General features: G+C 38.7%; 3 protein-coding genes across 4 annotated transcripts in view; 1 reads left to right on the top strand and 2 right to left on the bottom strand.

Moving 5' to 3' along the window:
- The window catches only part of LOC110445660 (RAB6A-GEF complex partner protein 2-like), a 13918-nt gene extending 8102 nt beyond the window's left edge, over nucleotides 1–5816 (top strand). The window contains exon 9 of the mRNA XM_021490388.1: nucleotides 2881–5816. Within this exon, the coding sequence (XP_021346063.1) occupies nucleotides 2881–3104 (224 nt within the window). The 3' untranslated portion in view covers nucleotides 3105–5816. The remainder of the gene's footprint in view (nucleotides 1–2880) is intronic.
- Nucleotides 5815–12541, bottom strand: LOC110445661 (glucose-6-phosphatase 3-like). Of its 2 annotated transcripts, none has more exons than XM_021490389.1 (8): nucleotides 12482–12541; nucleotides 12049–12228; nucleotides 11455–11612; nucleotides 8669–8787; nucleotides 7506–7593; nucleotides 7124–7242; nucleotides 6598–6840; nucleotides 5815–6426 (listed from the first exon to the last, which is right to left on the bottom strand). In XM_021490389.1, exons 2-8 carry the CDS (start codon nucleotides 12124–12126, stop codon nucleotides 6152–6154), a joined length of 1080 nt encoding a protein of 359 aa, XP_021346064.1. In that variant the 5' UTR covers nucleotides 12127–12228; nucleotides 12482–12541; the 3' UTR covers nucleotides 5815–6151. The 2 variants fall into 2 exon arrangements, with proteins under 2 accessions (XP_021346064.1, XP_021346065.1); XM_021490390.1 differs by having other exon boundaries at nucleotides 7124–7239.
- Nucleotides 12542–32565: 20024 nt separating this feature from the next.
- On the bottom strand, nucleotides 32566–68885 carry LOC110445659 (pyrokinin-1 receptor-like). The gene is made up of 2 exons (XM_021490387.1): nucleotides 68673–68885; nucleotides 32566–36550 (listed from the first exon to the last, which is right to left on the bottom strand). The coding sequence occupies exon 2, from the start codon at nucleotides 36548–36550 to the stop codon at nucleotides 35525–35527; it is 1026 nt and encodes a 341-aa protein (XP_021346062.1). The 5' UTR covers nucleotides 68673–68885; the 3' UTR covers nucleotides 32566–35524.
- Nucleotides 68886–69309: the final 424 nt, after the last annotated feature.

Below are 69309 nucleotides of genomic sequence, written 5' to 3'. Positions count from 1 at the left end.
CACCACATCAACATCCCAGTACCCCACACAGCTACCCCAGCCTTCATTACTGACATAGGTTAGGGTGGGGGCTCCCTAGTGGGCTCACCACATCAACATCCCAGTACCCCTCACAGCTACCCCAGCCTTCATTACTGACATAGGTAAGGTTGGGGCTCCCTAGTGGGCTCGCCATATCAACATCCCAGTACCCCTTACAGCTACCCCAGCCTTCATTACTGACATAGGTATGGTTGGGGGCTCCCTAGTGGGCTCACCATATCAACATCCCAGTACCCCTCACAGCAAACCCAGCCTTCATTACTGACATAGGTAAGGGTGGGGGCTCCCTAGTGGGCTCACCATATCAACATCCCAGTACCCCTCACAGCCAACCCAGCCTTCATTACTGACATAGGTAAGGGTGGGGGCTCCCTAGTGGGCTCACCATATCAACATCCCAGTACCCCTCACAGCCAACCCAGCCTTCATTACTGACATAGGTAAGGGTGGGGGCTCCCTAGTGGGCTCACCATATCAACATCCCAGTACCCCTCACAGCCAACCCAGCCTTCATTACTGACATAGGTAAGGGTGGGGGCTCCCTAGTGGGCTCACCATATCAACATCCCAGTACCCCTCACAGCCAACCCAGCCTTCATTACTGACATAGGTAAGGGTGGGGGCTCCCTAGTGGGCTCACCATATCAACATCCCAGTACCCCTCACAGCCAACCCAGCCTTCATTACTGACATAGGTAAGGGTGGGGGCTCCCTAGTGGGCTCACCATATCAACATCCCAGTACCCCTCACAGCCAACCCAGCCTTCATTACTGACATAGGTAAGGGTGGGGGCTCCCTAGTGGGCTCACCATATCAACATCCCAGTACCCCTCACAGCCAACCCAGCCTTCATTACTGACATAGGTAAGGGTGGGGGCTCCCTAGTGGGCTCACCATATCAACATCCCAGTACCCCTCACAGCCAACCCAGCCTTCATTACTGACATAGGTAAGGGTGGGGGCTCCCTAGTGGGCTCACCATATCAACATCCCAGTACCCCTCACAGCCAACCCAGCCTTCATTACTGACATAGGTAAGGGTGGGGGCTCCCTAGTGGGCTCACCATATCAACATCCCAGTACCCCTCACAGCCAACCCAGCCTTCATTACTGACATAGGTAAGGGTGGGGGCTCCCTAGTGGGCTCACCATATCAACATCCCAGTACCCCTCACAGCCAACCCAGCCTTCATTACTGACATAGGTAAGGGTGGGGGCTCCCTAGTGGGCTCACCATATCAACATCCCAGTACCCCTCACAGCCAACCCAGCCTTCATTACTGACATAGGTAAGGGTGGGGGCTCCCTAGTGGGCTCACCATATCAACATCCCAGTACCCCTCACAGCCAACCCAGCCTTCATTACTGACATAGGTAAGGGTGGGGGCTCCCTAGTGGGCTCACCATATCAACATCCCAGTACCCCTCACAGCCAACCCAGCCTTCATTACTGACATAGGTAAGGGTGGGGGCTCCCTAGTGGGCTCACCATATCAACATCCCAGTACCCCTCACAGCCAACCCAGCCTTCATTACTGACATAGGTAAGGGTGGGGGCTCCCTAGTGGGCTCACCATATCAACATCCCAGTACCCCTCACAGCCAACCCAGCCTTCATTACTGACATAGGTAAGGGTGGGGGCTCCCTAGTGGGCTCACCATATCAACATCCCAGTACCCCTCACAGCCAACCCAGCCTTCATTACTGACATAGGTAAGGGTGGGGGCTCCCTAGTGGGCTCACCATATCAACATCCCAGTACCCCTCACAGCCAACCCAGCCTTCATTACTGACATAGGTAAGGGTGGGGGCTCCCTAGTGGGCTCACCATATCAACATCCCAGTACCCCTCACAGCCAACCCAGCCTTCATTACTGACATAGGTAAGGGTGGGGGCTCCCTAGTGGGCTCACCATATCAACATCCCAGTACCCCTCACAGCCAACCCAGCCTTCATTACTGACATAGGTAAGGGTGGGGGCTCCCTAGTGGGCTCACCATATCAACATCCCAGTACCCCTCACGGCTACCCCAGCCTTCATTACTGACATAGGTATGGTTGGGGGCTCCCTAGTGGGCTCACCATATCAACATCCCAGTACCCCTCACAGCTACCCCAGCCTTCATTACTGACATAGGTTAGGGTGGGGGCTTTCTCAGGGCTCACCACATCAACATCCCAGTGACCCTACCAGCTACCCCAGCCTTCATTACTGACACAGGTAAGGGCTGAGGGTTCCTTTTGGGCTCACCACATCAACATCCCAGTATCCTTAACAGCTTCCCCAGCCTTCATAACTGACATAGGTAAGGGTGGGGGGCTCCCATTGGTGCTCACCACATCAATATCCCAGTATCCCTAACATCTACCCCAGCCTTCATAACTGACATAGGTAAGGGTTGGGGGCTCCCATTGGTGCTCACCACATCAATATCCCAGTATCCCTAACATCTACCCCAGCCTTCATAACTGACATAGGTTAAGGTTGGGTCTCCCTCAGGGCTCACCATATCAACATCCCAGTACCCCTCACAGCTACCCAAGTCTTCATTACTGAGCCTTCATTTCTGACATAGTTAAGGGTGAGAGCTCCCTGAGGGCTCACCAAATCCACATCTTAGTATTTCCCACAGCTTTCTCTACAGACGTTGGTAGGGGTTGGGGGCCCCTTCGGGGTTTGCCATATCAACATCTAACTACACCTCACAGCCTTCATTATAAACATTGGTAGGGATTGGTGATACAAGTTTATTAGACCTGTTATTTATTTTTCCTGGTTTTCTCTAAATTTCCCATAAGCGTAACGTGAAGATGTTGATCCTTTATACATTTCAGTGTGTTTGAGATGGCGTTTACACTTCGAGTTTGTCACATCCTGTGTTCCCATTCCGGAGTCGGAGCGGCCCAGCAATCCTGATGAAAGTGCTTCCTGGAGAGGTCCTCCGACACTGAACGTCGAAACAATGGTCTGGGACTTACCGATCAAAATATTTCCTGCCAATCCACTTCATGCATCTAGTGTTACATGTACAAAATCACTATCAAATGTACAGATATAGTTGGGACTACTATTGTAATTTGTATGCAAAATTTTGAACTTAGTATTTGTTTTTAAAGTAAAAAATGAAATACCTTCACATTTTTCAATGACAGGAATCTGGATATAGGAAAGTTTTTATTGTAGTATTTTTAAAGCCAAATGGAAGAGGCCCCCCCCCCACTTAATAGGGAAATATAGCCAGTATGGGAATTACAAAAACTGGCCCTCAACTAAAGTCTTAATATTGTTGCTTTTGAATGCTAATTAAATTGCATTTACAAAAAAATCAAGGCCAGTATATGTATACATGTGGATCATGGAAGAAGTTAGTTGAAGACATTGTGGATGTGTGCAATATTGTACTTCCTTTTGACTTGCATTCCGAGGTTGGATTACATCTTGGTAAAATACTGGTAACTGAGTTTTAAAGTTTGAACAAATGGACAGTTGGAATGAACTCCTAACTGATTGTGTATTGCACTATCAATATTTTTTAGCTTAATATACATGACATGAAATGTTATTTAATTTTTGTTGCTACTTGTACTCAAAAGAAAAATTGCATTATTTTGCTTTAAATTCAAAGTGATTGATTATATTTTGATGTATGATACCTATGATTCCTGTGTAACATGTCTAAGTAAAACCATGAATAATTTGGAAAACTATATCCTATTAGTTTCTATGCAAAATGAACAGGTGTAGGACCTTTTGGCTGTTTTCTAATGAATAACATTTATGGCCGTTAGTGGACTTTGTTAAGGTAAGAAATTGATATGGAGTTTCCTTCAAAGTTATTCTGCATTATCAAACAAATGCCACATATTTTATGAATTGAAAGTATCGGTGAATATGTATGGTAAATCTGTTTTTAAAATGATGAATCTGATATAAAATTGCACTTAAACTGTGTTGTAAAACATGAACAAAAGTTTAGAGATTATTACTCTTTCAACCCTATGTAACTTTAGTAGACTCTACCATGCATTGATCTGGATGAGTCCATTATGGTCTACAGTGGTGAAAGGGTTAAGGATGTAAGTACAATTTTGAGCTATAATATGGAACCATTAGTAAGAAATTACAGTATTTGTTCCTACACAGATTTAATGTAAATAAGAGGTTTGCTGTGTGACAAGTTCCTACAATGGGAAGTGTTTTTGGTTTGACAGTTATGATACAATTGTATATGTGTTCACTGTTTAATTCAGAGTGGATTGATTGAACATAATAGAATAATAGATAAAATAATAGACTCATAGATCTGCGATGGACAAGAATGATCATTTTCGCTGAAAATCTGTGTTCATAGATAAAAGGAATGAGAAAAGTTGCTTTTTAAAGGATTTTTTCCCCGTCAAGTTTATAGATATCCAATGGAATGGCAACTTTTTGGGAATTCTTTTATGATATACATCTAAGTTCATTCTCTTCCTATCGATATATAGAATATATTCCTATATTCCAATTATAGAAGTTTCAATTTCTTCCTTCGTTCTCCATCATGGTGCTAGACAGTGTGATAGTTATTTGAGTAATGTACATTGTAATCATGAATAGAGGACCACCTCAGATACTTTAATGCTTCATTTTGGTATATTCTTCGTTAGGGAAGTGGAATGCCATTGAAGCAGCCATTTTTATATATGTACATGTATACATATTTTGTACATAGAGTTACACAGTACATTTGTTACATGTTCATGGTTTATCCTTTATAAGTAGTTGGCCTTAGGGTACAGTTAAAACCTATGTATGTACATCAGAGGCCATAATGTAGGATGTATGTATATTTGTTTTGAGTAAATGGCCATCAATATTTTAAATGTATATGCTATATGATAATTTGTACAGTGTATATACATGGAAGGAGAAATGGTATGACATATTCTTTGCTGCTTTGTAGTCTCCCATCGATAGTCATGAAGGTTTACACTCTGTCTTTAGACAATCTTCTCTATTTCTTGTCATGTACTATTCCATTTACCAAATTTGGTATTCATGTTCTTACTAAAATAGTGAAGTTTCACATACAGTAAAAAGGTTGCTGTAACACATATTTAGACCTCCGACCTCAGTCATTAACTCATTCACCCCTAAAGACATATTTGAATGCTTACAATGCAAAAGTTGGAATAGTTCATTATGAAAGTTCAGGGGTGAATGAGTTAAACCTGTTGGTTTGGGGTGTGTGTATACTATTTCACATAGAGCTACCAAATGTGACATGCAGGTACCTCTCGAGGGGGCAGAATGTTTCATACTTAAAGTAGGTCAATATGACCTATTTTTTGACATCTAGCATTATCATTGAAACAGGAATGTCAGTCACTGCAACCTACCTACATGTATGACTCGAATCATAAAAACAAATTTGTCCATATTACAATCATCACTTTGTTTGCAGCAAAACAATTGAGTATTTATAAATTTAAAATGTCTTTAATGTACTTCAATATGTGTATCAGCATTGTTGGCAAATTAGGAGTCATGGATTGACAAAGGGACCAGTCGGTCTTGAAACGTTGCGACATATTGAATAGATACATTGTTTGTGTAGAAAGCAAAACTTTGATTTTATAAGCACTGTATCTTTCTTTCCAACTCAGATGACCCTGAGAAATAAAGGATTGTGTACAGTTTGGCAAATAACAAAATTGATATTGGTGGGGGACTATGGGTTTCCTCACAATACATTGCCTTGTAAATAATAAATGATCACTCACTTGTTGCTTTTCGTCCTGCGATTTATTGGTCCCGTAAAGCAAAATCCACATTTACCATGTATACAAACCAACAACAATAAATAAATACAATGAAAAAAGTAGTAAATGCCATTAATTCACTGGCATTGTGTAAAACTTGTCACAATATTTAAGCTCTGTATATCACTGCCACAGTAAATAAAAAGAACCCAAAAATTGTGAAAAAAATGAACACCAACATTAACAGTATCCAATACATGTCAAAGTGATTTGAAAGTCAATATTTGCTACGACTAAAACATACATAAAATATTTAAACAAATGGAAATTTGCCATTTCTGACAATTTTAAGATGTTTTCCTCAAGAGTTCTTCTTCTTGGTGCAGTTGGATTTTGAAGCACATCTGTCAAAAACGGCAGGTATTTGGACCACAAGGACCAACACCATCAAGAAGAATTTGATAAAAGCTGCTCCATAAAATATTGCATCAGAGTCCCTAGGCAGCTTGATATTTTCCGACATCAGAGTCACACACAAGCTTGAAACAATCTGCAAAATTTTTGACATGATGTGAACTGAACCTGGTTTTTCTTCAGATGATTTTTTTTCAAAGATGTATACACTGAATCCAAATCCTGCAATAAAAAAAAAATGACATTTAAGGAATGGACAAATTTGTTACAAGTCAGAACATGCATCCTTGCCGTCTGTGAGAATCACACACATTATAATCCATTTACATTAAGAAAATGATTACTGTTGCCACAAATATAAATTAACACCTTGGATTTACACTCTGTACCAACCTGCCAGACAGGAGATGTCCCTGATGACGGCAAAGAACAGCGAGGTGTCGGGGTGGACCCAGGTGGATGTAGCACACCACTTGTGGGCCATTGGAATAGACCACAAGGGGTCGTAACCTAGCGACAACAGGGCATAGTACGTCAGCATGCATCCTCCCACAGCCACCATTGTTCCCAGCAGGTAATGTTTGCTACGGAGGCTAGCAACAACATCCATATTAATGATTGCTCCTATCCCTATTCCTGTAAAATGTTGAAAACAGATTTAAACCACGTTATTAAAACTCTCTACTTAAAACCAATAATCGCATTACAGTCTAATCAGGCATATCCCACATGACACATGCCAATTAACGGTTCAATAGGAATCATAATTAGTAGTTATCTTTGAAAAAGTTTAAAGCTTGTTATTCTATTACTGCCAAGCTCCAACACTTTTGATTCATGTGTGACAAGATTATTAAATATTGGCTTTGTTATTCAAAAATTCAGCACTCGGTCCATGAATGAAACTAACGGAACCTACCTATCAAAGTACCCATAATGACTTGATGGGGGAAATGAGTCGCTATGAAAACACGTGAAATATCCACTGCCAGAATAATTGCAGCAAAACTTGTCCATAAAGCAGCCTGCATGATTCTGCTGAAACAAAGCAAAATTCACACTGCAACAAATCATTTCACGAAAGAGTACTGCTGTCAAAATTTAAATCTTCACAGTATAAGGTGACCAATTGTAAAAATTTAAAGAATAGATACTACAAATTGGTAGTAAATGTCGTCCTTCTTTTATCCAAAAACTATAGTTACCACTCGTTAACCAACTAGAATTTATCAATTTCGAATATGACTGATGACCAATCTAACACCAGCACAGCAAGACAAGCTTAGGTAGCAACCATTTACCTTTGGTGTTTCTGTCTGGAATCCAATATGCCCTTTACAAGGACAAAGAACACTGCTGATGTCACCATGGCATGGCCTGAAGGACTTCCTAAAAGACACAAGTATTAAACCACGGGACTTGAATAGGTGTAGTTGACTATTAGCATATTGCAATTTCCAGTTTAGTATATATTTCCAGATAAGTTTCTGGAATAAGGAAACCCTCCAAGGTATTTTAAAACTTTTTAGAAACATTTCTGGCATCTCGTGAAAAATAACAAGTAATCTGATAATTTATCGGAGATTGCATCATGACACTGTCAATATTGTTATATATTTATTTAAACTTGTACATATACTGAATATTTCATAAGAAATAATTCCATTCCTTGTATAAATGATTTGTATCACAGTATCGATGTGCTTACACAACAGTAAATATGACGATAACTTTTCAAATTTTGCATGTAGTTATATTGCACATTTTGTAACAATCAAAAGTTGATCGAAGTGTGAATCCTTAAAAATATGTACTGTTTTGATAGTCATTTTTGTAAGTGTTATTTTCCAGCCACAATAAATCGATGAATACAATACAACAAAGGAACAGTTTTAAGTAACACAAGATTCCCAACAATCAGGAACTGAAAATCAAGCACTATCCATATTCCCGTTTCCTCCAGCAGAAAGAATACAGTATTGACTACATACCTTGTCCTGTTTCACAGACATTGGAAGTTTATTATGGACATTGGACATACGAAGTCCTGTTGCAATGGTAAAGTAATTCTATTCATTAAACACCAGGTCCTGTTTTTTCAAAGATCAGATGATATAATGCATTCAGCACTTACCTGGTCCTGTTTCACAGGTAAGAAAATATTCAGTTCATACCTGGTCCCATTCCAAAGATGATATTGGAGTTCAAACCTGGTCCTGTTTCACAGGTAATATTGGGTACAAACCTGGTCCTTTTCACAGGTAATATTGGGATACAAACCTGGTCCTTTTCACAGGTAATATTGAGTACAAACCTGGTCCTATTCCACAGGTAATATTAGGTACAAACCTGGTCATGTTTCATGGGTAATATTGAGTAAAAACCTGGTACCGTTTCAGGGTTGAGGAAATGGTAGATACATACCTGGTCCTGTTTCACAGTTGAGGAAATAGCGAGTACATACCTGGTCCTGTTTCACAGGTAAGGTTATATTGTGTAGGTAGCATAGTCTCCAATTCTGCCTTTTCTTTGTACTTGTAAGTCTCCCCAACCCACCAGTATGGCCGATCACCATGAAGGATACTTGAAAAAATGACACGTACATTAATATCAGCTGTGCAGATGACCACACTTGTCAATATTGTGGCAGGTGAAATACCCTTATTAAAGCCAAAGTGAGTCCATATCAAATTTTAAGACTGCGACAGGTGGATTATTTCTAAACATAAGTATGCATACAGTATAGTGAGGTAAGCCTCATACAAAACAGGTAAATGATGATGCAGTTTATGTGAACTTTGCTCAATACTCTCTTACATTCAGCACAATATGCCAGGTTTAAACTGAAATATTGTTTCCCTGTTTCGTACATGTACCAAAGGAAATATCCTATGCTTATCTTATTTTGCATAAATGAAGTTTGTATGACCTCTGGGGCCAAAGGGGCATGGCATAAGGTGGGCCTGATATATTTAAAATTAGACATGCAATTTCATCTTCAAAAACCTACCCCTACTGAATGACACACAGATTGCTACCATATTTGGTATTAAACATTGCCGGGGCAAGATGATCACTTTTTGATAAAATCAAGGTTGTGTATTTCCAGTAAGGATGTCACAATATATCGGAAAACAGGTGTATCGCAAAACACGGATATATCATATCGTACCATAATACAGAGATGAAAAAAACCCTTATTTTTATGTATCTCATTCTACTTGGTGTTTTAACTTTGCAAATTACTACAAATTCTAACAGATATGCCAATAAGCATAAAACAGACTTTTATAGTGGTGGGAATTAGTTCAGACTTTGTAATCGATGGTTGGTTTGACAAAAATCTTAAATCCATGTGATCCATATTATATATGATATAAGTGTGATAACATTCTGACAACAACTTATTATAAAATCGAGCTCATCTTTCCTATGACAATATATCGGGATACGTATCGCAATATATTCATTCTGTATTGCAATATATCGTGATACACTCTTGGCATATCATAACATCGCTTATCTCCAGTGAGCAGAGGGGCAGAACCTTGCATGTGTATTTTTGCTTCAGAATCATCCTGTTCCTGAAAAACTTCACAGAATGAAACCATATTTGGTTTGAAACAGCACTAGGTCAAGTTGACCATATTTTGTATGAACGAAAATGGTGCAGCCCCATGGGTCTGAATGATGGAGACCTAAAAGAAAAATATTGGGTGTCAAGCTGTACTATTAACGATCATTAAGATCCCAACCATATAATAACTACATACACTTACAGTGGGCATGAAAAGATGAATGCATCCATGCTAACAGGATTGCCATAGGGTCGTGCCCTGCCTCCAGAGACTTTGTCCCTAGGCAAATTAGTTACCATACACACAATATTGCTGGATTTGAGGAGACAAATAAATTTGTACTTATGGTGTTCGCCAAGGGATCCGGTTCCATCCTTCTGTTTTAATCACTGGGTCATATCATGTAAACGGTTTAGATCCACCCATATAACCATATATACCATTACAGTGCAGGTAGAGAAGAATACACTACTGCTTATAGGATTGGCCTGGGGTCTTGCCTCACCCCTTGGTACTTGTACTTCCTTAAAGGGGCTGGTCGGGGAAAAAATGTCATATTTGCTAAAATGACATACACATTTAAAATACCTTCTTATGAAATATACCGATTCAAATTTTGCTGAAATTCACTCCATAAGTGTAAAAAATGTAATTATATTAAAGAAATCCTAAATCGTCACCGACAGTCTAAAACTCTCAATTGACCCAGATCAGTGATGTAATTTTACCGAACGCGCGTCATCAACAAGGCCAAATGATGCATGCAAAAGTCATGACAGGCACGAGGTATCAATACCGTTATATATAACAACAACACATAGGTAGGAATACTACACTTGCATCATACATGACCTTCGAAAACGATTATTTACGTATAGTATTGCTGTCTTGTCTGCTAGTTGAGTCCCACATGGCACATGACGGCTTGCTATTGTTGTTATCTTCACTTCCTAACTTTCGAAACAACCACGTGACATATATAAATAGATATGCGTTAAATTTACGCGGGGCTTCCCCGAGATTTCAGTGGTCAAAACTGGACATTGCAAGCAGAACTTGACCATCATATTGCCGTGCTATAACTTTTGGAAGGCCAGAGAACGCATTTAGACCCATTTATTTTGTATTCCTTCCCCCGACCAGCCCCTTTAATCACAACATGGAAACTATTGAGATTCCAAACCTATAACCATATATACAATTGCTAAGCTTGAAGAGATCATTCTTATTTCTTAATTTGGATCCTGCCCATCTGTCCAGGGATGCTCTGTGTCAAATACGATATAACCCCAATCAGATGTACTTAAGTATTTAAATTGTCTTTTGAGATTATCAATCATCTTTTCAAGCTTGGGCCTCATTCCTTTACCCAAAGGGGACCATATCCTTCTCTTATACAAGGTTAAAGTTTGTAGTAATTCCAAAGCTACAATAATGGTAGCACAAAATGTCACAATTAGGAATTTAGGAGCGCAGACATCTTGGTTCATTGTTTTGAAGGAAGTAAGATATAGTAATGATTATTCATATAGCATTGAATCAACCAAATATCTAAACATATTGTAATAGTTTAGTTTTGAATGATATGTAGCTCTAACTCAATGATATCTAGCATATTTCTGTTAGTGACGTGTTACTGTATTGGATATTACATAACAAATAAAAGTCTTACAGTTTTAATACAGCATTCAGCCACTCAGCACTACAGGCTACCCACAACACCTGTGTTCCACGTGATCGGCTAAGGCAGAAGGCCACAGGAAAGTATATGAGGAATGCATAACGAGGGTCTCCAAGTTTACTCAGAAATAACATCCATTCTGAATAATTCTAAAATATAATCAATGCCATAAAATGATGAACAAAGGTATTCAAATCAGCACCATTAGTAAGGGATAATCATTCAGCAATCACTCATCTTTTTATCCCACAATCACAAACAGTGCTTAAGGGTACAGATTTATCATGCTCTGTCCCAAAATATATCCAGTAATTAATCTGGTTTAACAGCTATAGGGAACGAAAGTTGCTGGATTGATATTACAGTTTGGCTAGTGTATTTATATATATGCAATATATGTTGCTATATTTCATCCGAGATATTATAGATCTATATACATGTATTTACAAAATATAATAATATATAGTTTAAAACTTGGTAAAGATATTATAACAATAATTGATTTAAAAAGGAGAGGGATCTGTTCCTGAAAATACATTCATTTTGTACATGGTGAAGTAAAATAAATAATAAGCATATACTTACACTGAACTGTTTCTGTATGTAGACTAATGCCCACCAGCCATAGAAATGTATCTCTGCGACAGGGTCCATGATACACATGTCAGCGGCCAGATCAGATACCCAATGTATAAATCTCAGGATCAAATTCAATGCACAAATCTCAAGATCAGTGCATCATTAAAAAAATTGAATTGATCAAATCTGAAATACAGCAATTTTTGGAGATCTCAATATAATGAAATTTAAGCATTTACTTACAGACCAGCAGGTTGTGGTAAAAACACCACCACATGATTTGTTATAGTCCGAAATAACTGTAAAAAATCCATTTTATCTTTTAAAGAGATAGTCAGTTATTCCACGTAAACTATATGGTAACCTGCCACAGGCAGTCAATGGTGAAACACCAAACAGTATTTATCATTAACTTACTAGAAGAACAAAAAATGAATACCTTTGTCCATATGCATCACTCAGTAAATCGAAAGTAGGAGGAGTTAGTGACTAATAAAAGAGACGGATTCGGCTATGGTTTGACTACCAACAGTTATGTCCCCTTTTTGTATAAATATATCTACATTTTCTGTTGCTATTTGACATACAATTCATTGTGCAATTAAAATAAAGTAAAACGGTCAGGGAGAAATTACCACCGTTTTCATATGCTGAAGTATATGTTGTTTTGAATAAGAAAATTCTCTGAATATTAAAGATTTTTTTTCAGAAATATTTATATAACCCTACACCATATCACAATAGACCCCATGCAGTACCAGCCGTATCATAACAGACAAAAAATCGATAACGTTATCTTTTTCATCCGGGAATCAACATTTCAATTTTATAAAAATCAAAAAGACATTTTCTATTAAAAAAAGGCGCGTTTCTCACATGGGAAAAACTGTCAAAATGGGGGAAACTTTCACGCGTGAACGACAATCTTTTCCATTGATGAAAAAAGTACGACATACGTTAAACGTTTTTCGATCATGATATTTGTTTTGCTACCTTCACATAGAAAGAGTGTATGATGCATTTTGACTTGGTCATTAACATTGTCTTAACCCCAAAGGTAAATCGTGTTTATTATGGCATACGATATTTAGTGACATTAATTGCGGGGTGCTCAACTCACCAAAGGTTTTGTTTAACAAGCTCTAAAATGGCCGCAGGGTCTCCAAATTGAGAAATCCAAGATCACCAAGCTGCTACGTATACGGTGTTGACACATGCAGGTTGATTTCAAAGCTAATCTTAAATTATTAAATTTTATATTATTTTAGCGACTATATGATATGTATCATTGACAGAAGTTTCAATATGAAAATATACACTATAGATTGTTTATAGTATTGTTACAGCGTATGTTTATGTTATATACAGATTACTGAGACATGAAAGGTTACATTCAATACAAAAAAATCTATAAGATTTGTATATTGTACATTTTATCTTATTCATGTTTCCTATTGAGTCATCTAAATTTACAGTCATCAATATTTTCTACTTTGCAGCCATATGTATATTTCATCATTATTGTTTTAAGAGAGAATTAAGGCGAACTTTATGTTTTATAACTTGTGTCTAATCCCTTTGGTATTTTTGCAAATAAAATATGTTAAAATCAAAATTAAATCAAGATCAACTTGGCAACATTTATCTTCAAGAACACAAAGATTGCAGGAAATGCTATGAAAGACCTCATCGGTAACAAGATGATTAATCTTTGATGCTATGTTATAAACACTGGCTATCCGATAATAAACTTGACCTTTAGATGACGCGCATAATAAATACAATAGTATATAAACAGTCAAAAAGGTGAACAGTGACAACCCGATAACACCAGCCCAGATGCCTCTTAATATGGAGGAAAGACATTGACAATAACATTCGTCCCAGTGGAGTTTACCACAGAAAACAAGCATATCGTAGCCTCTGTTTAATGCCATTTAAATGGAGACGTGGCTATGGATACTTCTTAGACAGCAAGCACATCTCTACACATCGGATAGAGAAGACTTTAGGATGATTTGTTGACGAGCTGTGTCGAGAGAAAAACAGGCAGGGAAAACATTAATCCACCCCAACGGCAAAGGCTCTATGAGATCGACTACTTCATACATTCCAAGAGGAGAGAGATAGTCACGGAGCTGCTACAGATCCTTTACAACATAACATTTGACTACTCAAAGCACTACCTGGTGAAGATACGTATACGTGGAAAGACCGACAAAAGTGAGAAAAAAGAAGGATTGGCGAAAAAAAACCAAGACAGAAGATGCACTCGTTTCTGAGGGGTTGGGGGTAGGGGGGATTCTCCAGTTGCAAATTCCTAGAAGAAAAGGCGGTACAAGACATAAACAATCTGCTGACTCGAACATTGAAGCTCATTATCAAAGGTCCCGTTCAAAGCAGGTGACTAAAGAGATCCACAAGTATGCAAAGTTGGAACAGTGACATGACTGCAGCCATCGGAGCAAAGCGATGCTCCCATTGGAGTGAAAGCACAATGGTGAGCCGGATAACCCAAACAAATCCTAACTAGTAGCCTCTGGCAGATAGCCAGGTCTAGACTAAGAAGCCGTATCAGAGTAGAAGACACCCAGACATAAAAAGTCTATATATACATAGACTGACAACCATCCTGGAATACAGGTACATAGAGCGTCACAGAGATATACCACTATATGCCATAAAAAGATGGTTCAGACACTCCAGTAATCTATCAGTGCCGGCTGTCAACCCATTCTTCGATAGACACTTTGTACAGCATGCCAGGCTGAAATCTATTACATTTATAGGTGGATACGACTCATAACTGGTATACCATTATCCTGCAAAGATGAACTGTAAGCTATCTGCAAGCTTAATAGGAAGACGGCAGAGGATGCCAATGGCTCGGCAACCATCACCATGGCAAAAGAGGAAATAACTGTGGATATCACCACTGAGACAATGGCTGGCATCATAGCGACCTGAAATATCCCGAGTAGTCTAAAGAAGGTACTATAGCACCATTATACAAAAACCAAAGGCACCAGGTTTGTAACAAGAGCCACAGTGGAGTAACTAAATTACGCCCATCTTGACCAATACATTGGAAGCATTGCTGTTTAGTGTCATCTGTCATACAACATTTACAAATGTCCTCTCCAGAGGCTTAACTCCTCTAGCCTAAGTATTTTTGTTTCCTACCATCTTGGAAGATGTCTTGAGAGAGGCTAACAGACGAGAAACAGTTCACTTGAATTGCATCCTTAGATGTTAAATCTACTTTGACCATACCTTTACATAGGCTCAGAGCAGCTACAGATATAAGGCAAATTCGCCCTTGGAATAGCATGGGATGTCAAGCCCATCAAAACAGCTTCTGTAGATGCAAGTATATAGAAATCAGGAGACGCCTAAACAGCCTCATCAGCCCAGTCCAGCACGGAGACAACGACCTGGATCCTGTCGGATGAGTCTCCATGTTATGATGGTGTATGTACTGTCAATTCTGCTCGACGCTCAGAAAATGTGTATACCAAACGGTTATCAACTGCAGAGATTCCGTATTTTCCAGAAGATTCTCTCAAACAACTTCAACCGCTGCCAGTCATGACTGCCAACTGAGTTATATACATCCTAATATGAATCCTTCCAACTGAAGCTCAACTCTACAAAATAGCTCCAACACACTTTGAAGCTTTTCCTTACTTACACAAGATTTGCTTACAGACAGCGGAGAATTGAAAACGGCAATACTATAAATGGAACTGTGATATAAAATGGATGACATTTAAGTACGAACTCTATGACACCCCTGCCCTGCCATTCCCCTCCCCTCCTCGACCTAACCATCTATCCACTGCAGCAAAATATAAAACTTCAGGAATGAACGCAATCAGCGATCACACGGACGTACAATGCCCTGGAACGTCTGTATATATCGTCCTACAAACCAGGAGTACACCATCCAATCCCGACACTAGTGATAGTACACCTGGAATGTGACAAGACTACATTCTAGGCTATTTCTAGCAACGGGAACGTATATCCTTAAAACACAAAGACATGACAACGTTTGATTTAAAGTCTTTATAACGAAACGTTTTGACGCTTATCTTCTCGGAACACCTGGTCTTTTTTCTTTGTACCTTTTCAATGGTCTTCATGTAAGTCTTTGCTTTATTCTTATATCCTTCATTTCAGTGCGTTAAAATGATGTAGCATTTGTTGGAGCGAATTGTCTTAAATCGATTTTTCTCAGATTCTTGTTACGTCTCTACCGTTTTGTAGCTTTTTGTGGTGTCTCTGTTTGTCTATTGTTTTGTATAGCTTACATTTGTTGATCTTAAACGTTTTTGTTCTGGTTTCAATCCAGGTAAATACCCCGGAAAGTCACTGGATACACTTGGTGGGTTAGCCCTGTTGTGCCGCAAGGTTTGTTCTGCATCATATTACTGCTTCTTTTGGGACATACCTTAACAAACTATAGCGAATCGGTTTCTGTGATACACATCCGTTGGCACTCAAAATACAAATAACTATCTTGAATTATCGACATTGGGTTGCTATTGAGAATTGCACATCGCTGAGTTGACATGTCTTTATTGTTACCTCACGGATAAAAAATGGCACAAGAAGTTCATTTGTGTGAAATTTATCAATAAATCCACTGTTCAAGAAGAGGCGAGAGCTGGGTAAATTCGAATATTCCATGACTTCGTTACAATATGATGGAGTTGAGAACGGCGCGAATGTATACGACATACGATTGGCCGACGTGAAGCCTAGGAGGGAAGACTATAATTACGGTCATTGCGTTACAATGGTGAAACATGGCATGAGCATGCCCTTGTCTGGTATCCTTGCTGTCTGTGTATTGTTTAGAAATCTGTTAAGTAATGGACAGCGACTGACATATCGCCCAGAATGGTGTGGAGCGACAGTCTTACCAGCGTGGCAGTCTTTTAACTAAATTTTCAGAATGACATTTGAGATAAGACATATTTTCAAAATTACAATATTTTTTCTCTGTATAAAATATATAATGCCTGTACTTTGAAAATATATTAGATAAACTATGGCTTTATATCATCATTAAGCTTTCAGGCCCTGCCTAATGCTAGACCTTCACTTGGGAATCTGGTGCTAACGCTGGCACGTCGAATTATTGGAAATTTATTATCTGTAGTTCATCGGACGTGCTAAAGAACGAACCATTTTGAGGACATGACATTATACGTGAATATGATAAACGCCACGTGGGCGCGCTCAAATACATTGTCTCCGTCTAAATCAGTATTATAAGAATCTTTCAGAATTTATAACAGTAATATTGCTTTTAATTTCTGGTGCATAGAATTTTCATTGGATAAACAAAATGCACTTTAAAAAGAAATTGAATTTATATCTCGATTTTAGCAATATAAGAAAAAAATGGCACATTTGCATTTTTTTTTGGATGGATATGGCGAATGGATGACGAGCCGTTGATTGTATTTAGATACTGTCACTCGACCATAGCTTTCAGGATAAACACAATTAGGGAAAATGTCACTCGGAAATGGTTTGCTGCAAACCTAAGACTTGTTATGTACTGTAGTAAGTTTGACCTCATTGCAAAATAAAATGGATTTATCCTCTACTGTATGATCAACAGTTGTTCGTGCGTATTTAGTAATTATTTATTGTTACAAGAAACATGGATTTTTAATAATCGCTCATTCAGTATATGCTAAAACATAGAATTTCTTTGAACGTCTATGACATCTTCCATCACTTTTTTATGCTTCATCCTAGTCACCAAGGTGCTTGAATCCTCCGGATATTAAAATCAAATCAACATTTTTATTCGTTGTTGAAATTGTTTTGTTGCTATTTACAGTAATGTTGTGCATCCCTTAGATAAACCTACCAAACCTAAGAAGTTGTTATAAACCAAACTCTGCAGGAACCTTAACACGTTATTGGTTTTTCATCCACAACTGTAGTAGGATCTGTCCTTCATACTGTAGAGTAATCGGGAACCTATCGTAGAGAGACGTTAAATTCAAATTATGGCGAACATTCCCTAAATGGCATTCGAGTCACATTTTTCGCTTGACGAAACTGGCAACCTTAGAAAGCATGACTGTTGTCGCAAAAAATCTTGTTCCACAGTTGTGTAAACAATTTTGTTTATAACTTATCATTAATAGAAAGAAATCACACGGAAAGGTGAAATGCCAGTTCTTTGTCGTTTTGAAGGCACACAAAAGGATTGAAATGTACATTTTAAACAATTATGAGAGTTCCATTCAAAAGCATATCCCATTGAGCGCAGTATCGTCGATACTTAAGGGGTAACGCACTCACTTCAAACGGAGAACGTTAGTGAGTTTAATTAATCGGGCAGAGAGCGTGAATGGATGGGAGCACAGCATATATAATGGAATATATTGAACGGCACTATATCTTGCATAGCATCATAAATGATCCAAAAATTAATGCAAACCCTAAACACTAGCAATGAATTGCTGCTTTTTTATTAACTTGTTAAAAATAAGTTTGTAAAACATACATATATGCATCCGTTTTGATTGAAATGGAGCTTAAAGCAAAGTCTAACTAAATAAATGGAAGTAGACACAAATGTTAACAAAAGTAAAGCTGGCGAAGTGTGAGATATAGGTCATAATTAATGACCTGCAATAGATCGAAACCATTAGTGCAGTATTCACATATATATGATTGTTCGACTTTTAATATTAAAGGGATGGATCTAAACACAAAATAAAACCAATATGTCGCGTGGACGGACCGATGGAAAGGGCAAATATATAATTGCCTCTGTAACGATGTCGCAAGATCACTTCCATGTATCACATGTTTGACCCTAATCCCGATAAAAATGACAAGGAAGAATCACTCAATCCGTATTGGTCTTTCTTTGTGTTTTACGCCCCATCAACAGCTATGGCAATTTCAGGACGTGCCAGGTTTTGGTGGTAGAGGAAACCCGTAGTGTCCGGAGAAAAATACAGATATGTGGCCAGTGCTTGGCGAACTGGCGACTGCCCCCATGTACAGGTACTAGCTTCGTCTGTCAATACACCGTTAATATTATAGGTGTATTAACTGACGAGGCTAGTACCTGTGAGTGGAGTGCTAGCGATCGTAGACAGTCAGACACTTTACCATTCGGTCACCTCCACCCAATGATACATTTCTAAACATTTTGGTAACACAGACTGTAACATTTGAAAACATGAATGAGCATACTTGCAAGTAAATTTATGCTCTCCACTTCAGTAATGCCTCCTGGAAATGTAATTTGTACAACATTAAAGGATGAGTGTCTATAAGGCCCTTTTTGGGCCCCGGTATGTTCAAATATGTCCTATATTGTATGACATGCGCAAAAACTAAGGTAAAAGTTTGACCGAAAGTAAGTTTTTGGGATTGGGTAAATTACAAATGTAATTTGCTGTTTTTAAAATGAGCTTAAAAACAAACAAAAATCCATTTCTGTTTTTGGAAATATGTGTAAACTAAACAGGCATATACATGTATAAAAGAATGAAAAATGACAGAAATCCATTCGTCACTTAAAGATCGTTTATAAAAAACAGAGGATTAAGTCAGGGGGTGCTTTTAGGTTATTTTCAAATGAAAAGTGTTTTGTTTTCTAAATAACTTCCTTTCTAAATTATGTTTTGAGTTGAAATTTACAATTTTACTTATTTGAGTACACTTACATGAAATGCATATTCACTACACTTAGCAATTTCAAATACTTCTCTATCTTTAGTGAAATAAAGGTGCAGGACGCCCTTTTATGCTATAAGTATATGATAGTTATTGTTATTATTGTATATCATATATATCACATACTATGTGTTCAGCACCTGTGGCTGAAGTGAGTTCCAGGTCCTGATTTCATCAAGTGTTGTGCCTATATCCAATGTTTATGCGCTGATTGTACATACAAGGCATTTTGGGATAAGCATGCAACTTGGCATAGATATTGTTTATTTGATGATATTTAAGTTGTGAAAGTTGGTGGGAATGGCGATGCAATGTTTTAGACATTCTATTTCCCGCATATTGATATTTTGGTCTGTACATGTCAAACAAAATATTACTTTCAGAATAGCATTTTCTCCGACAGAAATGGTCGTCGATGATAGTGCACTTAGATTCCGAAAATCAATCGAAGAGAAGCAAAGAATCATGTTTCCCCACAACAAATGGAATTGATTTATAATGTAGATTTTAGCAATTTTCAATATTAAACTTATAATATGTTTTGTGCAATAGGGATATCAACGTTTTTTTTATATTCTCATTACTTTGCCTTATCTCATTGCCATTACTTTGAATCGATCATAGTATCTCCTCCGAAAACGGGAAAGATATAGTAAATACATTTACATGTACACATTTTAGAAGCAGATATCTGTGATTTGACCTAGATTTACATGACGAGTGTCGTTGGTGGAAGCAGGGGACGCTCACCCTTCCGGAATACCTGAACAACAGATTTAACGCACGCGTTAATTAACGCAGAATTAGCGGTTAGCGACTCGTTAAATTTTACGACATCGTTAGCTTAACGATAGTTTTGAACAACCGGACCCTGGTCTTCTTCCTGTTCTACTTTCAAGGGTCTCCGTGTTAATATTTTCTTTGTTCATATTAAGTCCTGATTAACCTATATCAACATATTTCTTTTCTGTTGATTGAGACCTGTTACACATATTATATCAATGTTGCTTTTTGTTATTGGTTTCGCGAAATTATCGGTGTTAAATATCCATGCAAATACACATGCACTGATCAAAAGAAAAGATTAAGACGCAATATCATGGACGGGTACCGAACCAAAACAGGAAAATAGGGTCAACATTATGGTAAAATATGGAGAAAAAAAATAGCTCATTGAATTATCGAAAAAAGTAATTCAATAAGATTTAGGAGAGCTGTATTAATGTAAAGAACATTAAATAACCTTACTCCGCAACTCAACTGAACACAACTCTCGATCATCTATTATTCATTTGTCGTCCCAACTCCAAACTGTTTATACAAAAATCAACATTCGGGCACTAATATTTTTTTATGTTAGAAATACTTTCTTTTTATAATTTTGTTGTTAATATTTGACATCCTTCGGTATTCTATCGTTATACATCTTTCCCTTTTAACTGCATTTGGAAGATAGGTACGATCCTATTACCCCCAATCGTCCATCATTACGCCCGTACGTCCGTCTGCCCAAGGTCATGTGAAAACAATTCTGTGCTACAGTCCCCTTTACGGTAGCTATGTACTATTTAGAGGCGACAAGGATCGTACAATAGTTTCCTGACAGCTCATGCAACAGTCCCCTGTGGTAGCTTCATACTATAAGGGAGGCAAGGATCTTACTACAATCATCTGTGGTAGCTATATACTATAAGGGAGGCAATGATCGTGCTACCGTTCCTTTGTGGTAGCTATATACTTAAAGTGACCCTAGACCCAAATGATTTTCCATAGACGATAGTGTTAACGTTTACCACTGTCCTGGTTAATTGGGGTTATCCACACTGGTTCACCCGCCCTCATTTTGAAGAATGTCATCTCAAACACCTGTAAAAAAAAGAAGTTTAAAAAATCTACCTATTTGAACTTTTTTATATGGGGGCCGCCATTTTGTATTGAATTCGGCACCAAAAATTGACCAAAACATACAACAAATTACACACTTAATATACTCCCCCGGACAAAAACAAACTTGATTTTTTTCTTCTTTTTATATACATTTCACATCAATATATATTGCTAAACCCACACATACAATTTTTTGAAACTTCTGCCACCTAAATATCCAACCAGCAGGCCCAGAGGCATTCACCTTCTTACATCAAATCTTCTGCCCAAATGGGAAAACCCCACAATCTATTTTTGATTTGGTTCTGTGGTCCCTTAACGGCACCGTTTTCCGTTAAGAAAAGTAAACATGTTCACAATTGATCCGACAATTTAACATTATATTATTATCTTACCTTAAAATAAGGCATTATCTGTGATTGCCATCTCTAGTGTGGTAACTAATGAGCCTCACTCACATATGTGTATTAAGATATGATACGCCTCATAGAGAGCTCTAGTATGAAAAAAATATTGATAAATTTTCACATGCAAGACTCTACTCTATGTATATTTACTGATAGCGATAAAATCACGTGCTTTAGAAGATTTTCCCCGGCGCTGTTCTTCAATGGTATTCTTTGTCAAATAAAATTCCTTGCATTAGTCAAATGTAACTTATGTTACATATAAGATGCCTCTATTAAAATTACAACCGTTTGACAGCGAATAGTCACTTTGTACAATATCAAAATGTGAGTCGTACAAAAAGATATTGTTTGAGGAAAAAAAGGGATGCTTGCAGGACTCGAACCATCGAAGACGAAAACGTCGATACTCGTGTATAAGTAATACCTACCTGTTTAGCCAACTACACCACTCCATTAAATATTGTAAAACCGAGGTTTTATACGTCAAGACAAAAACATGTGATTGAATTTTCTTATGTAAACAGAATTATTTCATTGTTGTTAGTGTAACAGCATGTACCATTTTGAGATCTTGAATGCTCGTGGTATGAATGTGTATATGAATAAGCATCAAACTATGTATGTCTTAAAAAGGAAGTGCAGCGTCCATTTCCTGTAAGTCATGAATAATGTTCCCGCTATAGATAGATCTCCTGAAACTACTGAGACGAGGTTATTTCAAAATCCCAATTTTACCGTTACGCAATATCTTTATTATTATCTTACCTTAAAATAAGGCATTATCAGTGATTGCCATCTCTAGTGTAGTAACGAATGAGCCTCACTCACATATGTGTATTAAGATATGATACGCCTCACAGGGAGCTCTAGTATGAAAAAATATTGATAAATTTTCACATGCTAGTTGACTCTACTCTATGTATATTTACTGATAGCGATAAAATCACGTGCTTTAGAAAATTTTCCCCGGCCGTGTTCTTCTGTTCGTTCCTACACATAACTTGTTTGAAGAACAATACCCTACCTCTATTCCCCTAAAACATTTTTTCCAACACATTCTGCATCTTTAAAATTAAGTAATAGATTAAGTGTGCCAAACAGGAAATACACTGCGTCATACAGCTGTTTTGTCCTTCTAGGACTCATCAGCGATGCTAGGATTCAAAGGTTGGAAATCCAAGTAGATCTAACAAACTGTTGAAACAGAAGGGAAGGTGGGCGTATGAAAACCCTTAAAATATGAATTGTTTACTCGCACTTATATTCCTGACGTTGAGGAGGCAAAGATCGTATTACAGTCCCCTGTGATAGCTATATACAATAGAGGAGACAATGATTGTGCTACAGTTTTTCTGTGGTAGCTATGTACTATAGAGGAGGAAAAGAGCATGCTATATGCGTTGTGGTAGCTATATATATATGTACTATAGGGGAGGCGAATATCATACTACAGTCATATGTGGTAGCTTATAACTATGCATTATAGGGGATACAAGTATCATGCATACATACCCTTTGGTAGCTATACACTTATAAGACAGGAAAATATCGTGCTACAGTCCCATGTAGATATTGTACAAATATTATTACATATTACACACAGTACACATTTTGCGACAGTTCATACCGTCATGCCTCAAAGTTGTTTAGAGAAGTAGGACTTCTAATATTTATCACCCAGCTTCCCCTTTTTGGCATATCACCTCAGCCCCCATGGGAGCTAGATCTACGCTTTTAAAATAAATGATTCCAAGGTCCCAATGTGTCTTTATACCTCTCCTTTCATTATTCAGCATTGTAGGGTTAAACTGTTGAGATCTCAACTGTTTCCAAGACACTGTGAATAGATTGAACCCCAACGCAAATCTTGGCGGTGTTGAAGTGAAAAGGGGTGGGGTGGAGGCACAAATTCCATTTACACGTAAACTATGCAGTCTATAAAGCGTTCTTCATCAATATATTAATGCGCTTTAGGAGATAGTCGGTAGACCGTTGATCTGGTAGTAATCAATACTGGTAGCGATAATTACAGGGATTAGTAGCGGTAGTCGGGAGGGATTAACTGTAATTGGTCTACCTGATATATAATTAAATAATAAAGTGTTACCTACCGTCTTACTCAACTTAGAATTAGCCAAAATATATCATCTTTTAGTATAAACGAACTTTTTATTCACCCATAGTACCATATGGGTTGGGTATTCGATTAAAGCGAATCTGTCAACAAGAAGACGACTACATTAAAAACAGAAAAAATCTTAATTCGGTGTTAAGGAAAAGAGGATATCCGTGAATGGTTATTGAGAGCCAACTTCAAAAGATGGACAAGATGAATAGAGAGGACCTACTACGATACAATAACTGCAATAAGGGTAAGATACAGAGGGTACCACTAGTAGTCACGTATTCTAAGCAGCTGCCAGACATCAGTGAAATTCTACGGAGACACATGAGATTTCAGCACAAGTCAGAAAGAATGAAAGCTGTCTTCAAGGACTTACCAATTGTCAGCTACAGGAGAGACAAAAACATAGCAGACATATTGGTGCGTGGAAAGTTGAAGCGCTGTTTCCGGATAACAAAGGATACGTGTACGCCCGACTGTGATGTGTGTGATAGACTCATAGAAACAACTACTGATACATCTTACCAGTCAACATATAGGGCACTAGATGGGCAGTCCTGTCAAAGCCGCAATGTTATATATTGTTTGTCATGTTTGAAATGTGACATATCTGAATATGTTGGAGAGATGGAGCGTACACTTAAGGAAAGGATAAAGGAACATGTGGCGGACATCCAGCTGAATAGAGATAAATCGGTGGCACATCACTTTCTTGGAAAAGGTCATTCTCTATCGGACTTGCGGGTGTGCTGTGATTGAGGTATTTTGGATTAACAGACTCAACACTGCTTTCCCCAATGGTATCAATACCAAGTGATGATGATGACGTCACAATGTGTGAGGTCATGGTATGATGACGTCATTGTGTTGTGTTGACCTCATGATCAACGCCATAGTTACTCATCATGTTTGTCAAGATGGATGTGACATAGAGGTCCGGTGACATTTAATCCCTGACGATGGGCTAAGCCCGAAAGCTTGGAAAAGAGTGAATAAAAATTCGTTAATATTATTGCGTTCCCTATAGGAACATATGTTTGTAGACAATTAGTCATATTTAAGTGTTTTTCTTTCCCATTTTAAAAAATAATTTATTTGTAATTGTTCAGAACGCGCTCAAATGTCTCCCTTTAAAATGACCGACCGTTAGAATATTGTTGTAGTATTATATTTAATGTTATAAATATAGATTTTATTTGATATAAAAACAGTACGATTTCCCAGCGTTGCTGTTGTTGTTGTTTCAAACACGGAAGTGCCCAACTGTGCGCTGATGTGTAATCAAAACTCCCCTAACCCCTGATTGGCGTTTTAGCTCACTTTTATTTCGTGAAGCGACTGTAAATTGTTACGTGTAAATAATGACACGGTCGGCTCTGATAGGCAACTGTTACCTCGGCAGTTGTATTCTGATATTGGAGGTATCTACTGTGAAAAGTTACCTAAGATTAGATACTCCATTCTCAAGGTGGTCGTATTTTTAATTGAAAGTGTGTATGGGGAAAGGGAAGAGTGAGTGTGGGAGCGAGTGAGTTTGGGAGTATGGGAAAGAGGGGAGTGAGTGTGAGAGTATGGTAAAGAGAGAGTATAGGAGAGAGATAGAGAGAGTGAGTGTGACAGCATATAATTGACGTTTCCACTATATTACAACTTAACGTGTATAGCATTTATTTCTGTATTTTCCTTGCAACGACAACTCTCACCTACCAGCAGTTGTTATCAATTTACGCCATGTAGAGTAGGCTTCTTGTTAAATGAACGCAGAAAATAACAAAATAGTAGCTATCAAATTAATACAATTAACATATTCTTCGTGGTGAAATATAAAACCTTGCACAGTACGTCAGTTACATTCAGGATACATTGGTTTATTATTTTATTCCGTCGCAAATCTTGGTTCGTGCTTCCTCGTGTTTTTTTTTATATCGGAATAGGAGATGAGAATTAACTTACATCTGTTTCTTCGTGAAATAGTTTGCATGATGTCGATAAGTTTTAATGAAAAAAACATACATAACGAATAATTTCAGCAAACAAGTAAATATTATTACGACCTCCTATGCAGTGCGCGCAAGTCTTCTCTCTGTGTAAGCCATGTTATATTGACGCCTAAATTATGCTATTGGAGGAAATGTACATACATAGTGTATCATGAAACTAGTATGAAACGTTATGCATGGCAAATAAACAAGAGGCTCAGATGGTCTGCATAGCTCACTTTGACATTAAAACAGTCTTAACAAAACGTACGCATTAAAATTACTATTATTTCTTCATTGGAGTAAGCTTTAAATGGTTAAGTAGGTGTATGGTTATAGAATGGAGACCAATTTCGAGGTGTTTTTTTGTTCCCGTCACGTAGACCCGTTGTTGGTCAGGTCCTCCATTCTTTGAAACATCACCTCCTGATAATGCTTCTAACCAAATATGGTTGATATTATCATAAAATTAAAAATTTAAAAAAGTCGCTGAAAGCAATATGACAAAATTATCCTTATTGAATAGCGGAGTCACGTAGGCTGGTTTACCTGCCTTAATAAAGTTTCTCTCGCTTGACTTCACACATTGATACTACTTATTGTATTTTTGAAGCTTCCGAAGCTAGCAGATAGTACAAAAACTATGACTGGCGATCCATTATAACCACAACAAAACCAAGACGTTATCAAATTATAGGACATTATTGTCATTTAGTATGGTCATATTCTGTATTTAAATGGCCTAAGAATAACTCCTCCTTCCGCATGTTGTCCCTGCAGGTAGGGCGTAAGAATTGTACCTGCTGCCCCCATTGCATGAGATCGTAAGAGGCGACTAAATTTTGTATCTTATCTTTTCTTTTCTTTCTAAACAATTTTCTTCTTCCTAATGTCTCCCTTGACAATGCCTCACTTTTGGCATTTAGTTGAGCGTTCACCCCTATGAGGAAGGCTTTGGGGTCTGTCCCCTGGCCGAGACATACCAGAGTCTGTAAAAATGGTAGTTTCTCTTACTGCTTAACGCTCAGCAACTTAGGAGTGGGACAACTGGTTCACCCGGTGTCAGTAAAACGTGACCGGTTGGGGGTGTCCTGCTGGGTTGTCTTCGACAGTATGTTTCAGTGAGGTAGCACTATAAAGTCGGCATCAGTTCCGCGCTATCACAAGGAGACAAACACGAACATATTGCAGCCTCCCAAAACACACACGCATACACTACACGCATGCATCTTGCACACAGGGGAGACCGATCTTAAATGACAATAGCTGTTGATAGGACGTTAAACAATACTAAACCAAACCAATCCTTCAGCATATTCTTGTTCTTCTTCCCCACACAGCAATATTTTGCATTGAAGCTGGTGATCTTTGAGAGTTTTTCATGAAGCATCCAAAGAGTGACTCCTATTATCAATTGCAAAATCATTGGACACTTTTGAAGAGTAAGCAATACGATAGACAAAGAGAGGGTATGCTGAATTCGGTTCACTTTCAGAGTGGATCAATAATAAAATACAAAAATAATGAAAATATCAAAAAAAACGAAAAAATAAAAAATTAATAAAAATAGGCAGCTTAAAATCCAAAATGAAAACAAAACAAAGTCCGTATTTTATGTACTTGTGCCAGTAGACAAAACTTTCAATAACTTAATCATTGTTTGCAAACACTATAACAACTCCTGCTTTCCAGGAAAAACAAGATAACCAAAAAATCCCTATTTGAATTTTTATTTTGAAAGACGAAATACTCCTAACATTTTACTTCCTTGAGTGCCATTAAATCAGTATACTTCAGGGTTGAAATCAATTGAATGAAGGACTCGAAAGTAATCCCTTCAGCGCTGTCGTTCTCGTTTATGAGAACTTTCGTTTTAAAGATAAGAGAACGTCACCGTAAAATATCGTTTTGAACTTTCGAAAAAAACTCCACAAAGGCCAAAAAGAAAGAATATTGAGGAGAAACTATACATAATTGAGCTCTTCGTCGACGATTTATTTACTGAGTTCGTGATAAGATTTTCAAGTAGATTATAGGTATGCCTATGGGACTAGATTGTATGCCTCTTCAGGCCTTTTTTGTTGGTTATTCATATGAGGCTGAATTTATTGTTAACGAATACCTTCAAAACTTCCAAATTCAGATTCAGATACAATGACAAGTTATTGACCACGTCGACTGTATAAACCCTCCTCAGCCTGAAATAAATGTCACTACAGGTTTGTCTTCATCAGCTGCTGTCACTATCTTTACTTGCAACATGAACAACAGGGAGGGCTTACAACTCAGCTATACGATAACCGTGAAGACTTCTATTTTCCTATCGTGAATTTCACCTTCCTTGATATTAACGTCCCTGCTTCCCCCAGCTACATTGTTTACATGTCGTAGTTGATTTGGTTTTCAAGAGATTGGTCCGATTATCATGATTTGCGTTATAGATGTCGACTGTTGACGGACAAACATACAACAAAGGTTGTTTCGAGGACCTTGGTATAGGTTTTGGTTGTTATTATAATTTCATTAGGAAAGATGTGTTTTCCTTGTGGAATATGTGCGATTTTTTTTTTATTAAGCCAATTAGTGTGGCTTACTGTTCCGTTATAGTTTTCCCCCGTTCTTGATAATTGACAATACTTGGGCTCGACCTTAGTTTACATGGTGAGTATCTCTGAAAAAGCAAAAGACTTTTTCCTGTCCAGATCACCTGTTTATATTTTTCTTGTACGTCTTCATGTGTCTCAATTGAACTATTTTCTACGTTAACATTTTGGCCTAGTGTTATTGATTTTGAATTTGAATGAAGTGTTTGTTGGCATTGGCAATTCTCTTACCGTTTTATTGAGTTTAAGTCTCCCGAAACTTGATCTGCGCCTTTTTAAAAGTTTTGATAAAAGAGAAAAATAATAAATAAATACATCTTACATTACAATATATAAGCACATCAATAAAATATGACTATTTTATCGACAAAATTGTGCCAAATCGTTTGAAGATATTTTTGAGGCTTTATGTCAAGGTAAAAGTTTATATTCATCGGTGAAGGAAATAAAGATTTTTCCAATATTTAATATTTTGTATTATTTCTGAAGTGTTTGATGAGCAAAAATATTGCTTTCACGTAATACATGTAACTATTCTTACTGTTCTCAGGTTACACAAAATATTTATGCATAAGTCATTGAATGATGCGCCGCGTGCAGGCCTATAAAATATATAGATACCATTAATATATGCGGAATTATTCATACTTGAACAATGAACAATATTTGTTGAAAAATCTGTGTGGGCAGGTCTCCGTGTATACCAGCAATATGTCCTAATATCAAAGTTTAGAATAACATCGCCTGTTCATGTAATAAGTATATAATTTAATCTTGCTTTTAACAAGCATCTTCATTGGCTTAAAAAATTATGTTATCAGCCCATAACGTAAAGAAATGACGTTGCCGTTTGTTACGTCGCTTTTGATTGACTGATACAGCGGCATAATACTTTCTAAGAGAAAATGGTCCAATAATAAAAGTAGATTCCACATGGGGTTATTAATTGTAGACTAAATTACAAGGATTGACTTGAATATATTTTTTCACCTGTTTGCTATACCTGTTTTGATGGGACAAAACGAACATTTTTGCAGCAGTATATAGTTTTGACCAATTCATAATGTAATGCATTCTTACATGCCAGTAACGAGTTAATTTTGATAAAAGGTAAAGTGCTAAATAAGACAAAAAAAAGTATCAAATACATTTGACAGAAACTAGAACATATGAGTTCTCTATATTTATTTATGACGTCATCTATCCGTCTGCTCGTCAAAAGCACCGTTAATGACATTGTTAAACATATATTTGAGACATCATGATACACCGATTCAAATAACAGAACACAGTTGGTAACCTTAATTCTAATTAACTGTAGCTAAGGGTTTCAGTTAAATGACACAATGGTCTGTTTCCTATAAAACTCATTCATATAATAATTTGTATAACGCCATATCTTAGAAGCAAGGTACTGTAGATAAAAATATTTTTGAAAATATGTTGGCTGCGTATAATACATGGCTTTATACCTTTGATTATCCTTTTGTCAGAACTATGTGACCGAGTTGGTGTTATGCTTTGGTTTTCCTGTAGACATCTTCTAGACATTAGCTGTTGCGAGGACTCGAACCCCGAACAAGTCAGTAGACGTTTTAATATAATATTATTTAGACAGATGTTAATTACCTTATCATGTATGCAAATGTCTGTGTATTGCTGCTTGACCTTCATTGTAACTTAAACTTAGTGCCGTATAAAGTTAATAAAAAACAAGTTGACAGTGCTAATTTTCCCCCTTTTCGTCCTTGATGAATAATGTTAATAATGTTTGGTAATCGATTAGCTGGTGTATCAAAAAACCAAACTAATAATCTGTGATCTATCTCTTGATCTAGTGATAGATAACCCACTTATATCCAAGTCAATAGATCCTAGACACACTTCCAGGCAAATATATATAATACAAAGATCGACACCGTCTCTGACACAGAATGTGTCGTAATTATTGTGTTTTATATCATCGCCAGGTCATGTCTTCCCGCGTGTGAAAGCATTCCAGAAAATGGCCGCGATTGTGTTGATTCAGCTGAATGGCGAGGGCTCAAGTATTTCCTGATTCTGTTGTTGTTGGGTAGACATATACAAGCACGTGGACAGACCAAGGTTACTCTGACCCACAATCACAGAGAAAAAAAGGCCAATGCGAAAAAAAGGACATTACTGGTAGCATTATCCATTTTTTGTGATTTTTTGTTTGTTCTCTATTTTCGTTATTTTTTTTGCAATCTTAACTTGAAGCCATTTCCTTTTCATTTAACAAACGTTAGGAAAGTCTAATAATCCAATGATATCATATATATACAAATCTAAATAACTACCCACCTTCCTTAGCAGTCGGTTGTGGTATGGCAAGATAATCTGGTTAAATTTTGTGACATGCAATGATTTCAACATATTCCCATAGACCATATTTATGTCGCTATCGTGAACAAATATTCACATCCCACGATACACGGCCAGCAGAGCAGTATTCGTGTAGTTTGACCTATTAGACAGTGGCTTCCATAAATTGTCGGATATACAGTAACTTACCAAGGGACCTAAAATTTGCATTGATTGGCAAAGGAGCGAGATTGCAAGTTTCTTAAATACACAGCATTGAATAAGACTGTATTCGGCATTGCGGAAGGACAAATCGGCCCATTCATGTAACAAAAAAAATAAACAAAAAATATCAGTACTCGTTTGGATATCCAAATACATTAAATTATCTGTAATCCTTCGGATATCCAATCCACCTTTAATTACCTGTACTCCTTCGGATACCAAAACCACCTCTCGAAATCACCTGTACTCCTTCGGATACTCAATCCACCTTTAATTACCTGTACTCCTTCGGATACCAAATCCACCTAAAATTACCTGTACTCCGTCGGATTCCCAATCCACCTTTAATTACCTGTTCTCCTTCGGATACCAAATCCACCTAAAATTACCTGTACTCCTTCGGATATCCAATCCACCTTTAATTACCTGTACTCCTTCGGATATCCAATCTACCTTAAATTACCTGTACTCCGTCGGATTCCCAATCCACCTTTAATTACCTGTTCTCCTTCGGATACCAAATCCACCTAAAAAACCTGTACTCCTTCGGATACCAAATCCACCTAAAATTACCTGTACTCCTTCGGATATCCAATCCACCTTAAAAAACATGTACTCCTTCGGATATCCAATCTACCTTAAATTTTCTGTGCTCCTTCGGATACTAAGTTCACCTAAAAAGATCGCCACCTCCTTGTTCCAGATAACTTTATTTTTTTAATTTTTCTATCGTATCTCCAATGGCTATTCTCTCATTCCTTGTCAATCTCATTTTCATTCAGAAACCCTTCTTTGGCCTGCTACCCTTATCTACCTGTAAACATTGACTCGCGGCATTTCTAGTTAGGTACACCATACATAAAATAATTGAAAACAATATTTTCAAGTCATTGATGAAATATAACATCTTTGCAGATTTAGGTTACAGCACAATATATTTAATTACTTAATATCCAATGCATTATTGTCTATCTGTGGCAGATCGAGACAATTTCGAGATATGTGTCCGGTAAATATTACTCATCATTCCATTAACAACAGAATATAATAACAACACAATGAGTTTTTGTAAATATTGTTTAATATATTCTGTCTATTTTTCCAATATGTACACATCTATTTAACATCATGCTATGAATATTTTACATTTCGAAAATCGTCCGGACCAGGAAATGTTCATAGATTATATAATATATATATATATATATATATATANATATATATATATATTATGTTTACATGGTGCTACATTCATCTTAAAATTCAATTGAATAAATATTTACATGCTAACAATCAGGCTGACAAATCTTCTAGGTCAGTAGGACTACGCGGCAAGTATCGATACTGCCGGATAGCCACCTGCTCGGTCCTTAAACAGCAAGGATTATCTAACAAAAAGACCGAGCCCGAGCATAAAACGATTCCATTTTCCGTTCCACATTGGCCTATGTACTTTACAGAGTATTTAATCGCTCACAAAGATATGTAGTGTCGAGGTGGACAGATTTTAGGACAGTTTCATCGTTAGCTACAATAATTAGAACACCTACCCACGTGTGCGTGCGGAGATGTAGTATAAGGAACCTCTCCCACGAAGCAGAAGATCTGGGTAAAGTGACAGCAACACGCACGTTAGGACAAGACATTTTAATGTTTGAGATTTTTTTTCTTTTTCTAAACACGTGTTGACACGAAAGGTTCAATTTTCGGAAATGATCTAAACATACCTTTTATTGACGTCAAACACAGGTGCAATACCGATTTAAATGGTTTTGAAGAGAACGTGTGTATTTAACGCGAAATAAGCACTACAACCTTATCTAGAAATCTTCGAAATGTTTTCTTTATTTGTTAAGTATCAACAGTCTATTGACACAATAGTGTATTACATTTATTGTGTATTCGATTGTTCTATCGTAAGACCCTTTGTGAAATCTTCGACGTCCAAGAGTCTTCGGACCTGCTAGGGACCATTTTTCATTACGAATAACGTTATCAAAACTAAACAACAAAAAGCGGAATATAACTATACGATCCTATGTATCGATGGACAGCGTTTTAAAAGTTCGTTGTGTTGGGTTCAAGTCGTCGACAGTATTTAATAACAAGCGGAGTTTCCATAATAGATTATGGATTGAGGCGAGTCGAATCCTTTCCAATGATCATGGATTAACCGATGTTAACAATCTACTACGGGTTGAAGGTTTTAACGAATGACAAATCTCTACAAGAATCACTGTTTATTGAGTGTCGGATCTTTACATTGAGTCATGGATTAGCGAATGTAAAATAGCTACAAATGGTCGTAGATGAACAACTGTACAGATTTAGATTATTTTGATAGACATTGCCAATCTTGAGGCGAACCTTAGATCGAATGCGGGGAATTTAGTTATAAATAGAAAACAAATTGTGTAATGGCGAAATACGGTCTGGGAATTGTCATTTGTCTTTAAACTCCAATGGTGTTTAATCTTATTTTAAGTGTTATTTTTTTCTATTTGCTCACTTTAATTGATAAATTTAGGTTAGTACATGTAAGAGTAAGATTACAGAAATAAAAAAAAGCGTTTTCCACAGTCTGACCGGCAGCTGTTACTAACAAAAAAGAACTAAGAAATAAGAACAGGCAGGAAGAAATAGGGACAAGCGGCGATATCTAAATGAACAATGCTTGAAATATGACTATTTAATGATCTAATTAAAATTATATTTCATTCCAAACTATTTCGATGAAAAAACGACGTCATCAGAAATAGACTGCCTTAATGATGAAAGGAAGGACATTAATCAGACTGTAGGTAATTATCTTTCTATACTGCTGCAGTGGTCGGGCTCGCTGTCACAGCTTTTATAGACAAACATTGGTATTTGTAGACATGGTTTGCCGCCGGTTAAGGAAACATTTGCGTCTTGTTAAGACGTCTATAGTGTTACCAGTGGGACCGTGCACCGACCGTTGGCGGCCAGCACGCAGCCGTATTCATCCCCTTATTTGGCAGGTGTTGCTTTTAATTAGATATTACCTCTAGCAATTGGAATATTTGAGAAAATATGACACTAAAAATTGTTCAGCAGGACGATTTTGCAGAAATAAACCCAACTTTCTCTCTAGTGAACGTAATCATGGTAACTGAAATGCATTTTTGGGGGAAATTATGCGTGTAGTGTAGCTGTCCTGCAAGCACAAATTGTATAATGCTGCAGCCAGGAAGTAAATGTGGTATAATACTGCTGTCAGCAAGTACGTATGACATAATACTGGTCTCAGTAAGTACTATATTACTGCTATCAGTAGTAAGACTGGATTTCACAACTAGCATGGCTGCAATGTAAATTGGCATACTTTTCATCGACAATGTGCAGTATGAAACATTTGTTTTCTCTATTTGGGCGCATCCACTTGGTATGCATACACAAGACGACTGATTTGATATTGTCAATGTGGCGCTTGGCAGTTTGCTTCAAATAATGGAGAACATGTTTGCTTCAATAGCTCAAGTGGCTAAAATTGTTGGAGTGCTTTTCTCGTCAAAACGCAATAAAGGAAAGTAGCGAGCCTTTTCAACTAAATCACCGGTAGCTGATTTTGTTAAATGTACTACAAATTATATGCTATATTGAATGCTTTCGTTACCGGTATTAACGGAAACAGCTGACATCACTATTCACCATGAAGCAATCGCACGATGATACATTAAAGCTATGTACGTCCGATGTGGTATATATACAATCTACCTGGTCAAATTGATTTAATTGGGCTTTGAACGCAATGGGATCGGTGTCATTTTGATGCTTCTCCTTCTCATTCGCATAACGGGAGAAACAAACAGTCAGGTGACACTTGACTGTTAAAGAAACATTATTTGCACTGACGATAAAGACGTTTTTTTTAAAAAAAAAATGTTAGGGAAATATTAAATGTTTTGAACTGTATTTTTCATATTCAGGCTGTTACCAAGTCTGTTACATACATATTTACCATGAGGTCTAGCGGAAAAAATATACAGTTCAATCCAATCAGAGAAATACAAAAATCCTTATTTATAAATGATAAATTATGCCTGCACACTATCAACTAGATAATTGGTTTGCAAGTAAAACGATTTATCTTAAGCGCAAAAATATGCATTACAGCATATTACATTTTGTTAATACGACACTACATAATTAAATTGAGACAAAGAAAAAAATACATTATTATGTTCATCCTTTTTTGACAATATGTTGGAAGTAGCGTTTGGTTTCCATCCGAAAACGATGTCCTGTAGCGAGGTACAGATAGAAGTTACAGACATAATGAGATATCCCAATCGCATACACGGCCTCGCGAACAACCATATACTTAAAATGACTCTGCCATACTGGGTCTTGAGAAACGTTTTCATAAACCTCGGGATTGGGAGGAAAGAAATCCCCGAGAGCGTAAAGAATCGTCACTGGCAGTGTCGTAAATATGAGATAAAAAGACACAACAAGAAGCATTTCTGTCGTAGCCGATCTGTGCTTTGGTGGTGAACCATACAGATGGCGCGCTCGACGTTTTGAACGACGGATAGTGAATATTAGGAGAACGTTCATGCCGAGAATCATAACGGGGACCAGAATAAACATTGTAGATTCTGTAATCCATGTCCAGTGTTTCCTAAACTCATCGATGCCGATTCTGATATCACAGGCATGGTGTGTGTAATCATAATCCCAAATATAGGCCTGTATCCCCCCAGCAACCAAGACGAACAGTGCCAGAAACAGTATCACCATGGCAGCCCTCTTCACCGTACAGTAAATCCGACGTCCAAGAGGAAACCTTACTGAAATAAACCGCTCGACAGTGAATGCCATTGTCAACAAAGGCGACATGTACTGCACCGCCATGTAAATAACCGGAAACGCCTGGCAGACGACGGGTACACCAATGGTCTTGATCTCCCATATGTACTCAAGATCAAACATCATGGAAAGAACAAGAAACAGAAGGTCCGAGATCGCCAGTGACGCGAGGTAACAACCTGAAGAGTGGAGTAGGGGGCGCTGTAACCACATGATACACGCCAGGATGTTGCCAGGAAAGCCGAATACGTACATGATGGCCTTTACTATCTTTGGAATCTCGTATATCACGGGTAAATGCTCTTTGTAGATCACGTGCATCGCCATAAATGTCTGCGTGGTAGCGTCCTCCAGACTGGATGTTGACGAAATGTTCCATGATTCTGTCGTGCCGTTCATCTGAAATGAAAAAGAGACCAAACTGTCATGACGATCAGGCAACGTTAGGTATAAAGTGTCTAGACTGTTCAAGTCACGACAATGTTTCACAAAGTAAATAATCACTTCCCAGAAGCTGTTCAGGACCAAGCATTACCACTCGGTAAGCATATGATCGAGTTACACGCTTGCGCTCGCCTAAGAGCAATGTACGACTCGCTGAATGTGTACGAATTTATAAGGTGACGTTAATGTCTCGATATACAAGTCTCGTGCTCTGTAAACACGTTGCTTTATCGGCAGTAAATCACCAAACAACTCTAGATAATGTTTTTTTAGCCCATTCATTCTTGTTTAAACCAATTTCCAGCCGTTTCTATCTGTCGTTAGTTTCTATAGAAACGACAGTATTCAGCTTGCTAGCCTTTACAGGGGACACTTTTAGTAAGTAATGATAGAAGGTTTAATTAAGATACAGTTCTATATGAAGCTTAATCGAGTAACGTTCAGTTCAGTTGAAGTATTGACAAGCATTGTAATAATTAGACATTGACTCACTAGATGTCACCTAAATATTTGGGTAATTTATGCATGCCTCATTGAAGCGTTACGATGCAGTGATTTGACCTTTGACACCAAGACATGATGTTGACCTTTCACTTTCGGACACGAGGAAACATGATGTATCCAACCGTGATTTTAGTGATCTGACCTTTGACTCCTAACTGACTGCACAGAGTAAGGTTGTCTGCTACACATCGTCTATGTGAAGGAACAAGGCTCATCGAATGGACATTTTGACGCTTTTTATGCTATATTTATCAAAGTACAATTTTTCAAGAAAGAATGACTATTGAACAATGGACTTGTAATACAATAATTGCGTCAAAGCATTAAGGTAGTTTAAGCATTATTTAAAGTCATTTATGCAAGAAAGCATATCGTTAACTAGGTGCTGGTAGAGACATTTTACTTTTGAATTCACGTGACTTTCAGGTCCAAATACTAATAGAGCGAACCCTGGATGTTTATCGTCAATCCGGTTGGGTTTGTGCAAACGGGAATAAATATTTCTCAAGGATGACACTCAGTAACATTGTGGTTTTCAAAGACAACATGTTGATTGATGCAACACATGTAAATGAGAAAAAAACACAGAAGCTTGCTAAAAATGGCGCTTACACGTTATGTATCATGGTATAAGACAATTGACAAAATAACCCAAAAGGAGAGTATAGCAACCAAAAATTACATCGGCGCTGGTGGCAGTGAATTGAGGTGGCTTACCGGCAAGAAAAGCTGTATTCGTAACAATATGTTGATCTTCAAAGCAGTTTTCATCGTTTTGTAATATTACCACAAAGTATGGATTGTGTGTGTGAAGATCTGATAATGACACCTCCCCTCCCTCCTAACAACCCGATCCCCAGCTAATTGCGTTCCTTTATTTATTTTATTTTATTATTTATTGAAAAAAGGGGAAAAGGTAAATGGCTTTGAACTCTTTAAAAAATCTGTAAAATCTTTTAGCATTGAAATAATTTGTGGGCTTTCTATGCCAATTCTGAGCTCTTTAGATGTATTATTAAACAATCACTCTATGACCACGACAGGAAGTGTCTAAAAGGAGACTTTAACCACATGTCGTTTGCCCCGTGAAATATCGACTATAGACTCAATAAGCATTCGACCATATTCATGTGAGCGCCAGCATATCTTTGCCAACTTAAATACACATCAGTATGAATATCCTCATGAATACCTTAGCGAAACATATCAGAAAAAAAGTAATAGAGCACTCGAGAGATACCAAATATAGGATTGATAAAAAAAACGACATGCAAACAGATCGATTAGGAATATCGTTGGGAGAGAAAGAAACGTAGACATATGTAAAGCTGTTTTATTATTTACTTTTTACATTTTTTTCTTTTATATATTTAACACATTAATTGAATTAAACTATAATTCTAACATGACATTTACCTATGACTGAAATTCAACAGTTAATAATTAAGCACATTGTCCGTAGGATATGGAAAATGCGTAAACACAACTCCTTGTCTAAGGTTAATATACAATAATTAAGTACAGCTCCTTGTGTAGTGTTAAAGGGTCATAAAAAAGGTTGACAGACACAGACAATAAAATATTACAGATCCATGCAACTTGTTATAGGTACATGTATTTCATAATATATAAATTACAGCTCCTCATCTACATATAAGTCAATATACGTAAATAAAGTTCCTTAGCTGCTGAGCGTTATATACGATAATTAAGTACATCGCGTTGTCTATGGGCCTAAGACGATACGTACAATACAAATACATGGTACAGATCTTTGTCTAAGGCCAATAGACAATAAATAAGTGCGGCTATTTTCTTGTCTGAGAGCTGAGTCATATATAATGAATACTTACAGTTCCGTGCATTTAGCTGTAAGTAATTTACAATGCGTATATTTAATACTGTTTCTGGGCTAAGCGGAGACAATAAGTAAATACACTTCCTTGGCAGTGAACAATGCGTTAATTAAGTATACCACAATGTCTCAGGGCCATAGAAAACTAGTACAGTATAAGTGCAGTCGTTTGACTGAGGTTAAAAGGCAATAATTAAATGCAGTTCCCTGGTTGGCAGTCATTAAGCCGAGGGCTATAGACAATGAGTAAGTATAACCCTATGGCCGATGGCTATAGACAATGAGTAAGTATACCATCATGGCCGAGGGCTATGTACAATGGGTAAGTATAACCCCATGGTCGAGGGATATAGACAATTAGTAAGTATAACATCATGACAGAGGGCTATAGACCATTAGTAAGTTTTAACCAATGGCCGAGGGCTATAGACAATGAGTAGGTATAGTATAACTCCATGGCCGAGGGCTATAGACAATGCGTAAGTATAATCCCTTAGCCGAGGGCTATAGACAATGAGTAAATATAACCCCATAGTCGAGGGCTATAGACAATGAGTAAGTACAATTAGTAAGTATAACCCCATGGCCGTGGGCTATAGACAATGATTAAGTATAACCCCATTGCCGAGGGTTATAGACAATTAGTAAGTATAACAACATGGCCGAGGGTTATAGACAATTAGTAAGTAAAACAACATGGCCGAGGGCTATAGACAATGAGTAAGTATAACCCCTTGGCCGAGGGCTTTAAACAATGCGTAAGTATAGTATAACTGCTTGGCCGATGGCTATAGACAATGAATAAGTATAACCCCGTAGCCGGGTGCTACAAACAATGAGTAAGTATAACCCCCTGACCGAGGGCTTTAGACAATGCGTAAGTATAGTATAACTGATTGGCCGATGGCTATAGACAATCAATAAGTATAACCCCATAGCTGGGTGCTACAGACAATGAGTAAGTATAACCCCCTAAACGAGGGCTTTAGACAATGCGTAAGTATAGTATAACTGATTGACCGATGGCTATAGACAATCAATAAGTATAACCCCATAGCCGAGGGATATAGACAATCAATAAGTATAACCCCATGGCCGAGGGATATAGACAATCAATAAGTATAACCCCATAGCCGGGTGCTACAGACAATGAGTAAGTATAACTCCTTGGCCGAGGGCTATAGACAATGAGTAAGTATAACTCCTTGACCGAGGGCTATAGACAATGAGTAAATATAACCCCTTAGCCAAGGGCTATAGACAATGCAGAAGAATAACCCCTTGACCGGGGACTATAGACAATAAGTAAGTATAACTCCTTGGCAGAGGGATATAGACAATGAGTAAGTATAACCCCATAGTCGAGGGCTATAGACAATGAGTAAGTACAATTATTAAGTATAACCCCATAGCCGAGGGATATAGACAATGAGTAAGTATAACTCCGAGGCCGAGGGCTATAGACAATTAGTAAGTATAACCCCATGGACGAGGGCTATAGACAATGAGTAAGTATAACTCCTTGGCCGAGGGCTATAGACAATTAGTAAGTATAACACCAAAGCCGAGGGCTATAGACAATGAGTAAGTATAATCCCTTAGCCGAGGGCTATAGACAATGAGTAAGTGTAACTCCTTGGCCGAGGGCTATAAACAATGAGTAAGTATAACTCCTTGGCCGAGGGCTATAGACAATGAGTAAGTATAACCCCATGGCCGAGGGCTATAGACAATGAGTAAGTATACCATCATGGCCGAGGGCTATGCACAATGAGTAAGTATAACCCCATTGCCGAGGGTTATAGACAATTAATAAGTATAACAACATGGCCGAGGGCTATAGACAATTAGTAAGTATAACACCAAAGCCGAGGGCTATAGACAATGAGTAAGTATACCATCATGGCCGAGGGCTATGCACAATGAGTAAGTATAACCCCATTGCCGAGGGTTATAGACAATTAATAAGTATAACAACATGGCCGAGGGCTATAGACAATGAGCAAGTGGAACTCCTTGGCCGAGGGCTATAGTCAATGAGTAAGTGTAACTCCTTGGCCGAGGGCTATAAACAATGAGTAAGTATAACTCCTTGGCTGAGGGCTATAAACAATGAGTAAGTGTAACTCCTTGACCGAGGGCTATAAACAATGAGTAAGTATAACTCCTTGGCCGAGGGCTATAGACAATGAGTAAGTATAGCTCCTTGGCCGAGGGCTATAAACAATAGGTAAGTACAGATACATGGCTGTGCAGTGTAAGGACCATATAAGTATTAAGGATAGGCCCTTTGTCTGTTGACCTAGATCATAGCAAATATAGTAAATTCAAAAGCAAGATTGGTAAAATAACACCGATTTTTTGAGAGTAGACAGGTTTTAATAAACTGTTATATGACACAAGTAATACGTACAGAGACCAATAATGGGACTAAATATCAAAACTGTGTATAAAGAATTTTGGTTAAGACAGGGGCCGGTTTACAAGAGTATATTATTCATGGCACTGAAGCTTTACAATTAGAGGAAACCGAAAGTGACATATATTTTCGTATATCCCCCCCCCCCCCAATATTTAGTAAATATTGCAATCACAACAATAAACAAACAATATTTTTTCTTAAAAGACCGAGAAGTTTAGGAATAGCTAATATATATAATAACCCGTGTGAAACTGACAAGTAAACTGTCGAATGAATTATTTATTTAATTAATAAACCCTATTAAGATCAATTCACCGATGATTCAGAAATATTTTAGTCAATTATACCTAATTTGTGACGGTACAAATTCAATTTTCATTTTTGAATTATTTCTCTTCCGAAGATCGTATTTCCTTTATCCATCACGGATGTGTTCATTATAGACTCTAACAAACTAAGATGTGCTCGTTACGTGAGCATCCCTTCATTTACATACCGGCAAAATCGATGGTTTCTAAAACATCAAACTATTATTGAAGATCAAATCTTTCAAAACATTATTCAAATCTACGTTTCAGTAAAATCGATATCACTTTTGGAAACATGAAGCAAAAATTATCATAATGTAACTTTTTGGTTAAACAATAAATATACAAATACGTAATGAAAGATCATTAATCGTCAAAGGTTTGATTTAAATAAATCATTATCTTGTCGTTATCAAAAGTAAGTTGGCTTGCGTAGAACATTGCCGCTCATTCTGAAGAAAACGATCGTTCGAAAAATGTTTTAACTGTTTGCAGTTTCGAATCAAAGAAACGTAGTGTTTACAGCGTATTTGAAAACGTTTTATTAGCAAACAACTATACACTTTATTAAAACATTTCAACTATTTCAAATAGATTTGAACAAAGATACGTCTCTTTATAGAAAATATGTAAACTAAATGGAATGTGTACATAACAAGCAGTCACAGAAGTGTTGTACAGCGTAGACATGTGGTACAATGTGTATAGACGTACGACGGAGTGACGTAGACATGTAGTACAGTGTTTATAGACGTACGACGGAGTGACGTAGACCTGTGGTACAATGTTTATAGACGTACGACGGAGTGACGTAGACATGTGGTAAAGTGTTTATAGACGTACGACGGAGTGACGTAGACATGTTGTATAGTGTTTAAAGACGTACGACGGAGTGACGTAGAATGTTGTACAGTGTTTATAGATGTACGACGTAGTGACACGTAGACATGTGGTACAATGTTTATAGACTTGCAACGGAGTGACGTAGACATGTGGTACAGTGTTTATAGACTTGCGACGGAGTGACGTAGACATGTGGTACAGTGTTTATAGACGTACGACGGAGTGACGTAGACATGTTGTACAGTGTTTATAGACGTACGACGGAGTGACGTAGACATGTGGTACAGTGTTTATAAACGTACGACGGAGTGATGTAGACATGTGGTGCAGTGTTTATAGCTGTACGACGCAGTGACACGTAGACATGTGGTACAGTGTTTATATACGTACGACGGAGTGACGTAGACATTTGGTAGAATGATTATAGACGTACGAAGGAGTGACGTAGATATGTGGTACACTGTTTATAGACATACGAGGCAGTGACCTAGACATGTGGTACAGTGTTTATAGACGTACGACGGAGTGACGTAGATATCTGGTACAGTGTTTATAGTCGTACAACGGAGTGCCGTAGACATGTGGTACAGTGTTTATAGACTTGCGGCGGAGTGACGTAAATATGTGTTACAGTGTTTATAGACGTACGACGGAGTGACGTAGACATGTGGTACAGTGTTTAAAGACGTACGACGGAGTGACGTAGACATGTGTTACAGTGTTTATAGACGTACGACGGAGTGACATAGACATGTGGTACAGTGTTTATAGACGCACAACGGAGTGACGTAAACATGTGTTACAGTGTTTATAGACGTACAACGTAGTGACGTAGACATGTGGTACAGTGTTTATAGATGTACTACGGAGGGACATAGACATGTTGTACAGTGTTTAAAGACGTACGACGGAGAGACGTAGACATGTGTTACAGTGTTTATAGATGTACGACGGAGTGACATAGACATGTGGTACAGTGTTTATAGACGTACAACGTAGTGACGTAGGTATCTGGTACAGTGTTTATAGACGTACAACGTAGTGACGTAGACATGTGGTACAGTGTTTATAGACGTACAACGTAGTGACGTACACATGTGGTACAGTGTTTATAGATGTACGACGGAGGGACATAGACATGTGGTACAGTGTTTAAAGACGTACGACGGAGTGACGTAGACATGTGTTACAGTGTTTATAGATGTACGACGGAGTGACGTAGACATGTGGTACAGTGTTTATAGACGCACGACGGAGTGACGTAAACATGTGTTACAGTGTTTATAGACATACGACGGAGTGACGTAGACATGTGGTACAGTGTTTATAAACGTACGACGGAACTATGGTCAAAATGAAAATTAGGCAATACATTGTTATAATGGTATACAGAAACTTAGCCCACCGTTCGAATTTAATTTAAAAAATTGTAGTTAATTATAACGACCGCTTTTATGTGAACATGGACGATAGCTTATGCATTTTTGAAGCGTTTTTGTTTTGTATTTAAATAACATTACTTTCTTTTGATTACACTACATACAATCTAGCCATGACACCAATTCACCAATCAGGGAGTTTGTTTGTTTGGTTCATATGAGGACGTGCGATCATCGTGTTTTTTCTCCAGAGGTGATAACAATCCATCATGTATTTTATTTTTGTTATTGCAATAAATCATGTATTCTCTCGAAGTGAAACGAATCAATCATGTTTTCTCTTTTTTTTGTGTGATAACATTCATGGTGCATTATCCCGATATGGTAACACCCAATCCATCCTGTATTATCTCGTAGTGTTAACAATCAATCATGTATGCTCTCATATTGATAGCAATCCATCACATATGCTATCGTTATGATAACAATCCATACTTAATTCCATCGTAGCGATAACAATCCATTATGATTTCTTTCGTAGCGATAACAATCCATCCTATATTCTCTATAAATGATAACAATCCATCCTGTATTCTCTCGTAGTTATAACAACCCATCAGGTATTTTCTCGTAGCGAACACAATCCAGCTTGTATTCTCTATAAATGACAACAATCCATCCTGTATTCTATCGTTGTGATAACAATATATCATACATTCTCTCGTAATAATAACAATCCATCATGTTTTTTCACGTAGTTATACAAATCCAGCATGGATTTTCTCGTAGTCAATTTGTCGTAGTGATAACAATCCAGTGAATTCTTGTTAAAATACCAATTCAGCACATTCTCTGATATAGTGATAACATTATATCACGTCATCTTTCGTGGTAAAAAGCAATTTAGCATGTTACGTCACTTAACGTTAATTATCTAACACCATGTCGCTCATACAGTCACATAGGTTACATGACATCGCTTACTTCTTAGCAAAGTCATGATATATATTTGAATGAATAAAAAATAATAATCTGAAAAAGCACAACAAATGAATGCATAACGTCAGCAACTCAATAAAGGGTTGCGTAAAGTTGTCAGCTCAATAAAGACAACTTAACGTGGTCAGCTCAATTAAGACAACCCAACGTTTTCAACTTAATAACGGGTTACCCAAAGTTGTCAGCTCAATAAAAACAACCTAACGTCGTCAGCTCAATAAAGGTTTGCCTAACGTCGTCAGCTCAATAGAAACAACCTAATGTCGTCAGCTCAATAGAAACAACCTAATGTCGTCAGCTCAATAGAAACAACCTAATGTCGTCAGCTCAATAAAGGGTTTCCTAAAGTCGTCACCTCAATAGAAACAACCTAATGTCGTCAGCTCAATAAAGGGTTTCCTAAAGTCGTCAGCTCAATAGAAACAACCTAATGTCGTCAGCTCAATAAAGGGTTTCCTAAAGTCGTCAGCTCAATAGAAACAACCTAATGTCGTCAGCTCAATAAAGGGTTTCCTAAAGTCGTCAGCTCAATAGAAACAACCTAATGTCGTCAGCTCAATAAAGGGTTTCCTAAAGTCGTCAGCTCAATAGAAACGCTCTAATGTCGTCAGCTCAATAAAGGTTTGCCCAAAGCTGTCAGTTAAATAAAAACAACCTAACGTCGTAAGCTCAATAAAGGTTAGCTTAAGGTTGTCAGCTCAATAAAGGTATACCTAACGTCATCAGCTCAATAAAGGGTTGCCCAAAACTGTTTAATCAATAATGGATTGTTACGCCTTAAGTTCGATATGGTATCGTCTAACTCAGTCAGCTCACCAAAGAAGTGTCTTACTTCGTTAGCTCAAATAAGGCGTGCCTAATGTTGCCATGTTATAAAGGTTTGCCTAAGGTCGTCAGCTAAACAAAGAATTGCCGAAGACATTCAGCTCTGTTAAAGAAAACCTAACGTCGTCAGCTCAACGAAGGAATGTTTGCCTAAGGTCGTCAGCTAAACAAAGAATTGCCGAAGACATTCAGCTTTGTTAAAGATAACCTAACGTCGTCAGCTCAACGAAGAAATATTCGCCAAAGGTCGTCAGCTAAACAAAGAATTGCCGAAGACATTCAGCTCTGTTAAAGAAAACCTAACGTCGTCAGCTCAACGAAGGAATGTTTGCCTAAGGTCGTCAGCTAAACAAAGAATTGCCGAAGACATTCAGCTTTGTTAAAGATAACCTAACGTCGTCAGCTCAACGAAGAAATATTCGCCAAAGGTCGTCAGCTAAACAAAGAATTGCCGAAGACATTCAGCTCTGTTAAAGAAAACCTAACGTCGTCAGCTCAACGAAGGAATGTTTGCCTAAGGTCGTCAGCTAAACAAAGAATTGCCGAAGACATTCAGCTTTGTTAAAGATAACCTAACGTCGTCAGCTCAACGAAGAAATATTCGCCAAAGGTCGTCAGCTAAACAAAGAATTGCCGAAGACATTCAGCTCTGTTAAAGAAAACCTAACGTCGTCAGCTCAACGAAGGAATGTTTGCCTAAGGTCGTCAGCTAAACAAAGAATTGCCGAAGACATTCAGCTTTGTTAAAGATAACCTAACGTCGTCAGCTCAACGAAGAAATATTCGCCAAAGGTCGTCAGCTAAACAAAGAATTGCCGAAGACATTCAGCTCTGTTAAAGATAACCTAACGTCGTCAGCTCAACGAAGGAATGTTTGCCTAAGGTCGTCAGCTAAACAAAGAATTGCCGAAGACATTCAGCTCTGTTAAAGATAACCTAACGTCGTCAGCTCAACGAAGAAATGTTTGCCTAAGGTCGTCAGCTAAACAAAGAATTGCCGAAGACATTCAGCTCCGTTAAAGATAACCTAACGTCGCCAGCTCAACGAAGGAAGGTTTGCCTAAGGTCGTCAGCTAAACAAAGAATTGCCGAAGACATTCAGCTCCGTTAAAGATAACCTAACGTCGTCAGCTCAACGAAGGAAGGTTCGCCTAAGGTCGTCAGCTCAACGAAGAATTGCCGAAGACATTCAGCTCCGTTAAAGATAACCTAACGTCGTCAGCTCAACGAAGGAATGTTTGCCTAAGGTCGTCAGCTAAACAAAGAATTGCCGAAGACATTCAGCTCCGTTAAAGATAACCTAACGTCGTCAGCTCAACGAAGGAAGGTTCGCCTAAGATCGTCAGCTCAACGAAGAATTGCCGAAGACATTCAGCTCCGTTAAAGATAACCTAACGTCGTCAGCTCAACGAAGGAATGTTTGCCTAAGGTCGTCAGCTAAACAAAGAATTGCCGAAGACATTCAGCTGCGTTAAAGATAACCTAACGTCGCCAGCTCAACGAAGGAAGGTTTGCCTAAGGTCGTCAGCTAAACAAAGAATTGCCGAAGACATTCAGCGCTGTTAAAGATAACCTAACGTCGTCAGCTCAACGAAGGAATGTTTGCCTAAGGTCGTCAGCTAAACAAAGAATATTGCCGAAGACATTCAGCTCTGTTAAAGACAACCTAACGTCGTCAGCTCAACGAAGGAAGGTTCGCCTAAGGTCGTCTCTTCATAAAGGATATTTTCGTTTTTTTGTTCGTTTTTTGTCAGTTAGCAATACAATTTCTTTACAAGCATCACACAAACCAAGTCGATTATTCTCCAAACAAGATTTGGCACCATGTCGAATTGCTTGATATTCGCTAGTACTCGAACGTTTCTGTATGTGTTTTGACAGGGTAATATGTCCGCCCGAGGTTGGAGCATTCTTTCTGAACCGCTATTTGTGGAAATGAATCAATTTATTGCTTTGCTATGGCAGACAGCCAAAGGATCTGGGACGATTCGATTAGCTAAGATTGACGTAATGCATTATAGAGTTTGATACGGCAATCAGCCGTTTGCTTTACATAATCCAAGTAATGTTTTTAAAGCAGTTTTTATTGAGAGAATATTCCAGCTTTATATCTTCTTTTGTTTGGAATTTACATTTTCAATCACATTTTATTAACAAATCTGTTTCAAATGTACAACGGTTTATTGAATTTGACAAGCGTTTTACAGAAATCAAAGGATAAAGCACAAATTAAATGTATATATCTACTATGCGTTATTCTCATCAAATGTTCCCACATAAAAGAACGGATGAATTAAGATTCCGTTAGACGAAGTACATCGTGATTAACATAAACCTGGCTTGATGTCTCCTCGACACCATTTTATTATTTGACACAGTTTAATTCAGTTAAAAGTTTGAGATAAATCGAAGTGTTTTGAATGTCTGATCATTCACGCTGCGTGTTTCTGTTGGCGGGTCGTTAGCGCACACACGTGTAGGGGAAGCGCATGCGCACTAGGAGTCCACAGCGATGTCTAAGAGAGTGTATCGGGGACTGAATATGTTCTGGCGCCAGACTGACCAATTCTACTATCCTTTTTAGACCCATGATGTGTCAATTTAGTCGATTGTAGGAGACATATAGGGCAAATGGATGTTCACTAATGAACAACTCGACATAGGTCCAGTAGCCCGAGAGGGACGGACATCGGATAACGAAAGGATATAATGGCGATAGGAAATTAAGCTAGTATATACATATTAAAACGATTGGTATACTTTGTCAGTATTGATCAATTTGAACTTTGTAAATACATTTATTAGACTGGTAACAATGCTATCAGATTGATTCTGGCCTTTACTGTGACATGCCTTAATCGTTTTCCTCTCCGATATCGTCTACACGTATAATGTAACTATATATTACCGATAGATTTCGTCCCTAAGGAGAGCGCCATAAATATGTATAAACTATTGCCTTTTGCGTTCCGATGATTTACAATGATTACGACATCATTGATATTGTTTATTGTCAGCTACAGTATACTTATCATTTGTTTCATTACACTGATTCGTTTTTACGTCAAACTTAAAGGTCACGTGGCTACAGTTTATCTCCCATTTATACGCCCATCTCAATGTGTCGACTTAAAACGCTTTCATTTTATCCATCTTTACAGTTTATTTTAGTAATTTTGTTTCTTGTTTTTATTTTTTTACTTCGCTATACTAATTTCATCTTTAACAGACACAGGCTTCATGTAATAGCTTGACTTATAAGAAACAGGATACCTATTTACTCCGAGGTAAGATCATGGTAAATAATAATAAATATCAGCTAAGGATTACCTTTTCTTAACAAACCTCATTTTCCCAAGTTTGTAACCACAACACTTTGGGCTTGTTTAAACTAGGTTTTAAACAAGGGGTTGTGTTTAAATTACTCCTGTATATAGTGTTTTATTATAGAACGTGAATGGAAACTATCTTGGAATAAAAACCGGTATTTGTTAGTCTCGCTACTCCAAGCTCCTTTTCTATTTTCTTATATTTAGACATGGGTAAACTGTAATTGATGGTGGACGAAAAGTTCCATTAATTTCGGGAGGAACAAGTTTTCCCCTCAGGGAGGAATGGCCTTTGAGGTACTAGGATGCGGCACCTCCGTATATCGCACCCGTATTCAGATACTTAAAAGACTCCTGTTGGTCTGCAGTCGATAGGCCCACTAACTTAGTTGCAATGCCTACAATGTATGAGAAGGTTAGACGAAGATACATGCATGCAATTCCAATGTGGCGCGTTTCTAGGAGTTACGTTTCCAAAACCCATGAGTTGTAGACCCTTAGGATGTGCTCCCCATGGGATCACCCGAGGAGCGTGCAACTGTCACGGACCAGTTCGCCTCGTTAGCCAAGTTATCTGGGACCAGGACTAAATAATTAAGAAGGTCTACTAAAAAATATGCAAGTATTACGTTATTATGACAAGTAATGGTGTAATCTAGAACACACAACAACAAACTGAAATGATAACGGATCTGGGTAGTCTAACCTTGATTTTTCGCCAATGTCAAGTTGTCGCTCGACCATCACGTTCACCATTTTTGCCGGTACGATTTTCGCAACTTTGAAGAATGGCAATAATAACACAAACTGCTGTGAGATGGGAAATAGGCTGTTGACCTGTTCCTGCAGGTAAATTGGTCACAGATTGCTATATCGCCGGGAGCCAGGCCGTCTTCCGCGTAATTCAATAGCATCTCCCTCAATTGACAAGTTCACCGCGCTCCACGAAATGAACCAATCCGTCGTCATTAGACTAGATTTGAGGGAACGCGAGCTGTCACTCATCATATTTCCGAAAGGATCATAACAATTATGAAGTGCTACACGCTCTTGGCCTTTTTACCGAGATAAAGGGAGAATGGTAATTAGTATAAGTGACAGTCAGATTATAGGATTCGAACGGGTAACCAGGCAATGAAGCTAATCTACTGTCGGTACGGGGTTTCTATGCTCCAATGGCTTACGCTAAAGGATGTTCACTCATCGATAAATACAGCATCTTATGAATATTCATTTCATAAAGGAGTGGATCGTTTAGGACAGCAATAGTGTTTGGCGTGTAATCTTTATAACCGATTTATTATATAATCAAAACGAACCAGAAGAAATGTAACAGGCTACAATAATAAGCACATTTATCCGTATCTTACAAGGGCGTTAGGTGATAATGCCTTATTACCACATGACTCGCAGAACCGTGAGACAAATTTTCGTGTTTCACGGTAATGCGTTCACATAGTTGACAGAAACGTCGTGCTTACTGACAATGCGTTCTCCACACGGGAAACCTTTCTCAAAATCGGGAGAGGCAGAGTTATCGTTACTTTTAAACTGCATCAACAATGGCAGATGACCGTCCATATTCGTTTTTGATATTTAATATGTTTAGTTGCTGATTCTTAATTCCTGAATTGAATTCGTTATAATAAACAATATGTCCTTGGTGGCAAAGTGATAACTGAAGCAGTCATATTCCCAGGGGTCTAAGCCCGGGGTGAGTATGACTGCTGAGGGTCAGCCGAAAAATATACATCATGTATGTTACAGTGTTAAACCGTGTCTGATTGGTTTTAACACACCACATGACCGCGCCAGGAGACCATAAAAAATGCAATGTACATTGTAACTCACAGCAATGCGTCTCTGAAGGTGACAAAAGGTCATATCTCCTGGCGGCAACTGTCTCCGTTTGGAGACTGATATTTTGTCATAAGAACAAGATTTTGACTTTTCCTGATAAACAGATATTGTTGTGGTTTAGACAAACACTGAGTTGAAATGCCGCACTTGTGATGACAAGCTCTTGAAGGCTGAAAATATACCCAATGCAACTTTCTCGCTAATACGAAATCGCGATCTTTGTTGTATTTGACCTGTTAACTGTTGTTCTGTCTGTTATATTCAGATTTCATTTGCAATAGTATTTTTAGATTCTGCTGAGTAAAATATCGATTAATACCAAATTAATCTACACCGCTATTAGATATCTGAAGTTACTGCCGTCTTAATCAAGATTTACATATCGCCATAAAAATAAAACAAAATCTGTAGTTGTCAAACCTGATCGAAACATAAATCATTAGCTTCATCAAGACATCGACAAATAGAAGATTTCGTGTGCGGAATTTGATAAGAATTTTTATTGCTGATTGGACAAGATTTATCAGTAATCAACATGTAGGGAGATGGTGCGGTGCTGGCGATGACTCGCTGTCAGTGACGTCGCCTTCTCTACTGAAAGGTCCGCCGAGGAAAAATAACACAACAGGGAAGCGAACTAGCTCAACCCCAGTTCTCTTCAGCTCATTCCCATGTCTCAGTTAATTACCAAAACTAATTGGACTGTACATTATTCACATTGTAAAAGAGCGGGAGGTCGTTTGAAATTAACTTGTTAGGACAATTTGAATGTGAAACTATTGAAAAATACACGAATTAAGATAAGAAACTGCAAATCACAGGGGCCTAATAATTTGTTACAGCTATATTTGGACCTAAACTATGGTGTTCAGAGTAGTATTAAATGTTTTAGGGGTTTAGATCGACTTTCGGTAAAAATGACACCCGTAATGATCATAGATGTCGAAAAGTCGACCCTACCTAACTTTCTTGCATCAAAAAAAACATTTCTAGTTGATCCAAGGTAAAATACTTAGTACCGTTGGAAAGATGGATAAGTTACTTTTAAAAACCTCCTATATCTTCCCCGACTCCCCTCCCTTACATGTAACACTCCAACCGCTATCCTTGTATCTTCCCCGACTCCCCTCACTTAGCTCTCCCTCCCCTATCCTTGTCTTCCCCGACTCCCTTCCCTTAGCTCCCCTTCCCCTATCATTATCTTCCCCGACTCCCCTCCCTTAGCGCTCCCTCCCCATCCTTATCTTCCCCGACTCTCCTCACTGAGCACTCTCTCCCCTATCCTTGTCTTCCCCGACTCCCTTCCCTTAGCTCTCCCTCCCCTATCACTGTCTTCCCCGACTCCCCTCACTTAGCGCTCCCTCCCCTATCCTTATCTTCCCCGACTCTCCTCACTTAGCACTCTCTCCCCTATCTTTATCTCCCCCGACTCCCCTCCCTTAGCTCTCCCTCCCCTATCCTTGTCTACCCCGACTCCCCTCACTTAGCACTCCCTCCCCTATCCTTGTCTTCCCCGACTCCCTTCCCTTAGCTCTGCTTCCCCTATCATTATCTTCCCCGACTCCCCTCACTTAGCCCCCCCTCCCCTATCCTTATCTTCCCCGACTCCCCTCCCTTAGCACTCCCTCCCCTATCCTTGTCTTCCCCGACTCCCCTCACTTAGCTCTCCCTCCCCTATCCTTATCTTCCGCTACTCCCCTCACTTAGCTCTCCCTCCCCTATCCTTATCTTCCGCTACTCCCCTCACTTAGCTCTCCCTCCCCTATCCTTATTTTCCCCGACTCCCCTCACTTAGCTCTCCCTCCCCTATCCTTGTCTTCTCCGACCCCCCTCACTTAGCTCTCCTTCCCCTATCCTTGTCTTCTCCGACTCCCCTCACTTAGCTCTCCTTCCCCTATCCTTATCTTCTTCTTCCCCGACTCTCCTCACTTAGCACTCTCTCCCCTATCCTTGTCTTCCCCGACTCCCTTCCCTTAGCTCTCCTTGCCCTATCATTATCTTCCCCGACTCCCCTCACTTAGCCCCCCCTCCCCTATCCTTATCTTCCCCGACTCCCCTCCCTTAGCCCTCTCTCCCCTATCCTTGTCTTCCCCGACTCCCCTCACTTCGCTCTCCCTCCCCTATCCTTGTCTTCCCCGACTCCCCTCACTTCGCTCTCCCTCCCCTATCCTTGTCTTCCCCGACTCCCCTCCCTTAGCTCTCCCTCCCCTATCCTTATCTTCCGCTACTCCCCTCACTTAGCTCTCCCTCCCCTATCCTTATCTTCCGCTACTCCCCTCACTTAGCTCTCCCTCCCCTATCCTTATCTTCTCCGACTCCCCTCCCTTAGCACTCCCTCCCCTTTCCTTATCTTCCCCGACTCCCCTCCCTTAGTACTCCCTCCCCTATCCTTATCTTTCCCGACTCCCCTCACTTAGCGCTCCCTCCCCCTATCCTTATCTTCCCCGACTCCCCTCACTTAGCTCTCCTTCCCCTATCCTTATCTTCTCCGACTTCCCTCCTCCCTTAGCTCTCCCTCCCCTATCCTTATCTTCCCCGACTCCCCTCACTTAGCACTCCCTCCCCTATCCTTGTCTTCCCCGACTCCCCTCATTTAGCTCTCCCTCCCCTATCCTTGTCTTCTCCGACTCCCCTCCCTTAGCTCTCCTTCCCCTATCCTTATCTTCTCCGACTTCCCTCCTCCCTTAGCTCCCCCTCCCCTATCCTTATCTTCCCCGACTCTCCTCACTTAGCGCCCCCTCCCCTATCCTTATCTTCCCCGACTCCCCTCCCTTAGTACTCCCTCCCCTATCCTTATCTTTCCCGACTCCCCTCACTTAGCGCTCCCCCCCCCTATCCTTATCTTCCCCGACTCCCCTCACTTAGCGCTCCCTCCCCCTATCCTTATCTTCCCCGACTCCCCTCACTTAGCTATCCTTCCCCTATCCTTATCTTCTCCGACTTCCCCCCTCCCTTAGAGCTCCCTCCCCTATCCTTATCTTCCCCGGCTCCCCTCCCTTAGCTCTCCTTCCCCTATCCTTATCTTCTCCGACTTCCCTCCTCCCTTAGCTCCCCCTCCCCTATCCTTATCTTCCCCGACTCTCCTCACTTAGCGCCCCCTCCCCTATCCTTATCTTCCCCGACTCCCCTCCCTTAGCCCTCCCTCCCCTATCCTTGTCTTCCCCGACTCCCCTCATTTAGCTCTCCCTCCCCTATCCTTGTCTTCTCCGACTCCCCTCCCTTAGCTCTCCCTCCCCTATCCTTGTCTACCCCGACTCCCCTCCCTTAGCACTCCCTCCCCTCTCCTTAACTTCCCCGACTCCCCTCCCTTAGCACTCCCTCCCCTTTCCTTATCTTCCCCGACTCCCCTCCCTTGGCACTCCCTCCCCTATCCTTATCTCCCCCGACTCCCCTCCCTTAGCACTCCCTCCCCTTTCCTTATCTTCCCCGACTCCCCTCCCTTGGCCCTCCCTCCCCTATCCTTATCTTCCCCGACTCCCCCCCCTTAGCTCTCCCTCCCCTATCCTTATCTTCCCCGACTCCCCTCCCTTAGCTCTCCTTCCCCTATCCTTATCTTCTCCGACTTCCCTCCTCCCTTAGAGCTCCCTCCCCTATCCTTATCTTCCCCGACTCCCCTCCCTTAGCACTCCCTCCCCTATCCTTGTCTTCCCCGACTCCACTCCATTAGCTCTCCCTCCCCTATTCTTATCTTCCCCGACTCCCCTCCATTAGCGCTCCCTCCCCATCCTTATCTTCCCCGACTCTCCTCACTTAGCGCTCCCTCCCCTATCCTTATCTTCCCCGACTCTCCTCACTTAGCACTCACTCCCCTATCCTTGTCTTCTCCGACTCCCTTCCCTTAGCTCTCCCTCCCCTATCATTGTATTCCCCGACTCCCCCTATCCTTATCTTCCCCGACTCCCCTCCCTTAGCCCTCCCCCCCCTATCCTTGTCTTCCCCGACTCCCCTCACTTAGCTCTCCCTCCCCTATCCTTGTCTTCTCCGACTCCCCTCCCTTAGCTCTCCCTCCCCTATCCTTGTCTTCCCCGACTCCCCTCCCTTAGCCCTCCCCCCCCTATCCTTGTCTTCCCCGACTCCCCTCCATTAGCTCTCCCTCCCCTATTCTTATCTTCCCCGCCTCCCCTCCATTAGCGCTCCCTCCCCATCCTTATCTTCCCCGACTCTCCTCACTTAGCACTCTCTCCCCTATCCTATCCTTATTTTCCCCGACTCCCCTCCCTTAGCACTCCCTCCCCTTTCCTTATCTTCCCCGACTCCCCTCCCTTAGCCCTCCCCCCCCTATCCTTGTCTTCCCCGACTCCCCTCCATTAGCTCTCCCTCCCCTATTCTTATCTCCCCCGACTCCCCTCCATTAGCGCTCCCTCCCCTATCCTTATTTTCCCCGACTCCCCTCCCTTAGCACTCCCTCCCCTATCCTTGTCTTCCTCGACTCCCCTCCCTTACATGTAGCACTCCCTCCCCTTTCCTTATCTTCCCCGACTCCCCTCCTTTAACACTCTCTCCCCTATCCTTGTCTTCCCCGACTCCCCTCCCTTACATGTAGCACTCCTCCCCTTTCCTTATCTTCCCCGCCTCCCCTCCCTTAGCACTCCCTCCCCTATCCTTGTCTTCCCCGACTCTCCTCACTTAGCTCTACCTCCCATATCCTTATCTTCTCCGAATCCCCTCCCTTAGCGCTCCCTCCCCTATCTTTATCTTCCTCGACTCCCCTCATTTATCACTCCGTCCCCTATCTTTATCTTCCCCGACTCCCCTCCCGTAGCATTCCCTCCCCTATCCTTGTCTTCCCCGACTCCACTCCATTAGCTCTCCCTCCCCTATTCTTATCTTCCCCGACCCCCCTCCATTAGCGCTCCCTCCCCATCCTTATCTTTCCCGACTCTCCTCCCTTAGCACTCTCTCCCCTATCCTTGTCTTCTCCGACTCCCTTGCCTCAGCTCTCCCTCCCCTATCATTGTATTCCCCGACTCCCCCTATCCTTATCTTCCCCGACTCCCCTCCCTTAGCCCTCCCCCCCCTATCCTTGTCTTCCCCGACTCCCCTCACTAAGCACTGCCTCCCCTATCCTTATCTTCCCCGACTCCCCTCCCTTAGCCCTCCCCCCCCTATCCTTGTCTTCCCCGACTCCCCTCCCTTAGCCCTCCCTCCCCTTTCCTTATCTTCCCCGACTCCCCTCCCTTAGCCCTCCCTCCCCTTTCCTTATCTTCCCCGACTCCCCTCACTTAGCGCTCCCTCCCCTATCCTTGTCTTCCCCGACTCTCCTCACTTAGCTCTACCTCCCCTATCCTTATCTTCTCCGAATCCCCTCCCTTAGCGCTCCCTCCCCTATCTTTATCTTCCTCGACTCCCCTCATTTATCACTCCGTCCCCTATCTTTATCTTCCCCGACTCCCCTCCCGTAGCATTCCCTCCCCTATCCTTGTCTTCCCCGACTCCCCTTATTTATCACTCCCTCTCCTATCTTTATCTTCCCCGACTCCCCTCCCTTAGCTCTACCTCCCCTATCATTGTCTTCCCCGACTCCTCTCCCTTAGCACTGCCTCCCCTATCTTTGTATCTTCCCCGACTCCCCTCCCTTAATACTCCCATCCCCTGTCCTTGTATCTTCTCCGACTCCCCTCCCTTGGTGTTACCTTCTATTTTGTCCTTCTCCACCCCCAATTCGTCTACCGCCCTGTTCCGTCCCTTCTTCTCTCCTTTCTATATAAAACCACTCTGAGTGACAAGTACGATCACAATTACACGTGGAGATTTACTGATAGGAGAATCGTTTCCCCGGTAATGGATTTGAGCCTGTCTAAGCAACATGCTGTCGTTTTTCGGTGTCTGTGATAGAGCTGTATGGTTGATTGATGAAATAGACTCCGTCACGTCCAAAGTAGCCGCTCTCTATTGATAAATACGGAAACTTGAATTTCTCACGGGACTTAATATTGGTGGATATTTTAATCTCTGCCTCCATGATATAACACTCTGTATTTCCTCCACTTACTTAATGTAAAGACTTTGCTTCAGCGATCGTGAAATCATTGTCTTGTGATTTTATTGGTGAATATGTCAATTTAATGAGCTTCCCATGGCTCAGTCATTTGATTTCCTCTATCACAGAATCACGGAGGGAAACAGGCGGGAATTTCACATTTTTGCAATCGTGTTGATTAATTTCAGTTTTTGATTTGGAAATGTTATCATATCATAATTAATATGTCACTCATGAGATAACCTCTGTTTCGTAAATGTGCTAGAGATTGATTGTCTTAATTCCATTCAATTTGATGCTACCTTGCACACATGTAATTTGTGTAAGAGTTATTTCCCGTAATGATATTTCGGATTGTCGTTAGATTTATCAACACATGTATGAAATACATTTACAATTTTTGTTTTACAGAGGAATAATCAGGGACGATATTTTTTACTATAACTTAAATACGGTTTGATGAAATATACAGCATACTATTTCATTTTCAAAATGACTCTAAGCGCTTCACAGTACGTATGTACGATGCTCGATTGGTCGTTGGTTAAAGGGCATATACATATAGAGGCACATACATCTGCACTATACTGTATAATTAACATGCAATGATTAAATTTCACCAGTAACACGTGTGGGACTGTTCAACTTTATTACCTGGCATTTGGAACGAGATTGTTAAGCATAACCAAACAGGCTACTTTGAGTTCGATGAGTTATATTGCGTATGGAATATACAATGTATATAATTATTGGTCTACATGAACTGAACAGATTTTGGCGGTTTGCCCTCTGAAATGTAATTAAAGCAAACCAAACCTTGACTTTAAAACAACAATAAACAAATGTCGGAATGTCATTGGTGATAGCTTATCAGTAAAATTATCTCCATCAAAGTTTCACGGTGGTTGTGTACGCCTTCTAATAAATACGGAACTCTAACTTTAACGGAGTGGCTATCTCTCGGACAGTGGTCAGAAAGGCGTCAGTTTACAGATAGTATCTCTCCCCGACACATCTCCCAGAGCTAGGAAAACAACGAATTTAATCAACCAAAATAACAATATTTACTACTTCCGGTGCGCGTGCACGAGCCGGTGCTCTGTATTATGTGTAAATGTGCACATGATTGTTATAACTTACCGAAAAATCGCCTGAATAACTTTGTTCTTGACTAGTTTGGCAGTTTTCTTGCTTAAATTGTAAACTGATTGTCGTGCATATTTCTTTGTTGATGGAATAAACCTAGGTCGTATAACGGTCGCATTTCATCCTAAAATAAGGAATGGCGTTGCTGCGCTATTATCCACATACTTAAAATGCGTGTTTTGAGTGAAAATTGTCAATTTGTAACCAATTTCGGTTAACTTATCGTTCTGTTACCAGGCAATTTCACCAATTTTAAGTAACGTTCATGCAGTTGCACGCTATCAAAATGTAAATCAGGTACTGATCAATCTCAAAGAAATCTCGTTACTGTGGTTAAAAAAACTCACCGATGGAAGATTACTTAAAGTTCATCATATATAATGCTATCCAATACACGCGTAATACAGAATAGCCCCCACAATTTTTACCTATTAATAAAAACATGATTCATTAGTACAGGTATGAACTTCACCAGTACAGGTATAAACTGCACCAGTACAGTAAGGAACTTAACCAGTACAGGTATGAACTTCATTAGTACAGGTATGAACTTTCATTAGTACAGGTATGAACTTCATCAGTACAGGTACATGTATTAACTTCACCAGTACAGTAAGGACAGGTATAAACTTCATAAGTACGGGTATAAACTTCACCAGTACATGTATCAACTTCACCAGTACAATTAGGAACTTCACCAGTACATCTATAAACTTCCACTCGTCACTACAGGTATGAACTTCACCAGTACATGTATGTACATGTACTTCATTAGTACAGGTATGAACTTCACCAGTATAGTTAGAAACCTCACCAGTACAGTAAGGAACTTCACCAGTACATCTATAAACTTCCACTCACCAGTACAGGTATGAACTTCACCAGTTAGGTATGAACTTCACCAGTACAGGTATGAACTTCACAAGTACATAAATAAACTTCATTAGTACAGGTTTGAACTTCACCAGTACAGGTATGAACTTCATTAATACAGGTATGAGCTTTCATTAGTACAGGTATGAACTTCACCAGTACAGGTATTAACTTCACCAGTACAGTAAGGACAGGTATAAACTTCATAAGTACGGGTAAATAAACTTCACCAGTACATGTATAAACTTTACCAGTACAGTAAGGAACTTAACCAGTACATCTATAAACATCCACTCACCAGTAAAGGTATGTACTTCATTAGTACAGGATTGAACTTCATTAGTACAGGTATTAACTTCACCAGTACAGGTATAAACTTCATTAGTACAGATATACACTTCATTAGTACAGGTATGAATTTCATAAGTAAAGGTATGAACTTCACCAGTACAGGTATAAACTGTATTAGTACCGGTATGATCTTTACCAGAACAGGTATGAACTTCACCAGTACAGGTATGAACTTAATCAGTACAGGTATAAACTGTATTAGTACCGGTATGAACTTTACCAGTGCATGTATGAACTTCACCAGTACAGGTATGAACTTCACCAGTACAGGTATAAACTGTATTAGTACCGGTATGAACTTCACCAGTACCGGTATGAACTTCACCAGTACAGGTATGAACTTCACTTTTACAGATATACACTTCATTAGTACAGGTTTAACCTTCACTAGTAAAGGTATGAACTTTACCAATACAGGTATGAACTTCACCAGTACAGGTATAAACTGTATTAGTACCGGTATGAACTTCACCAGTACAGGTATCAATTTTACCCTTACAGGTAATACTTCATTAGTAAAGGTATTAATTTTGCAGTTTCAGGTATGTTATTCGAAAGCTCATATATGTAGCACATTGTTGTTATGTCATTGAAGTTGTGTAGTTGAATTACGAACGTTAATTATAAATATTGTATAATGAACTTCCTACAGACGACACCACAGTGTGTGTGATACCATCTTATAGGAGATACCCCCGAGTTTAGTGTAATACCCTTTGGCAGACATTACTTATTTATACTTTTTAAGTGACACATGCATTATTTATATATTTACATTTGCTCTGCATTCTCCCATAGTTTTACGCATCAACACCTCAAATGGTGCAATGGATTGAGAAGATATTTTGTCATCAAACGTACTCTAAGATAAAGCACGCATGTTCCAATTGACAGAACTGCTCAGTGTTAAAATATTATTGTAAATGGAAACATGTAATATTGAACTTTGATAAAGGAAAAGTCAAAAGACTCAAGGCAATACAGAACCTGAAATAGTCATTTTGCATCAACAGATTTTTTTTTTTTTTACAAATGTTGTTATTGCCCTATAACATGCACTGTAACATGTATTGCTGACAAACTTACATAAGCCCTACTGGGTTTTATCAACTATTTAAGTAATATTTCTCAGTTTAGGTATAGAACCATAACATTACTTACCTCAATATTGTATAATACCCTGTGATAGACGACAAATAGAAATACTGAATAATACCCTGTGATAGACGACAAATAGAAATATTGAATAATACCCTGTGATAGACGACACATACAAATATTGGATAATACCCTGTGATAGACGACAAATACAATTATTGTATAAAATACACTGTGAGAGACGACAAATACAAAAACATTTTGTATTGTTCGTAAAATATTCTTTGAGAGACGTCAAATATAAATATTCTGTGACAGACGACACATATAAATATTGTATAATATCATGTGGGAGACGACAAATACAAATATTGTATGACATCCTCTGACAGACGAAAAATGCAAATATTGTATGACATTATCTAATGGACGACACATCTGGCAGACAAGATATATAAATATTGTATTAAACCCGCTGACAGACGACAAATATAAATATAGTATGACATCATCTGACAGACCACAGACCTCAAGGCCTCCATGTGTGTTGTGTAAGCGTGTATGTGTGTATGTATGCCGGATACAGGGTATGTTGGTGTGTTTACCTCCCTGTGATAGTCTAGCGCAGATCTGATGCCGACTTCATAGTTTTATCTCACTGAAATACTATGCCAAAGGCACAAAGCAGCAGATTATTCCGGCCGGTCAGATTATACTGACAACGGGTGAGACCAGTTGTTAAACAGGGAACAACAACTACCATTTGAAGGACTTTGGTATTTCCCGGCCTGGGGACAGAACCCATTGTCTTCCTCACTCGGGCGAATGTTCAACATTGAAGCCAAAAGCGAAGTATGGCCACCCAAGGTGCTATGAAATAAAAGGTTGTTAGAATGAGTGTAGCAGATTTACACCAACAAGTATTGTATGACATATTCTGACAGACGACAAATACAAAGATTGTATGACATCCTCTGACAGACGACAAATACAAAGATTGTATGACATCCTTTGACAGACGACAAATACAAATATTGTATGACCTCCTTTGACAGACGACAAATACAAATATTGTATGACATCCTTTGACAGACGACAAATATAAATATTGTATGACATCCCAGGACAGACGACAAATATAAATATTGTATGACATCCCCTGACAGACGACACATATAAATATTGTATAACATCCCCTGACAGACGACAAATATAAATATTGTATGACCTCCTTTGACAGACGACAAATACAATATTTATATTTATCGTCCGTCAGAGGATGTCATAGAATATCTATATTTGTCGCCTGTCAAAGGATGTTATTCAATATGTATATTTGTCGTACGTCAAAGGATGTTATACAATAATATAAATACTTTATGACATTCTTTGACAAACGACACACACAAATATTGTATGACCCCCTGTGACAGACGACAAATATAATTATTGTATAACATCCTTTGACATTGTATGACATCCTTCGACAGACGACAAATACTAATATTGTATGACATGACATCCCCTGACAGACGACAAATATAGATATTGTATGACATCCTTTGACAGACGACAAATATAGATATTGTATGACATCCTCTGACGGACGACAAATATAAATATTGTATAACATCCCCTGACAGACAATAATATAAATACTGTATGACATTCTTTGACAAACGACACACACAAATATTGTATGACATCATCTGATAGACGACAAATATAAATATTGTATGTCATCCTCTGACGGACGACAAATATAAATATTGTATGACATCCTTTGACAGACGACAAATACAAATATTGTATAACATGCTTTGACAGACGACAAATACAAATATTGTATGACATCCTCTGACAGACGACAAATATAAATGTTGTATGACATCCTTTGACAGACGACAAATATAAATATTGTATGTCATCCTCTGACAGACGACAAATATAAATATTGTATGACATCCTTTGACAGACGACAAATACAAATATTGTATGACATTCTTTGACAGACGACAAATATAAATATTGTATGACACCCTCTGACGGACGACAAATATAAATATTGTATAACATCCCCTGACAGACAATAATATAAATACTGTATGACATCCTTTGACAGACGACAGATATACATATTGGATGACATCCTCTGACAGACGACAAATATAAATGTTGTATGACATCCTTTGACAGACGACAAATACAAATATTGTATAACATGCTTTGACAGACGACAAATACAAATATTGTATGACATTCTTTGACAGACGACAAATATAAATATTGTATAACATCCCCTGACAGACAATAATATAAATACTGTATGACATCCTTTGACAGACGACAGATATACATATTGGATGACATCCTCTGACAGACGACAAATATAAATATTGTATAACATCCCCTGACAGACAATAATATAAATACTGTATGACATCCTTTGACAGACGACAGATATACATATTGTATGACATCCTCTGACAGACGACAAATATAAATGAATATTGTATAACATCCTTTGACGGACGACAAATATACATATTGAATGACATCCTCTGACAGACGACAAATATAAATATTGTATAGCATCCTTTGACAGACGACAAATATAAATATTGTATAACATCCTTTGACAGACGACAAATATAAATATTGTACGACACCCTCTGACAGACGACAAATATAATTATTATATGCATGAACATTTCTTGCAATCACATTGGTCGGATCCTATACACGTGACCAGTCCTCAAAAAGTCATGTAGACTGGTTATCCGGTGACTATCGATTTCTCAATATAGCCTGTATGGAAATTCCCCGCAACCTTGTCGTAGCGCATGCGCAGTAATACCGGAACGCGTTCTGTCAGACGACAACACAGACGATGGCGAGTACTGGCGAACGCTTCGCCTGTGTTACAGCCCAAAGTTTCCAGAAACTGCTGGACGATAAAGACGCTTTGAACACGAAAAAAGCAACAGAACACGCAGTGCGAGTCTTTCAGGCTTATCTGAAAGAAAAGAACCTGGATGAACACTGTATAAGCTACGATGCCGAACTTTTGGATACGACACTAGCCAAGTTCTTCACGAAGGCCCGTTCGTGTAAAGGTGAACAGTATAAGAAATCAACCCTTACGTCCATAAGGCATGGTTTAAACAGACATTTGCTGGAATTCGATATCCTCAATGGTGCAGAATTCCCAAATTCTAAACGAGCTTTCCAAGCCATGTCTGTGGAACTGAAAAGGCAGGGCCTAGGAGGCATAGAGCATCACCCACCCATCGATAAAGCCGACTTGGAAAAGCTATACTCGTCATTTAATGTCAGGGATCCGGAGTCATTACAATGCAAAGTATTTGTCGACATTATGTTACATTTTGGCCGTCGTGGAAGAGAAAATATATGGGATCTAAAGAAAACCGACTTCGCTACAACGACAGACGCAGAAGGATGGAGGTATATTTATCTCAACAAAGATGAGTGGACCAAAAATCACCAGACAGACACCAACACTGCAGAGGGCAGAATGTATGAAATTAAAGGTATGTACCTGCTATTAAATACTTGTGTATATCCATGCATTATAAAAAAATCAAGATAACTTAAAAAGTTTTGAAACTATTTTAAAATTCTAGTCTAGTCCCAAACCCAAATCTCTAACTGTACTCATGTTATTTTTATTTGTATTTTGTAGAAGATGACAACATGTGCCCAGTAAAATCTTTTGTGAGATATGTGAAGATGCTGCCCCCCGGATGTCCCTACCTTTTCCCCAAAGTAAGGAAGACCCCTAACAAGTGCGGACATTACTTTGACAATGCTCCCATTGGACACAACAAACTTGGCAGACTAATGACATCTTTGAGCACAAAATATGAATTGTCGCGCAAGTATACAAATCACAGTTTGCGGGCTACCTCTGTCCATCTTCTAGATTCTGCTCAAGTGCCGCCATATAATGACTGTGACTGGCCATAAGTCTGAGCAAAGCTTAAAAACCTACACAGGATTCACGGATGTAAGCACAAAAAGACACATGTCCCACACTATTAGTCGGGGAATCGGCTTGGATGTAGATGGACCTGTGAAAAGGATGAAAAGAGATGCGTCCAGTGTTGTTGAACCTAATAATCTGAATTTTGATACTCACGGGTTAGGTGATTTTGATTTAGGAAAACAATTACAGCCTCTGTCTAATTCACAAATGAATACCTTACTCAATGACTTTGACGATGATGAATTTAATGACATTGCCGCTAATTTGGTTTAGGATGGTGATCAACTTTATGTGAAACCAAATGTTGGTGTTGTGCCGAGCCAGAAGAATGTCAACAACAATGTATCCCATGTTCTGAATTACAGTGGTTTCCCCATTCCAAAATTTCAGGCACCAATAATTAGTGGTCAGAATGCACAGGTCACAATTAACTACAACATTTCCCCTGGTAAATAAAATATTTGTGGCGCTTACATTTGGATAACGAAATCCACCAATAAGAAATAAAAGCAGTCTTAACATAATGAATTTATTTCTTTATCACAATCTAAGATATACTTTGTTATCGATATCCCCTCTTATTGATGTAAAAGTGTATGTTTTGATATTCTATCATTCTCTCATTCAGCTGTCAGCTGAACAGTTGGTCAACAAATGTTTAAACTGTTTATTTTTGTTTGGTTATTTTTAACAAAAAGACATATTGCAACAGACAGCATGATTTTATAAATATGTTTGGAGTACTGAGAACCTTCCAAAAAAAAAAAAAGATAAGAATCATGATATTTTTCTTCTAATTCTATTGTTGAAGCATATAATAAAACAGTTATGGACTTTTGTGCTTGTGAATATGATGTGATATGAACCTGAAAAAGTGATATTGACCTTGGCTTCACCAGCACAAAAGTCCATAATTGTATAATATTGTATGACCTCCTTTGACAGACGACAAATATAAATATTGTATGACATCCCCTGACATACGACAAATATAAATATTGTATGACATCTTCTGACGGACGACAAATATAAATATTGTTTAACTTCCCCTTACGGACGACAAATATACATATTGAATGACATCCTCTGACAGACGACAAATATAAATATTGTATAACATCCTTTGACGGACGACAAATATACATATTGTATGACATCCTCTGACGGACGACAAATATAAATATTGTATAACATCCCCTGACAGACAATAATATAAATATTGTATGTCATCCTCTGACATACGACAAATATACATATTGTTTGACATCCTTTGACAAACGACACACACAAATATTGTATGACATCATCTGACAGACGACAAATATAAATATTGTATGTCATCCTCTGACAGACGACAAATATAAATATTGTATGTCATCCTCTGACGGACGACAAATATCAATATTGTATAACATCCTTGGACATACGACAAATATAAATATTGTATGACATCCTCTGACGGACGACAAATATAAATATTGTATAACATCCCCTGACAGACAATAATATAAATACTGTTTAACATCCTTTGACGGACGACAAATATACATATTGTATGACATCCTCTGACAGACGACAAATATAAATATTGTATGTCATCCTCTGACGGACGACAAATATCAATATTGAATAACATCCTTGGACATACGACAAATATAAATATTGTGTGACATCCTCTGACGGACGACAAATATAAATATTGTATGACATCCCCTGACAGACAACAACTATACATATTGTATGACATCCTCTGACAGACGACAAATATAAATATTGTATGACATCATCTAACAGACGACACATATAGATATTGTATGACATCCTCTGACAGACGACAAATATAAATATTTTATGAAAAGTACAAATGTTGTAGCATACCATGTGATAGTCCAAATTGAACTACTGTGTAATACCATGTGAAAAACAACATAAAAACAAAAGTGCATTGATACCCTCTCGCAGAATACACACAAATATTGTGGTTTAACTTTTGACAGACACGCACAAACATTGTCAGATACCCTTGAGGTCTGACGGACGACAGATACGCGTTCTGTAGCACACATTTTAATGAGATATGTTTTCGGATGCCGACACGGAGTAAACATACAACTTCGGTAATCAGGCGGTAAGAATCAGCCATGCGTTTTTATGAACCACTCCCGAATGTGCTCGGACTTACCAAAATGGAATTATCCATTATAAAAGAGAATCCATTTGTTGAAAAATCATTTCAAACTTATCAATACGTAACAGAAAACCAAATGCGCATTACAGTCGAGTCCATTCAACGTCAGCTATTGAATTAATGACGTACTTCAAAACATCAAATGTATAGGTTTACTCCTGCAGATCGATATTGAACACGAACTATGTGCACTTTTTGTACATTTGTAGAAAATATTATGATTAGGAAACAGGTTTCATATATCGTGTGTAATAACACCTAGTCTGTGTAATGATGTTTCAAATTCAAGGCACAAATGATACTAATTTACTTAATTCTAGCCTAGGTCATCGCAAGTTTATCACACCACGCCTTAGGTAAGCATACGCTGAAGAGAATCTCAAACTCGTTTACACTCAATCTGGCTTAAGGTTCAACAATTCCGCTGAAAAAAAGGCTATTGTCACCCATAACTTTAACCCGCTGATAGGTTATATTCAAATACCTCAATTAAAAATCGGTACTTATATAAGTATGTAGTTTGGATATATTTAACGTGTACATTAACTATTAAATGTTCCATAGCGAGGCTAACATAGTCAATAATAAGACATTACTGCCGATGTCTTCTTAAAAACAGCTCACCGGGTTTTAAAACATGTCAGTCTCTTTAGCGATTCAACTGTAAGTTTTGAAATGACATATTACCTGAAGCTCATTTATATACTTAGATCATCCGGAGCTTAATTTCTCTTTTACTAGCCAGAGAGAAGCATACTGACCCCAAATTAAGATTCTTTCATACGAAACTTTTAAATCATAGTGAAATTCATTGGTAATATATTTTAGCAGATTATAAATAAGAAAATAAAGGCTAAGTTACCTAAATCGACAAATAAGCTTTGTGGATGTTATGCATGCTCTTGAAACTGAAATAAAAAAAATAAATGTTTTAATGTTTATAACATGACTGGCTACTTTTATCACAACATTATATGTTGGTTAAGGACACTTTATGTAAAGTGTGTGTGTCATAACGGCCACAAGGCCTTTGGTTTTACATATATATACGGGTAAAAACACGTTACTCGGGCATTTTACTATGATGTTTGTGCATTCCCATAGCCACAACCATCTTGTTTCGAGACCGGCATGTCCCAAAGCTAGTAAACGAGAAATTAAGCTCCGCATGACCTAGGTATAAAAATGGACTTTAGATAATATTGCATTGCGTATAATTTGGTTGGGTCTGAAAAGAAATTGACATGTTATAAGTCCAATTAACTGTTTTAATGAAGACATCCGCATTAATGCCTTATTATTGACTACGGTAACCTCGCTATGGAACATTTTAATGGCTAATGCGCAAGTTCAATATATTTAAATTACATATATAATTTCCGATTTTTAATTGGTGTCTTTGAATATGACTAATAATTGGGTTGGGATTTAGAATGACCATAGCCTTTCTCAGTCGGCTAGTTGAACCTTAAATTAAACTCGCTGAGGATCTCTTTATAAAACAACCTCATATAAAATGGAAACTCGACTGAAATCCTTAAAGTATGGATCTTCAATGGATTATGATTGTATAAACAAAATAACGAGTTTGTTTTAATACTTCCCTTTGATTTGTTTCAATTTAAATGGCATTTAAATATTTTAGTTTGTATGTTTAATAGTAAATCTATATATAAACGAAAGGAGAACTGCATAAGATAACAGGTATGAGCTCAATGAAATGTAAATCAGCAGGCAATGTAATACTCGCATACAGTGAAACTAGATATCAATGTCGATGGATACAGTAAAACTCTTGTACAGTAAACCTTGGCAAATTTGAGATAGAAAAAGCCTGAATGTTTTCTATCTCTTCGCCATTCCGTATAGTGTTAATACTAAGAGCTATGGTGTTTTTCGATAACAAATGCTCATGTAGAAATGATAATCCCATTGTTAAAGAACTGAACATAATTCCATATAAATGTTACATAGATAAGTTCATGATGAATCCTTTTTTTGTACCAATTCAAGAAGAAAATTCTTGTAAGCTTTTTGAAAATATGTGCAGTATATTCCTAACTTAACATTTGGAGAATATTACATTTATTTTGATGATATGAAAGTCTTACCTTAGTGACTTATGTTTAGTTGTTCAATTAACTCCGGTTCCGAATCAACGTTCCTGTGTATACTGACGATCTCTCCGCCCGTATAGGTTGCATGACGCTGCGCGAGCTCGCTCTCATAGCCACTGTGGTAATGTACCAAGGCGAGAGTTGCGGAGACTGGCCGCGAATGCTGACGAGGGCTACAGTCAGTGAGCTCTGTGTTACTGTCCAAACTCTGCCGGTCCCGATGCTGTCTCCAACACGACCTGTCGAACTTGCTGTCAGCTGATCAGACGTGACAGACACGTTGCTACATGTATTGTTAAATAAGACCAAGTATTCTACAGATCGTGAAATGTCTCCCAAAGTTTCCTGCTAACGGTTCTATTGAAATGAGTATGGACTTACAGTGACAATTTTTATAATATTCAAAAAATAGCCTTTAACTGTGTGTCCTTTTATTTAAAATTAATAACTCGAAGAATAATACGAGGAAATAATGTATCAGCTTAGGTAGACATGTGTCGTTTGTAAATTCTTTTAATGATAAAGGTAATTAATTTGGTTACATTCAAATGATGAGTTGGTCAGTACAACTGTCCACATAAATCACTGTTTTTGTCAGGACGTTGTAATATAAAATATTTTTTGCATATCG

Source organism: Mizuhopecten yessoensis, unplaced genomic scaffold (assembly GCF_002113885.1).
Source record: "Mizuhopecten yessoensis strain PY_sf001 unplaced genomic scaffold, ASM211388v2 scaffold2329, whole genome shotgun sequence".
Lineage (NCBI taxonomy): Eukaryota > Metazoa > Mollusca > Bivalvia > Pectinida > Pectinidae > Mizuhopecten > Mizuhopecten yessoensis.
This window is presented reverse-complemented; position numbering and strand designations above follow the sequence as displayed.

Coding starts and splice junctions, on each gene's coding strand:
- LOC110445661 (XM_021490389.1), bottom strand. CDS start 12,126: ATGTGTATCATGGACCCTGTCGCAGAGATACATTTCTATGGCTGGTGG. Junction 11,613..12,048: donor ACATACAGAAACAGTTCAGT/GTAAGTATATGC, acceptor ATTATATTTTAG/AATTATTCAGAATGGATGTT. Junction 7,594..8,668: donor TACCTGTGAAACAGGACCAG/GTATGTACTCGC, acceptor TGTGTCTTTTAG/GAAGTCCTTCAGGCCATGCC.
- LOC110445659 (XM_021490387.1), bottom strand. CDS start 36,550: ATGAACGGCACGACAGAATCATGGAACATTTCGTCAACATCCAGTCTG.